The sequence below is a fragment of the Ixodes scapularis genome, unplaced genomic scaffold (genome assembly GCF_016920785.2).
Source record: "Ixodes scapularis isolate PalLabHiFi unplaced genomic scaffold, ASM1692078v2 PGA_scaffold8__174_contigs__length_109621045, whole genome shotgun sequence".
In the NCBI taxonomy this organism is placed as follows: domain Eukaryota; kingdom Metazoa; phylum Arthropoda; class Arachnida; order Ixodida; family Ixodidae; genus Ixodes; species Ixodes scapularis.
Genome location: NW_024609883.1, coordinates 99,629,051 through 99,698,988, shown reverse-complemented (window position 1 = coordinate 99,698,988; position 69,938 = coordinate 99,629,051). Strand labels below are relative to the sequence as shown.

At 46.7% G+C, this 69,938-nt stretch overlaps 1 protein-coding gene across 1 annotated transcript; it reads left to right on the top strand.

Moving 5' to 3' along the window:
* The first annotated feature begins 36,928 nt into the window (after positions 1-36,928).
* LOC120851140 (A disintegrin and metalloproteinase with thrombospondin motifs 1-like) lies at positions 36,929-63,012 on the top strand. The gene is made up of 4 exons (XM_040223715.1): positions 36,929-36,980; positions 44,949-45,067; positions 54,644-54,763; positions 62,962-63,012. The coding sequence occupies exons 1-4, from the start codon at positions 36,929-36,931 to the stop codon at positions 63,010-63,012; spliced, it is 342 nt and encodes a 113-aa protein (XP_040079649.1).
* The last annotated feature ends 6,926 nt before the right edge of the window (positions 63,013-69,938 follow it).

Genomic DNA, 69,938 nt, shown 5'->3' with positions numbered 1-69,938 from the left:
ATTGGCGACCAGCTCCATCTCGTGCTCGCAGGAAAGCGAATCCAGCCCTCTACGTCTGTCAAGATCCTGGGAATAACCGTGGAGGAGACAGGCAAAGGGGACATATGGCTTCAAGACACGCTGAGGTACTGCATCTCTGCCCTCAATGCCATCAGAAGAATCTTTAGCGCCAAGGGCGGTGCAACGGACGAGATCGCCAGAAGGATGGTAAAGGCCATGGTAGTCTCCCGAGTCTGCTACGGAGCCCGACACTACTGGCTCACCAAGGCACAGTGGCGAAAACTTGAGTCCCTGAACAACCAAGCTATGAGGATCATCACGGGCCGCCCTCGGTTCACCCCGCTCGGGAAACTAAAAGAGCACGCACAGATCAACTCACTTCATGACACCGTCGTCGCTCGCACGGTTGCACACGGCGAACGTCTTAAGCACTTTAAGCAAGGACAGGAAATCCTGAAACTTCTATGGCGCGCAACAGAAGGCCTCCCCAACCTTCCCGAGCAACTCCCTCCTTGGGAGGATCACATGAACATTGCTGAAAACAAGTCGACTGCTCGAAAAGGCAACTCCCAACAGCAAGCACGAATCGCAAAAGCGCACTCCAGAATGGTTGACACATGGACCAACCCCACTCACATCATGGCCGCATATACCGACACCGCCGCAGAAGACACCCCGGTTCCGCTGAAGACCGCGGCAATCTACGTTCCAGCTCTCGGCTCCTCGGCCGCGAACGCACTTCCTATGCGCACCTCCATCAAAGGGGGTGAACTTGCGGCGATTCACCTCGCCCTCGAAACAGTCCTCAAGTCACAACACCCGCTACCTCGCAAACTTCGAGTGTTCTCGGACTCAAGGGAAGCAATTAAAGAATGCCTGAAAGCAAGAAGCCCGAGCCGCATAGTTCGGGAAATCAAGAAGCTCGCCTCCCGACTCCTGCAGGAAGGAACGACTATCAAAATCTCCTGGGTCAATGCGCATGCAGGCATCGAGGGCAATGAAGAGGCTCATCAGCTAGCTCGCGCGTCCCTTTCCTTTCCCCGCGAAGCTGCTGACGTCCCTCCACATATACACGACCATGGCTATGCCCCCGCCTGTGATCAGGACACGGCTGGCCAAACAGATCAAGGATACGACCCGGATGAAGAACGGGCCCAAATTAAAGAACACTACCGGACCACACTGTGGAAGAAACTTCCTCCGAACGCAGATTCCCTTCCCCAGGGTTTCGGCAGACGAGCGAGCGTTCTCCTCACGAAAATACGCACGGACACCACCTGCACGCCCGCCCGCATCGCATCATGAAGCAAAGGAACCAGGTCTGGAACCTGTTCTAGGTGCACCAAGGGCAAGAAGGCCGACACTCACCACATCCTATGGGAGTGCCCCAAATCAAAGGAAGCCAGGACAAAGCCCCGACCCGCAGACATTAGCTCCCTGGAGGGATGGACCCACCCGCCTGGATCCCTGAACAACCAAAGGAGAATCCTGAATGGACTCCTAGATTTTATCTATGAGGCCAAGTTGGAGATCTTTATCTAATCCCGTCTCTTTTATTTCGCGCCAGCGTCCAGACCGCGTAGTTACCGACGCCCTCCCTCTCCTTTCCCCCTAGATTATGGCCAATAAACGCATTATGAACTGAACTGTTGTACCGCAGCGAAGGCTAGAAGCGCGTGCTCATAGCGTTGGCAGCTGCCCTTAATGCATGAGAGCTTGTGCCGCCGATATCTGTCCCAGAGCACTGTACCCAGAGCAAGGAGCTCGCGCTTCTAGACTTTCCTGCGGTACGTTATAAGGTGAAATGGAGTATAGGATTGTCAGTTTTAGGATATAGAAAAATAGCACACTGTATCGAAGCGCCACCACATATGATTTCTTGCACTGATGTACAGGTCTGGAAGGCGATACCATCGCCATCTGTTGGTTCAGAATCACACTGCGTCGCTTGCCGTGAGGGGGCGATGTCTGCCCATTCATAACAGATGGGCGAGCAGTCAGCGTCGAAGGTAGAGAGATCTACCTGCGATCTCTCTACCTGGCTATGCCAAATAACGCACTGGTATGGGCCAAAGCGCGGGCCTCAAGCTGGCCCGGCCTGCGGGCCGGGCTCGGGCTTTACGGCTACATTCATGAAGTGCCTGGGCCGGGCACGGGCCTTGCATTCAAGTCTACAAGGGGGGCCAAAGCGAGCCAAGCCGGCCATTACTTTTTTTTAATGGCATATTTTTCGGAAGATTGTTCGGGGGTTGGGAGAGGAACCGCAGTGGAAAATAAACAGATGCTGAAGCATGTGTGTGTGGGTGTATGTTTTTGTGTAGTTCGGTGTGTGCAGCGAATGCTCTTCCAGAGGACTAGCGGTGCGGCGTTAATTTTCGTTCCCGGCGGCGCCGCCATCATACATTCACTTCTCACCACCAACACGCACACACACGCGCCTACACAATGCGCACCCTCACCGGCGTAAACCATCTGTACGTACGAGGGCTTGCATCTCCAATATGGGCGAAGACGTTCCCCTGAGGGATACTTTCCCTGAACGATTTGCTGCTTGTCATTTTTGTTTTTCCGTCCTTTCCGCGCGGGTTTGGTCGCAGAAAAGGACGATCGGGGCGATTTTTCTCAACAAGCTGCCAAGGCAAAAAGTTCTAGAATTGTAATAGACAAGTTTGTACGGCCATTCCTAGTCAACATAGGCATGACTATGACAAGCAGGGTGGCGTATCGAAAGAAACGGCTTGAAACCATTTAATTGCAAATTATTTCGGCTCTAACCTAAAAATTCAAGGCTTGGAATTTGTAAATATAGCAGGTTGGAATACCGAATAAACCAGGTTGGAACAAGGTTGAAATTTATAAATAAACCAGAGTTCTTTTTCGTGAGATTCCATCGTTTGTTTGCATATCAATTCAGTTACATCACAAAGTGCATAACGGGATACGGTGGTCTGTGCTACATGTAGCCAACACTAGACGTTCACACGATAATGCCCAACCTTTTCAATTAGTACCGACAGTTATCACGAAATAAACAAAAAAAAAAAAAAAGGCGAAATCATTGCGAGGTGGCCGTACCTCACCGCCATAAGTTTTACCCCAAAGCCGGGGTCACACTGCTTATATATCATACAAAACACAGTCTGCAAACAGATTCATACGCGGGTCACCACGAGGTCTGAGCTTCGAATGCCGTACGGCAACGAGTTCAAGGAGACACTTGCCACGCGGCACCTGAACCACGGATATCGTGGTGACTGATGGTACTTCTAGTAGAACCAAGCACCGCAATATGACCAGCAGAAATTCCGTAATAAATATTAAAAATAATAAAACAAGGACAACACGGACTTCATTATATAGTATCAAACCTCGTGCCCAGGCTCAAAAGGCTATGCCAAATACCGTGCAAAGATTAAAAAAAAATATATATATTGGAGCATGATTTTTTTATTTATAGAAATTCAAATTTTTTATGCACGGAGCTCATTTTTTTCTGCGGTTTTATACGTGCTACAGGTTACAGTCAAATATATCAAAAGGCGCGCTTGTAGCGCTAGCCGCAACACCTCCAGATGAATATCTCGAAATAAATAATTAAATAAGCAAAACAACTTGTCTATTTACGTCCCCAGAGCAGCTGTTCACCATTCCACCACGGGAACGCGACAGAACAGCACACGACAAAACAGCACGCGACAAAACAGCACGGTCAAAACAGCACGCGTCAAAAGAGCACAGCGTCAAAACAGCACGGCGACAAAACAGCACGCGTCAAAATAGCACGCGACAAAACAGCACGGCGTCAAAACGGCACAGCGACAGAAGAGCACGTGCCAAAACAGCACGGCGTCAAAACAGCACGGCGTCAAAACGGCACAGCGACAGAACAGCACGTGCCAAAACAGCACGGCGTCAAAACAGCACGGCGTCAAAACGGCACAGCGACAGAAGAGCACGTGCCAAAATAGCACGCGACAAAACAGCACGGCGTCAAAACGGCACAGCGACAGAAGAGCACGTGCCAAAACAGCACGGCGTCAAAACAGCACGGCGTCAAAACGGCACAGCGACAGAAGAGCACGTGCCAAAATAGCACGCGACAAAACAGCACGGCGTCAAAACGGCACAGCGACAGAAGAGCACGTGCCAAAATAGCACGCGACAAAACAGCACGGCGTCAAAACGGCACAGCGACAGAAGAGCACGTGCCAAAACAGCACGGCGTCAAAACAGCACGGCGTCAAAACGGCACAGCGACAGAAGAGCACGTGCCAAAATAGCACGCGACAAAACAGCACGGTCAAAACAGCACGCGTCAAAAGAGCACAGTGTCAAAACAGCACGGCGACAGAAGAGCACGTGCGAAAATAGCACGCGACAAAACAGCACGGCGTCAAAACGGCACAGCGACAGAAGAGCACGTGCCAAAACAGCACGGCGTCAAAACAGCACGGCGTCAAAACGGCACAGCGACAGAAGAGCACGTGCCAAAATAGCACGCGACAAAACAGCACGGCGTCAAAACGGCACAGCGACAGAAGAGCACGTGCCAAAATAGCACGAGACAAAACAGCACGGCGTCAAAACGGCACAGCGACAGAAGAGCACGTGCCAAAACAGCACGGCGTCAAAACAGCACGGCGTCAAAACGGCACAGCGACAGAAGAGCACGTGCCAAAATAGCACGCGACAAAACAGCACGGCGTCAAAACGGCACAGCGACAGAAGAGCACGTGCCAAAATAGCACGGCGTCAAAACAGCACGGCGTCAAAACGGCACAGCGACAGAAGAGCACGTGCCAAAATAGCACGCGACAAAACAGCACGGCGTCAAAACGGCAAAGCGACAGAAGAGCACGTGCCAAAATAGCACGCGACAAAACAGCACGGCGTCAAAACGGCACAGCGACAGAAGAGCACGTGCCAAAACAGCACGGCGTCAAAACGGCACAGTGACAGAAGAGCACGTGCCAAAATAGCACGCGACAAAACAGCACGGTCAAAACAGCACGCGTCAAAAGAGCACAGCGTCAAAACGGCACAGCGACAGAAGAGCACGTGCCAAAATAGCACGCGACAAAACAGCACGGCGTCAAAACGGCACAGCGACAGAAGAGCACGTGCCAAAACAGCACGGCGTCAAAACAGCACGGCGTCAAAATGGCACAGCGACAGAAGAGCACGTGCCAAAATAGCACGCGACAAAACAGCACGGCGTCAAAACGGCACAGCGACAGAAGAGCACGTGCCAAAATAGCACGCGACAAAACAGCACGGCGTCAAAACGGCACAGCGACAGAAGAGCACGTGCCAAAACAGCACGGCGTCAAAACAGCACGGCGTCAAAACGGCACAGCGACAGAAGAGCACGTGCCAAAACAGCACGGCGTCAAAACAGCACGGCGTCAAAACGGCACAGCGACAGAAGAGCACGTGCCAAAATAGCACGCGACAAAACAGCACGGCGTCAAAACGGCACAGCGACAGAAGAGCACGTGCCAAAATAGCACGCGACAAAACAGCACGGCGTCAAAACGGCACAGCGGCAGAAGAGCACGTGCCAAAACAGCACGGGACAAAACAGCACGCGTCAAAATAGCACGCCACAAAACAGCACGGCGTCAAAACGGCACAGCGACAGAAGAGCACGTGCCAAAACAGCACGGCGTCAAAACAGCACGGCGTCAAAACGGCACAGCGACAGAACAGCACGTGCCAGAACAGCACGGCGTCAAAACAGCACGGCGTCAAAACGGCACAGCGACAGAAGAGCACGTGCCAAAATAGCACGCGACAAAACAGCACGGCGTCAAAACGGCACAGCGACAGAAGAGCACGTGCCAAAACAGCACGGCGTCAAAACAGCACGGCGTCAATACGGCACAGCGACAGAAGAGCACGTGCCAAAATAGCACGCGACAAAATAGCACGGCGTCAAAACGGCACAGCGACAGAAGAGCACGTGCCAAAATAGCACGCGACAAAACAGCACGCGTCAAAATAGCACGCTACAAAACAGCACGGCGTCAAAACGGCACAGCGACAGAAGAGCACGTGCCAAAACAGCACGGCGTCAAAACAGCACGGCGTCGAAACGGCACAGCGAGAGAAGAGCACGTGCCAAAATAGCACGCGACAAAACAGCACGGCGTCAAAACGGCACAGCGACAGAAGAGCACGTGCCAAAATAGCACGCGACAAAACAGCACGGCGTCAAAACGGCACAGCGACAGAAGAGCACGTGCCAAAACAGCACGGCGTCAAAACAGCACGGCGTCAAAACGGCACAGCGACAGAAGAGCACGTGCCAAAATAGCACGCGACAAAACAGCACGGTCAGAACAGCACGCGTCAAAAGAGCACAGCGTCAAAACAGCACGGCGACAGAAGAGCACGTGCCAAAATAGCACGCGACAAAACAGCACGGCGTCAAAACGGCACAGCGACAGAAGAGCACGTGCCAAAACAGCACGGCGTCAAAACAGCACGGCGTTAAAACGGCACAGCGACAGAAGAGCACGTGCCAAAATAGCACGCGACAAAACAGCACGGCGTCAAAACGGCACAGCGACAGAAGAGCACGTGCCAAAATAGCACGAGACAAAACAGCACGGCGTCAAAACGGCACAGCGACAGAAGAGCACGTGCCAAAACAGCACGGCGTCAAAACAGCACGGCGTCAAAACGGCACAGCGACAGAAGAGCACGTGCCAAAATAGCACGCGACAAAACAGCACGGCGTCAAAACGGCACAGCGACAGAAGAGCACGTGCCAAAACAGCACGGCGTCAAAACAGCACGGCGTCAAAACGGCACAGCGACAGAAGAGCACGTGCCAAAATAGCACGCGACAAAACAGCACGGCGTCAAAACGGCACAGCGACAGAAGAGCACGTGCCAAAATAGCACGCGACAAAACAGCTCGGCGTCAAAACGGCACAGCGACAGAAGAGCACGTGCCAAAACAGCACGGCGTCAAAACGGCACAGCGACAGAAGAGCACGTGCCAAAATAGCACGCGACAAAACAGCACGGTCAAAACAGCACGCGTCAAAAGAGCACAGCGTCAAAACGGCACAGCGACAGAAGAGCACGTGCCAAAATAGCACGCGACAAAACAGCACGGCGTCAAAACGGCACAGCGACAGAAGAGCACGTGCCAAAACAGCACGGCGTCAAAACAGCACGGCGTCAAAACGGCACAGCGACAGAAGAGCACGTGCCAAAATAGCACGCGACAAAACAGCACGGCGTCAAAACGGCACAGCGACAGAAGAGCACGTGCCAAAATAGCACGCGACAACACAGCATGGCGTCAAAACGGCACAGCGACAGAAGAGCACGTGCCAAAACAGCACGGCGTCAAAACAGCACGGCGTCAAAACGGCACAGCGACAGAAGAGCACGTGCCAAAACAGCACGGCGTCAAAACAGCACGGCGTCAAAACGGCACAGCGACAGAAGAGCACGTGCCAAAATAGCACGCGACAAAACAGCACGGCGTCAAAACGGCACAGCGACAGAAGAGCACGTGCCAAAATAGCACGCGACAAAACAGCACGGCGTCAAAACGGCACAGCGACAGAAGAGCACGTGCCAAAACAGCACGGCGTCAAAACAGCACGGCGTCAAAACGGCACAGCGACAGAACAGCACGTGCCAAAACAGCACGGCGTCAAAACAGCACGGCGTCAAAACGGCACAGCGACAGAAGAGCACGTGCCAAAATAGCACGCGACAAAACAGCACGGCGTCAAAACGGCACAGCGACAGAAGAGCACGTGCCAAAACAGCACGGCGTCAAAACAGCACGGCGTCAAAACGGCACAGCGACAGAAGAGCACGTGCCAAAATAGCACGCGACAAAACAGCACGGCGTCAAAACGGCACAGCGACAGAAGAGCACGTGCCAAAATAGCACGCGACAAAACAGCACGCGTCAAAATAGCACGCGACAAAACAGCACGGCGTCAAAACAGCACGGCGTCAAAACGGCACAGCGACAGAAGAGCACGTGCCAAAACAGCACGGCGTCAAAACAGCACGGCGTCAAAACGGCACAGCGACAGAAGAGCACGTGCCAAAATAGCACGCGACAAAACAGCACGGCGTCAAAACGGCACAGCGACGGAAGAGCACGTGCCAAAATAGCACGCGACAAAACAGCACGCGTCAAAATAGCACGCGACAAAACAGCACGGCGTCAAAACGGCACAGCGACAGAAGAGCACGTGCCAAAACAGCACGGCGTCAAAACAGCACGGCGTCAAAACGGCACAGCGACAGAACAGCACGTGCCAAAACAGCACGGCGTCAAAACGGCACAGCGACAGAAGAGCACGTGCCAAAATAGCACGCGACAAAACAGCACGGCGTCAAAACGGCACAGCGACAGAAGAGCACGTGCCAAAACAGCACGGCGTCAAAACAGCACGGCGTCAAAACGGCACAGCGACAGAAGAGCACGTGCCAAAATGGCACGCGACAAAACAGCACGGCGTCAAAACGGCACAGCGACAGAAGAGCACGTGCCAAAATAGCACGCGACAAAACAGCACGCGTCAAAATAGCACGCGACAAAACAGCACGGCGTCAAAACAGCACGGCGTCAAAACGGCACAGCGACAGAAGAGCACGTGCCAAAACAGCACGGCGTCAAAACAGCACGGCGTCAAAACGGCACAGCGACAGAAGAGCACGTGCCAAAATAGCACGCGACAAAACAGCACGGCGTCAAAACGGCACAGCGACAGAAGAGCACGTGCCAAAATAGCACGCGACAAAACAGCACGCGTCAAAATAGCACGCGACAAAACAGCACGGCGTCAAAACGGCACAGCGACAGAAGAGCACGTGCCAAAACAGCACGGCGTCAAAACAGCACGGCGTCAAAACGGCACAGCGACAGAACAGCACGTGCCAAAACAGCACGGCGTCAAAACAGCACGGCGTCAAAACGGCACAGCGACAGAAGAGCACGTGCCAAAATAGCACGCGACAAAACAGCACGCGTCAAAATAGCACGCGACAAAACAGCACGGCGTCAAAACGGCACAGCGACAGAAGAGCACGTGCCAAAACAGCACGGCGTCAAAACAGCACGGCGTCAAAACGGCACAGCGACAGAACAGCACGTGCCAAAACAGCACGGCGTCAAAACAGCACGGCGTCAAAACGGCACAGCGACAGAAGAGCACGTGCCAAAATAGCACGCGACAAAACAGCACGCGTCAAAATAGCACGCGACAAAACAGCACGGCGTCAAAACGGCACAGCGACAGAAGAGCACGTGCCAAAACTGCACGGCGTCAAAACAGCACGGCGTCAAAACGGCACAGCGACAGAACAGCACGTGCCAAAACAGCACGGCGTCAAAACAGCACGGCGTCAAAACGGCACAGCGACAGAAGAGCACGTGCCAAAATAGCACGCGACAAAACAGCACGCGTCAAAATAGCACGCGACAAAACAGCACGGCGTCAAAACGGCACAGCGACAGAAGAGCACGTGCCAAAACAGCACGGCGTCAAAACAGCACGGCGTCAAAACGGCACAGCGACAGAACAGCACGTGCCAAAACAGCACGGCGTCAAAACAGCACGGCGTCAAAACGGCACAGCGACAGAAGAGCACGTGCCAAAATAGCACGCGACAAAACAGCACGGCGTCAAAACGGCACAGCGACAGAAGAGCACGTGCCAAAACAGCACAGCGTCAAAACAGCACAACGACGAAACAGCACGCATGTAAAAAGGCTGTTATAGGTAACGTTTTATGAAAACAAAACAGAGCGTAAAGAAAAATGGTTGGATATTGCATGGCATTATTTAACAGCTAGTGGAGAAGCAATAAAAAAAAAAGTACGCTGGCGGCGACGGGATCGCACTCAAGTCAGTGTCCCGAGTGCTGCTGGTGTGTGATAACTAAAAACAAATAAAGTTAGCAGTAATTACTACTACTTAACTACGCTAAACTCTGCATAGACTGGGTGGTTAGAGTTGGCTGCGCTGTCTGGTTTGTTTTACTAAGTATAAGAGAAAGAGGAGAAGTTATTCGGAAGAATATATCTATAAGTTCAAGTTATGAACTGCCTGGTTTGTGGCGGTCTGGTGAGGTACCGTAGTACTCGTCGTTTCGTAATTACCACCTAAGCGTAAAACGTCCCACCCCCCCCCCCCCCCTAAAAAAAAGAAAAAGCGGGAGATGAGCCAATTACAGATGCATTGATAGAACCGGTAAGATAAGGTGACTTTAATGTGGAGCGTATTCAAGGTGCACCATGGGCACCGATTCTGCGGGGTTCATTCGCCGTGGATAAAATCTCCTGGAAACACGCGGCTAGGGCTTGTAGGCGAGAAGTTGTACGTTTTGAGTTAGATTCACAGATTATTGCCGACGAAGGCCTTGATCGAGTAGAAACCGGTGAAGCAGTAACATGCCGTAGCCTCAATGCTGTGGCCTACACTGCAGCATGGGCTGAACGCAGCGTTGCCGCACACGCCTTCTGTTTTTTTGTTTTTTTTTAACAACTAACGACAGCACATTGCCGTGCGATTGAATTATTTATTGTAGACGATATCACCAGCAAACTTGTGCGCCAAAATGAGCAAAACTGCTAAAAAAAATTGCGGTGGCTTAGCTCGGCTATGACAGGATATACGTAGCGTGAGCTTATGCGCACAAAATCAGAGGCGCTATCAAGCGGCTCCGGTGCAGCGTCAGACTTGCCTACTGCGCAACGGAGGCGTACAGCTGGGCACACAGCGGCGCCAGTGCGTCTGCCGCGGCTATGACGTCACTCCTCTGGAATGCGCAGACCCACGAGGCGGGCGCGGCGGCGGCGGCTCCGGTGCGCCAGCTGTGAGCCGTGTGACGTCACTGCTCCTCGCTCATGCGCAGCACGGAGCACGGCTCATTATGCGAACCACGCCAAACTGCTGAACCTCGGCCTGTGTAGCTCACGCCACAAAAAGCCAGAACACGGACCAGCGGGGGCTTCGGTACTTCACAGGGAATTGTCATGCGCGCATCGAGTATACTCCCCACTCCGAACTTGCTTCCAAAAGAACAGATTCGAAAAATTGGCCGTCGACGGGTTGGCTTTCGACGAATTGGCCTAGAACCTCAATCCCTTTACGGTGCCTTATTTGAGAGGTGTTTTTTTTTTTTTTGTTCTTTTTTTAACTTCAAACGCTATATTCAGGGTTCAGCGTTTTCGGGTTAAACCGAATATAAGCGGTAAAAGTACGCCGAATTCATTTTTCCACAATCGTTTTTAACTGAAAAAGTTCAGTATTTTCGAGGGCGTTTGGAGTGGTGTGCGTGTGTCCGGGGGGGGGGGGGGGGGGGGGGGGGGGGTTGTGACTCGGAACTACGGTTTCGAGTTTTCGGATAAATTCGGAAAACCCCCGCCGGTAAAAGTTTCGTCTATTCCGATTTATCTGATAAACTCTGAATTTCGATGTGCCAATCTCCGCCCCCCCCCTCCCCGCCCACAAACACACAAACAAATATATGTTACAATTAATAATTTAATCAGCGCGTAGAGTAAATGACCCGGGAAAATGCCACCAGACATATCTGTCGAAGTTTGGTCAAGACAACAGGTCATTGTACTATCGGGTCAAGACAAAAGTCACTGTTTATGTTTCCGGTTTGGGTCATACTATTGGCGCCTGAGAGGAAGAGGAGATTGTGTTTTTGTAACCGCGAAAGCTATGGACCATAGATATTACATAAAGTGGAAAAGAGGACATTTGAAACTTCTCTATTACATCCTTTTCCACTCTATATCTTGCAGCCGCGCGGTAGGTTGATGGAATAGCATGGAATGAATACAGGCTTATCAGCGACTACCTCCAGTAGGTTATTCATCTTAAGGTATTCACGTTTATCGAAATAACACTTGTGTGCCACTTTTGTTCTAGGACAAATTAGTATTGCCAGTAGTAATGGCACCAACGCCAAATCCAACTGAGGAAAATATCAGTTGATACAATCGCGTTTTCTTTTTGCCCAGAATATGTTTACATTTTGATATTATTTGTTTATTATTAATAAGAAACACTGCGAATTTGAGCTCCAAATTTCGGAAAATTCGGAATCAAACAAAAATAAACTCCGATAAACTTTGAATTTTCGGCGAAAAATAAACTCAGAAAAACACCCTCCGCACTTGACGAAAAAACTCCGAAAACACGGAACCCTACTCATTACTGACCATACGACCACTTCCTTTCGCAGTTTTCAGTTTGTCTGCGAGATCGGTTCAACCTTCAACATACGCTTCGGGGGCGCAGGGGTCCTCAGGACGAAATCTGTGTTTTTCACCTGATAGAAATTTGTGCCGAATTCTTTGTTAAAAGAAGAGAGTTTAATCGTGAAATCAAACAACGGAAATCAAGAGCGTCCGTAAATGCCGCGCATTGTGAAACACCCCTAGCTTCCGTCTACTAGAGGAGGGCATAAATACGAGTGTTTTATTGTCATTTTTGCCGTCGGCGCGAATTTATCACCTCTCGCCGTCGTGAAAATGGGGGAAAACGCACCGAGTACAATGCTTGCTAATTTCTCCATTTTGATATTTGCCTCTCCGACCGAAGTGGTACTGAAGCTCATGCTCGTCCAGTGTACAAATACGAGCACACGACGATGTCAGACACGATAAGGCCCCAGTGCATTTTATAAAACAGGTCGCGTCGGCTGCCAAAGACGGCAAAAAATAAGAAGACCAGTACCTGGTACTCAACATACATTTTACGCAAACGCTTTTAATTATTGCACTTTCGTTAGTTTACTGGTTTTCGTCAATAAACCTAATATAACTGAGAAGTTTATGAGTCTACAAATATGCATCGAAATAAACCGAAAACATTTGTTTGAAATAAAAACCGAAAAAAAGTGCGCGGAATTTCAAATAATACAAACCTAAAACGTTGAATATTGTCAATGTCATGCTTTTGACGCTGTGCTGTTTTGTTGCTGGGCTGTTCTGACGCTGTGCTGTTTTGACGCCGTGCTGTTTGGGCACGTGCTCTTCTGTCGCTGTGCCGTTTTGACGCTGTGCTGTTTTGTCGCCGTGCTGTTTTGACGCTGTGCTGTTTTGACCGTGCTGTTTTGTCGCGTGCTGTTATGTCGTGTGCTGTTCTGTCATGGTGCCTTCTACCACAATACGCAAAACTTTGTAAGTGGAAGTTGCAGGAACTCGACGTAACAATACTTTTTCTTGAACTCTTCTGCCTCGCGCCATGCTGTCGATGACTGGGTCGGGAGCGCCTCCCCGCGGAAAGACCGACGCCTTCGTCTTTTTTTCCGATTACGCCCTCCCCGCACGAATGGGACGGCCGGAGAAGCGTTCGCGCGCTTCGGGATCTCGGAGGCCATGTTGCCGGTGTTCTGGTCGCCACCGTCGCTCATAAATGGCGGCAACGTTTCAAGCCGTTCCACTTCGGCTTGCCGACATACGAACGGCCATTACTTCATTCCCAACATAGTACAGTTTCGCTGGTCTTCCTTCTTCACCAGAATGCAAAGGCCGAAAGTTTTGTTTTATTCATTTCATGCAAGATTTACCACCTGTACAGAAAACATTGAAAATTACAGCAAAACATTTTTGTGAAAAAAAAGTTACGAAACACGTCAAGTATATATGTTTTAGACATCCACAAACTATTTACCAGCGAACTACTGAATACGAAGTAACGCACTTTTTTTCTTTTTTAAAGTCACATGACTGTGGGATGCGTTTAGATGGTTCCATACATTTTGAATTTTTTTTTTTAAGGTATATTGTTCATACAGTTGTAGTGCCTGCAAGTTGTTTTCTTAGCCAGGCTATAGAATAACTCCAGCTGTTGGACGTCGTGGGCGCACCCCTATCAGCCGTGTCTACAGGATGTGTTTACCAGTCCTTATGCACGCTACTCAAAAAAGTAATAGATTACAATTACAATTATCTCTTGTCAAAAAAGAATCGATAAGAAAGCGTTTCTACGTCAGTGCAAACAAATATATGCCAGTTAATAACTTTTTTGATATATGTTTATGTAAGAAATCCGTGTTAAATACATGTTCTTGAGAAAAACATTCAGATATATGTCGAAGCTGTTAGCTATTCTTTTTCAAGATGTATAAAATTGAGACGCTCGAGGCTTGGACATTGCCGAGGTTTCAGTATCATGCTTTGAACAGCCATCACTTTTGCGCCGAAGCATGTACGCAGGGATATTTCGTTTTATTCATTTAATGAAAGGTTTACAACATATGCACGGAATTTGAATATCGCAGTACAGTATTTCTGTGCAAAAGGAAAAGTCACAAAACACGTCAAATAAACATGTTTCAGAGAGATTTGCAAGTTATTTACCAACGAACTGCTTCACATGAAACGTCGCGAAGTATGTTTAAATTCGCAACTTTATTAGAATTTCGAAATATGTAAAAATACATACTGAGTTGTCATTGTTGTATTGTTATTAAATATTAGAGCGGAAACGCAACTGGTCTCTATACGTACGTCAAAATTAAACGTCAGTATTTATAAAATTCACTTGTTATTTTTTTATAAAGTCTCCTAGCTTGACCGATTCGAGTCACTTGAACTAACTTGTGTTGGCAGAACAAATAGTAACATATGACATCCCAAAGGAAAAAAAAAAACATCAACAAACCTTCTGATTGAGGTAGCGTATTTTCCTTTGGGAGCTTTGTCACGTGACGTCGGCTGCGAAGAGAGGTTTTCTTAAACCGACAAAGTCTGTGTAAGGGGGCTGCTCCATTGGAGTGAAGAAACTCATGCTGTACGTAGCTTAGCTTTATCTTCTTTTTTTTTTTTTTGTGGTGCCCCAAGGTCAGCCCTTTCGCCCCCCCCCCCCCCCCCTTCTCCCCCTTAATTTTTCTCCACGGGAAGGAGTTTCGGCGAACTCCCCTGCTGCCGGCAGTTGCGAACAGTATGCAGAGTACATTACTGTGCAAAGCCGGCACGCCAGAAAACGCAGTCACTGCTAAAACAAGGCGAGTGAAGAAGTAACATCTGAAAAGTCGGTATCTTAGTGTTCAGAATCGTTTGACGGCAAACAAACAACAGGATACTGGGGCGTCAAGGTGGAAGCAGGGGAGGCGATCGCACCAGCCCCAGATCATTCCTATATGGCGCCCACACATTTCAGAAAGGTATGCTAAAAAATTCGGAAGTAGGGATATCCCGTTTCTTCACCACCATCGCCCATCCCCCTTCTCTCCCGAACATTTTCCACGGCACATCCTGACCCCTGTTTGTGTGTGTGTGTGTGTGTCTGTGTGTGTTTGCGCAAGCTGGTCGTACCCATTTTTATCTCCCATCTCTCGCTGCTTCCTCGCCATCCCCTGTCGCCTCCTCATCTCTCACACACTACTGACATCACTACATAAACCGCCTCTGGGTGACCCCGGTAGCTTTGTTGACAGTGGCAGAAGATGAGCTCTGTAGCCGCGTACGCCGCACATGGCTCCACAATATCACAAAGTTCAATCTTCGCCTGGAATTCGAAGCGAAGATTTCGGTCCCAAAAAACTCCTTCCCAAAGTTGTGAAACGTCACTTTGTCGTCATCAATAGCTTTACACAAACGACGATTTCGCAACGAGAAAGTTCAGAGCATTCACAGCCTGCCTAGAGACAATCTAGACAGCAATGATTCTAGACAGCAACGTAGCAAGGTAGGGACAAGTAGGTGCGACGTCATCAGTGCAGCTCTTGAATCGCCTGACTCCATGGTGTTGCTCGCGCTCTATAGAGAATTGAAACTCAATATAAAACTCAACCTTTCATGAGTTTGAAATAATTAATTCAATATCGATTCTGTTTAATTTAATCATTAGGAATGCTATTGAGTTTGGTCTTAAGAAACTCAATATTGATCTTATTGAATGTACTCATTAGGAATACTATTGAGTTTGTTCATAGAATACAATATATATTCTTTTGAATTTACTCATCAAGAATGCGATTGAGTTTGCTCATTATGAACTCAATATATATATTTCTTTTAGAATTTACTCGATCATTAAGAATGCAATTGAGTTTGCTCATTTAGAACCCAGTATCCATTCATTTGAATTTACTCGTTAGATATGCAAGCGAGTGTGTATTTAGCGACTGCGCCGAACGATCATTCTTTGTAGCATTCTGGTTTTCTTGTTTTTACTAAGGGATAGTGACTAATGACGTCGAAACAATGTTTATCATTCATCAGACTTCCGAGGAGGGGGTAGCATACTGCGAACCTTAATAAATGCTGAGATGGTCACCGGCCAAATGAATGCATTAGATATGTAGGGTATATAAGGCGGTGGAAGAGTCAAGGGAAGTGTGATTAGTGTGTTGTGAGTGCTTTATATTGGTTGTTTACGTTTCCTTAATGTGCTTTGTTTCCTCCATGTTCCATGCTTTGAAGGATCATAAGTTAAAATTCCCTAGACGTTGCAGAATTTTTTAAAATGCAGTTGCAAAAAAATTGTATTGAAACACAGTTACAAAACGTTATTCAAACAAAATCGCAAATATTCAATTCAAAAACTACTGACAAAAATTTAATTAAAATGTGATTGCTAAAATTTAATTAAACCCAGTGGCCAATACCCCGTGAATGTTTAATAGGACTCAAAATAAAAAGCTATACGGTTTTATTTGAGACTCAACGCGGTTTATTGAGTGAATCCTTTACACTTTCACTATAAACTCCTTTCATTTTTTTTTTTTTTGTAAGAGCAATAGCCTTGCGAAGACATGCAACTACGCAGCTGTGTTCGAGGAATTCTTTGAAGGGTACATTGTCGTTGGAGTTCGCAGGCACCAGGGTCGCTAAACTCGTCAAACACAAAGAATCTTTGTATTATGAAACAGTGGGGGAGGAGCCGAAAGATTGCCACAAAGTTTTCTCTTCTCACAAACCCGCAGATTCCTTTATTTTGTTAACGTTTCTCCTCGAAGTGGCGAAAAATTCCCACCACTCCTTAGACGCCGTACAAGAGCAGCATGATAGAGCACGTGGAGACGACCGTGGTCCAAAGGTGTGATTCCTCGAGCAAGATTATAAGCTGAGACCAACAGGTTTATAGTCTCTAAAAAGCACGGTGGAGGTTTGGAATAATTGCATTTTGAAATCAACTCAGTCGAAGTTGACAGTCTGATATCGTTTTTATTTCCGCCGATAAAGCATAATTTTCTGAAAAACGTCCCTGCCGTTCCTTTTATTTCTCTCGGCCTTTTGAATATGATCAAAGTGTAGCCCGACGTGGCAATAAACTCAGAACCAGCCGAGTAGCGTTGTCCGCTTTCGGGCGGATTTCGCCTCCGGGCAGTTGTCCCCCCATCGGCGGGATAAAAACATTTTACTGCTTTTTTTTAAATTAATGATTATTGGCCTCGTAGGCTAACAAAAGCATCGGTGCGTTCGGCTTCCTATGATTAGCCAGACTGGGATTAACTCTGCTTTTATCAACGGAAATAAGAGTGGTGTCAGGTTGCCAATATTGACGGTGGTGTTTTAAGAACGCGATGACTCCAAGCTTCCATCGTACGCTTTCACACTTGTCACCGTCGATTTGAACACGTACCGCCTCCTCGTCTCTCACATACTACTGACGTCACTACATAAACCACCTCTGGGTGATTCCGGTATTTTTGTTGACAGTGGCAGGTGAGCTCTATCGCCGCGTACACCGCGCATGGGTATACAATATTGTCTCAAATGACGAAATGGCAAAAAAAAAAAAAAAAAAAAAAAAACTGAGGAAACTGCAACGTTTAATAGGGCGAACTTGCGGCAAAAAGAAAAAAAAGGAAACAGAGGAGAACTATCTATAGTCGAGGGCGTCGAAGTCGGCGTAACAGCAGAATCGAACGCTGGGGCGAGACTGGCTGCAGATCGCCTTATGTACACGCGTTGGCTTCTGGAACAATCGACATAGAAGTTTCGGCGACTAGAACATTGGTACCTCCAACAAGCAACAGAGTTCTCGAATTTACCAGAACATTCAATTGAAAGAATAAATAAAAGACGCGTAACTACGGGGAATCAAACCCTGGCTCTTGCAAGGAGGCAAGCACGATAACCGTTAGGCTACAGCCTCGCTGCCGACTTGGCCAGCTGCGCTTGCGGCAATATCACAAAGTTTGATCTTCGCCTCGAGCCCGCAGCGAAGATTTTGGCCCAAAAAAACTCCTTCCAAAAGTTGTGAAACGTCATTGTGTCGTCATCAGTAGCTTCCACGAGCGACGATCTAGCGACGAGAAAGTTCAGAGTATTCAAAGGGAGACAGCATTGACTTAAACGCAGCGTAGCGATAGGGACACATGGGCGCGACGTCATCAGTGCAGCTGTTCAATATCTTTCTCCACTGTTTTGCTCGCGCGCTAAAGAGTCAATTGAAACTCAATCTAAACTCAACGTTTAATGGGTTTGAAATAAGAAACTCAATATCGATTCCCTTGAATTCACTCATTAGGAATGCAATTCAATTCGGCCATAAGAAACTCAATATCGATTTTATCGAATTTACTCGTTAGGAATGCAATTGAGTATGGTCATTAAGATCTCAATAAATATTCTTTTGACTTTACTCTTAGGTATGCAATTAATTTCGGTAATAAGAAACTCAATATCCATATTAATAAATGTACTCATTAGGAATACTATTGAGTCTGGTCATAAGAATGCAACATATATTCTTTTGAATTTACTCATCAAGAATGCGATTGCGTTTTCTCATTATGAACTTAATATATATACTCTTTAGAATTTACTCAATAAGAATGCAATTGAGTTTGCTCATTTGGAACTCAGTATTCATTCATTTGAATTTACTCATTAGATATGGAAACTAGTGTGGATTTAGCGACTACGCCGAACCATAATTCCTTGTACCAATGTGTTTTTTGTTAGTTTTGTTTTTACTGAGGGATAGTGACTAATGACGTCGAAGCACTGTTTATCATTAATGAGACTTCTGAGGAGGGGATAGCATAGTGGGAACCTTAATAAATTCTGAGGTGGTCGCCGGCCAAATGAATACATTTCATATATAGGTTATATAAGGCGGGGGAGTAGTCAAGGGGAGTGTGATTAGTGTGTTGTGAGTGCTTTATGATGTTTGTGTTCATTTCCTTAATGTGCTTCGTTTCCTCCATGTTTCATGGAGCTTTAAGTCATCATAAGATAAAAATCCCCGCAGGTTTCAGGATTTCTTTTAAAAGCAGTTGCATAAAATTCGATTGAAACACAGTTGCAAACATACTATATTGAAACCAAATTGCAAAAATTAAATTGGAAAACTTTTGCCGAAAAACTAATTAAATTGTTATTGATAAAAGTTTAATTAAACGCACTGGCTAATTCCCTGTGTAGGTCCAATAGGACTCAAAAGAAAAATCTATAGGGTTTTATTTGAGACTCAACGCGGTTTATTGAGTGAATCCTTTACACTTTCACATGAAACTCCTTTCATTTTTTTTTTTTTTTTGTAAGAGCAATAGCCTTGCGAAGACATTCAGCTACGCAGTTGTGCTTGAGGAGATTCGTCGAAGGTACATTGTCGTTGGAGTTCGCAGGCACCAGGGTTGCTAAACTCGTCAAACACAAAGAATCTTTGTATTATGAAACAGTGGGGGTAGGAGCCGAAAGATTGCCACGAAGTTTTCTTTTCTCACAAACCCGCAGATCCCTTTATCTTCTTGACGTTTTTCCTCGAAGTGGCGAAAAATTCCCACTTCTCCCTAGACGCCGGACAAGAGCAGCACGATAGAGTGCGCGGAGGAGACCGTGGTTCATAGATGTAATATCGCGAGAAAGATTATCAGCTGCTATCAACAGGTTTGATAGTCTCTAGAAAGTACGGCGGAGGTTTGGGATAATTGCATTTTAAAATCAACTCAGTTGAAGTTGACAGTCTGATATCGTTTTTATTTCCGCCGATAGAGCATGATTTTCTAAAAAAACGTCCCTTCCGTTCCTTTTATTTTTCTCGGCCTTTTAAATATGATCAAAGTGTAGCTCGACGTGGCTGGGTTAGAACCAGCCGAGTAGTGTTGTCCGATTTTGGGCGGATTTCGCCTCCAGGGAGTTCTAGGTAAAGCCCCTCTATCGTGTGAAAAGTGGCGCCATTCATTGTTGTAGAAACGTTCCAGGCACGTGCCGCGCGCCACTTCTGGGAAATTCATGGCGTCTGAAATCCAGCTCAGTGCTGCGCTGTGCCGCCATGATCTTCCCAGGGCTGCACGTTACACGTGCCTCCTGCATCGACGAACCTTGAGCAACTTTTGAAACATCAAGGGGTTTAGCTTTAGGCAGTTGCCCACCCTCTGCGGAATAAAATCATTTTACTTTTTTTTTAATTGACGACTATTGGCCACGTGGGCTAGCAAAAGCTTCGGTGCGTTCGGCTTCCTATGATTAGCCCAACTGGGATTAATTCTTCTTTCATCAAAGGAAATATGAGTAATGTAAGGTTGTCAATATTGACGGTGATGTTTAAGAACGCGATGACTCCAATTTTCTATCGAACGCAATCAAACTTGTCACCGTCGATTCGAACACATATCATTGAATTTGTCGTTCCCAACTGATAACCCTGATCCTGACGTCAACGGAATAAAAACTCTAAAAAGACGCCACCGAACGCGCCTGCACACTACGAGCCCTAGCACGAGCCTCCCTCTTGAAAATCTGTCATGGTTGCCCGTGAGTTCATGGAACGCGAACCATTTTAATTCCAGAACCTCTAGAACCACTATTCCTAAAAATGGCACGCCGTGCTGTTCGTTGTTGTCGCTCAGTTTGAACGTCTCTAAGCAGAGGCGTCGTACTCGAAACAGGAGGACGGGGAAGGGGGCGAGTCCTCCCCCCCCCCTCCCCAGTGGCATCGAAAGAGGGGGCAAGGGGTAGAAAGGTGGAAAAAGGGAGGCGATCGCACTAGCCCCAGATCATTCCTATATTGTGCCCATACATTTAAGAAATGTATACTAAATATTTCGGAAGAGGAGATACCCCGTTTCTTCACTAGTACCTCCCAACCCCTTCTCTTCGGAACATTTTCTACGGCACTTCCTGACCCCTGTTTCTGTGTGTGTGTGTCTGTGTGTGTGTTTGTGTGTGTGTTTCCGTATGTGTGTGTGTGTGTGTGTGTGTGTGTGTGTGTGCTGGTCGTACCCCTTTTTATTTCCCTTCCCTCGGTTTTTCCTCGCCATCCCCCGACGCCTCCTCCTCTCTCACACACTACTGGCGTCACTCATAAACCGCCTCTGGGTGACCCTGGTAGCTTTATTGACAGTGGCAGAAGATGAGCTCTGTAGCCGTGTACGCCGCGCATGGCTCCACAATATCACAAACTTCAATCTTCGCCTCGAATCCGAAGCGAAGATTTTGGCCCCAAAAAAACTGCTTCCCAAAGTTGTGAAACGTCACTTTGTGAGACCCTTTACTCTCGGGCAGGAGGGGCTCGAGCGCGTCCGCAAGACGCGACCATGTTATGATGGATGCACTATCCAGGCGGCGCTGTAACGTTCGATTTTGCACATGCCGAGTTCGAATGCAAGCATGTTTTAGCATCTGTAGACGGGCGATAACAAAACGCCTAAAAAAAGAAAAACCAAAATAAAAACGAATTATGGAGCTCGCGGCCTCTGCGTCCCATTCAGCTTTATTATTTTATTGCGTTCTTTCATAGCTTCCGTGAGCCCGTATGTTTCGCTTGACGTGATAGCGAAGCTGAAGCTAATTGCAAAAACAAGTTCCCTGAACGATGCTCGCACTGCACGAGCGCGCGTGCTTGGCAAGGACACTGAAAGCTCGGAGCTCGCTCTTGTAGCCTCTGCGCTGGCACTTATAATAAAACGGAGTATAAAAAACTGTAGTGGGGAAGCGTGATGACGCACGTTCGAAACGCGAGCCAAATGTTCTATTTCGCTCGCCTGGAGCGCTGCTCGAAACTTGAGAGCTGCGGGCCTATAGCTTCCAGAAACGACGATTTCGCGAGGAGAAGGTTCAGAGCATTCAAAGCCTGCCCAGGGACAATCTAGAGAGCATTGACCCTAACGCAGCGTAGCGATGTAGGGACACGCGGGCGCGACGTCATCAGTGCAGTCGGTCAATCGCCTGACCCCACGGTGTTGCTCGCGCGCTCTCCGGTGAAGCTCGCTACAACTTTGTGTTTCACATATCGCTGGAATTTGAGCAGCAAGAGAGTTTGGATGATTGACATCTCGTCCCGCGTGACGCCATCGTGACGAGAGTCCACTCAGCATTCTCTGCGAAGTTCGGCCCCAACCTTGAGTTTGACGAGTTTAGAGACTCAGCTATCGGAGTTGACACCAGTCGCTCCAGGGAGGGCTACGAACCTGGTTCAAGAACCAGCAGCTGTCATCAAACGGTACATTGCCTTCTGAACATGGGCAGAAGAATAGACTGACAGGGTAGCAACGCTGCGAGATTGTCGAGACCGTTAATCTGGAAACAACGTATACGAATCTCCGAGACCAATCATCTGAACTTGCCAACTAAGAAAAAAAGATCCCTTAGGAGCTGATGCAAAAACGACTAAAAACGCAGCTTAAAGCAGCGCAGAGAGGGAGGGGAAATAGGAATGTAAAATCTTTTACTTCTCTGTATTTCGTTTTCGAGAAAACGTGGCTCGGGCAGCCAATGCTCGAGCTACGTTTTCCTCGAAAATATAGTTTGGCAATACTATACTTTGCGATTGAACCCTCATAATATTCCTTCAATTAATTTCTATTAAAATATTTTTTTAGCTTTCACTTGTAACGCCCCCCCCCCCCTCATTCCGCACCCCCCCCCCCCCCCCCCCCCCCCCCAAAAAAAAAAATAATTACCTGAGTGCACTTAAGGCTGCTTACGTATAGGAAGACGAAAGCTAGTCAAGGATGACGTCTAGGACGACTTCTAGGACAACCTCTAGGACAACCTCTAGGACGCCCTTAAGGACGACGTGGCGAACGACGCCTAGAAGACGCCGTCTGGGACGACCTCTGGGACGGCGTGAAGAACGAAATCTAGGACGAGTTTTAGGACAACCTCAAGGTCGACGTCAAAAACGGCGTCTAGGATGACCTTAAGGACGACGCCCAGGACAACGTCGAGAGTTATGCCTAGAGAAAGACGTCTAGGACGACGTTAAGAACGACGCAGTGAGGAGAACACTTCAACGAAATTTGAAATATTCCCGTTGTGTTCAAAAATAGGTTGAATATGATCCACAATATACATAAATGACAATCGCACGTTCGTATTTTGAGCCTGGTAGCTGTATTTTTCGTTATAAACGGCCCACTCTGGCAATCGCTCGGAGAAGGCCCAGCTTAGAGCACGTGACATCCAACGCAATCGTGACGTAGGTCGTCTCAAGACGAGCAAAGCTACGGCGAGGCTGACGTCGAGAGGATGGCCTAGTCGTTTCAGCCACCGAAGCGGCTGCCTTTGTACGAATTTTGAGTGTTGGGTTAATCTTCTGTAATCTTGTGGGGGGGACAATAGCGACTTCTGCGACACACAAAAGGCATTCTCGGGAAGAGCGGAGTTCCTCCTGCCCCTCTTCTCTCGTCGTGGCCGGAGGCGAGACAACCTCCGTCACTAGCTGTCAAGGTTCCTAGACGGGCATTACAAGCGAGGCGTTAGCGACATCCACCAGGTGCTCTTTTCTAATCGTTTAATTCGTTTTCAAATTCATTTTCGTGACTTTTTTAACAAGATATTGGTATATTCGACGTGATGCTGCTCCTTTGAACACATATAGACCAAAAAATGAGCGCCGAAATTTCGTTGTAGTATCCCTCTAAGGAGGCGGTGGCGCGTTTGCAGTAGGTGTAGACGCCGTCGCCTCACAGTCCTTCGCACGAAACGCACAACGAGAACAGACGAAGTCGGCAACGCACATTTTGCACACGGCGCTCCGGCGGTGGCATCACGCTGGTGACGTGTGATGACGCTTGATGAGATTATACGGATGACGCTTGATGAGATCATACGGATGACGCTTGATGACTGTCAAAGAAGTAGCGGCATCCTGTAGTTTATTTTTATTACGTTTATTTGAACATAACGCGTTTTCGTTTCCGTAAACATATTTTCTCCTCATAGCCTATATGTATATTTGTCGCTGGTTTTGGTCGCTGCAAAAGCACGGGTATACGTGCGCGTTGTTTTCGTTCTGTTAGTTTCTTCCTAGTTAGCTCAACCCCTCGTGGTTCGCGAGCTGGGGTATACGTGATGCATGTTTTGTCTCTTTCTTACTTTTTCCAACCTCAAAGTCACCCGTACTGCGCCCAAAGTCTTAAGCTTTATTTCTGTATTGGTAAACTTTTTGCCCGCAAGGTCATCCTTAGCAAGACAGAAGTTGTTGGCGTAGGCGCCTCTTGTTTCAGCTATGTTTTACATTTTCTAACTTCAACATGGCGGCCATGCAGTGTCGAAGGTGCCGTGTCTACGTGTTCCTCTCTTTTTGTGTGAACTACTTTGTGCGCTTTTGGTTGTGTGCTGTTTCGACTCCGACACCGAGAGTGAATACGTGTCCTCGAGTGTCTCGGTCGTGAGTGCCCGATGCCGTTAAAACGAACCCGACTCGGCCCCAGCTTCAGTCAGCTCTGGGGGGGGGGGGGGGGGGGGGGGGGGGGGGGGGAGGCCGGCGCTGGCGCGTGCTCCTGGAAACCAGACTTGGAAAGTAATCCGTTACAAATTACTTTGTAACGGACGTTCAAATTACTTTGAAATTACGTTTTCAAGTAATTTTGTATTTGCCACGTCACTTTTCTTCGGAAGTAATTTGTAATGTAATTTCCTTACGAAATATTGGTAACAAATTACTTCTATTACTTGTTAATTAAAAAATGAGCATAATACAGTAACCGGAGCAATACAACAAGAACATTTAGCAGCATAAAGAGAACAAGTTCAACATTATAGAAAACATCAGGGAGAATAGCCGAAAGGAAAACACAATTTTTTGAAAGACCGGTCACCAGAATCACTAGAAAAACGGACAAGGCATGTACAAATGTACAAAAGACAAAGATCAAGTGAGACAACGCCGAGTGGGCTCTCAGTCGCATTCCACCGTGTTTTTCTTCTTCTCCCGGGCAGGAGAAAGCTCTTCGTGTTGGTTTGTTTTTGTCTTTTACATCGTTTCACCCTTTCCAACTTCTTCGACGTCTCCCACCACCTGCACAGACATCAAACGCGGGTACGTACCCACTCGATGCGCGGGTTCACAAGTCACATAACAGACGATGAAGCCTCGTGCGAGGGGGTCGAATTCTCAAGGTATTTGGTTCGCGCTACTGTATTCTAACACGTTCTTGGGGCACGGCTGAAAAGTGCCCGCGCGAGGCTAACCGCCGAATTCAGAAACCTCACTCAAACTACACTCAAACTGAAGGGCCCTTCACTTCCTCGAGGAAGGCGCGATGGCCGGCGCTGGCCAATCGCGAGGACGGATCCGCCGTCGCCATTGGCCAGCGCCTGCCCTCGCGCCTTCCTCGAGGAAGTGGAGGGGCCCTTCAGTTTGAGTGTAGTTTGAGTGAGGTTTTTGAATTCGGCGGTAAGAGCATCGTCTTCAAGGGTACGGACGATACTTCTTTTGGTTTACTTGTCTGGGCATGGTGGTCCAGTCCACTCTTCACTTTAGAGTCAGCTGTCAACTTAAAGGGGGGGGGGGGGGGGGGGGGGGTTAGGCCACCTGCAATATTCCAAGGATAATTTCCGGAGGCCGTAAGCTAGCGGGATAACGGGTGTGGTTGCAGCTTTTGGTGCCTTGTCAGCTTACAGGTGAACGGAGTACACCTACACTCTTTCTCTTAAATAGAATATTTTATTCTTACAAGGACTACCATACAACGTGTGTATGGGAAATGAAAAGTAGTGTTGCACAACATTTTTTGAAAAATATCAAAATTGTTTCTATTGTTTTCTGGATAAGTGTACGGACAAAGTAAAGTGAAAGTAATTTAAGTAACGATTAAAGTAATCGTTTACTTTTCAGCGAAAGTAATATGTAACGGCAACCCATTACATCTGAGGCTCGGTAATTTGTAATGGTAATCAATTACATTTTTCAAGTAACGGGCACATGTCTGCCGGGAACCCGAGCCGCCGCATCGCATCTCCGAGACCGATCACCTGCTGCCCCGGAAGGACCGCCGCTTCGAGGGCCGCTCTACTTGTGTCGTCTCTGTGGATGAACTGCCGCCGCACTCCCCAGTCAACTGTATGTTACTCCCATCCTGAACTTTCTTTTCGACTTTCGCTAATTGGACTCTTTCGTCTTGATCTTTGTAGACGCGTACTTATCTTAATGTGTAAGATGTTTCTCTGTGCTTACCTCAATATGTTTTTCGCTCCTCGTATCACTGCCTCGTACGATGTACGTACATTGTGCTCCTTTAAATTCCCCGTTTATGTTTGTTTCGAGCCTATAAGCACTGTTTGGTTGTTGTTAACTGATAACACGCCTCCGTCTCAATCTCTGCTTTTGCTTACCCGCTACGCCGGTCGTCGAAGGACCACCCCCCTCTTGTCAGGTCTCGGTGATGACCTTCCGTCGTCACCGGGCATGTGAAAATGACGTATTTTTATGACCGTCTTTCGGGAACGACGCCGACGACGCTTGTTTTTCACGTACTGCGACAAGTGAGGTCGTCCTAGAATTCTAGCACGACTTCTAGGACGACCGTGTGCAAAGCGCCTATAGCATATCGTTTACTAGGCCAAAAGAAAGATGCTCAAAAGTTTACATGTTTGAAAGAAGTCTATCTGTTTGGCATCAAATTATAAGAAAGAAAAAATATTCAACAACCAATTCTGAAATGTGAATGGGCTTAATGTTTCGGAGCCAACTGGGTTCCTCATCAGGATCCTGGGTTCAATACGCACCCCTGCCCGTTTCGATCTGGATGAGCGTCGTACCGGCGTGCGGTCGTGTATCTCTACTGCGCGATGCATGTTAAAGACCCCAGGCTAGCGGTTGTACTGCACTGGCTAAATTGCTCATCTACAACGAGTGACTCGTCGCAACTTTGAAATGGCTGACCAACTACACGCTGTCTAAATATCCACACAACCCCAATCATTTTGCTTCATCAGGAGCGCTTGTGTCCGTTGAGGAGTAGCTTGAATATGGTCAGCAACAAGTAAAACCTGTAGGAGTAGCTTCTTCTTCTAAGAGGGTAGAAATTCATAACTCTGCTTTTTGGTACTAAAATTTGAAAATATAGGGGACTATTTTTTACCTCCTTTGCTTCGAAACCTCTCCGGTTTTAGAGCGCAGCTCTTAGGCGCCCGTCTCCGGGTTTCGCGAAGTCCGCGTCGGCGTAACCACGCTAAATTTAGCGAAAAATTGACGTCACGTCACCTCAACAACAGTTCAATTCCCCGCTAAATTTAGCGGAGAAAATGACGTCACATGACTTGGTGTCAGGTCACCTATGAACAAATTCAGTTTCTTCGCTAGATGTAGCGAGAAAATTGACGTAACGTGACCTCAACAGCAATTGAATTGCCGGCTAAATTTAGCGGGAATATTTAGGTCACTTCAGATTCCCCCGCTAAATTTACAGGAGAAAGTGACGTTACATGACTTGGTGTCCCATCACTTATGAACAAATTTAGTTTCTCCGCTAGATTTAACGAGAAAATCTACGTCACGTGACGTCAACAGCAATTCAATTCCACGCTAAAATTTAGCAAGAAAATTTACCTAACGTGACCTGAACACCAATTCAGTTTTTCTGCTAAATTTAGTTGGGAAAAAGACATCACATGATTTGGTGTCACGTCATATATAAACAAATTCATTTTCTCCGCTAGATTGAGCGCGAAAACTGACGTCACGTTACTTCAACAGCAATTTGATCCCTGCTAACTTAAGCGGGAGATTTGACGTCATGTGACCTCAATACCAATTCAGTTTCCCCGCTAAATTTAGCGGGCAAAATGACGTCACGTGCGGAGGTGGAGGAAGGGGAGATATGAAGGAGGATAGGAGCAAGAGGGGAGTTGAGGAGTAGGGGATTTGAGGGGAGGAGGGGAGGGTACGGAGGAGAATGAGGGCATACACTCCCCTCCCCTAGCGAAAATACTAGTACAACCTTTCGCTAACTGAATTATGGAAGAGGAAATCTAACTGGATTTCTTGCTGGAAACCTGAAATCCAGTTTGCAGACAATAGTTAGCGAAAAGTTATACTGTTTTTTTTCTGTAGAGTCCGTACCCTCCTCTCCTCCTCGTCAAGAGCTGCGCTCCAATTTCGCGTTACAGGTTTGTAAACGTCTTTGATTTTTCGGTGTGATACATCTGCGGTACGCAAAGCTCGTCACCGTTTTCCATTTCCTTTCGTTTTAGTCGAGAGGGTTCCATGTCTGGAATGCGGGATGAAACGATAATAAGACATTTCAACCGGGCATATGTTTGAAAGTATAGGCGAGGCAAAACAAGAATGCGTGACAATCACACGTTTTTCAGGAGCACCTTCCAGCGGCGTGGAGAAACCTAAACTACGTTTGAACGCAAACCAGAAGTGACGACATTCAAGATGGCTGCGTTCTTGTAAAAAAATTGTATAGTCTCTCACTATACTCAGTTCGCCCCTAAGCTGGTAGTGCGGTGGGACCTACACTCTTGCCGGACCAATCAGCCACCTCCATTTCATCGCCTGACCTCATTCTCTCTGCGTGGGTATGCGTGAGGGAGCGTGACCCTGTGGCAAAATATAGAAATGTGAAGGCCTGCCCAAGCAGGACACTTCAGAAATCGTGAGACGACACAATGGCTTCCGTCCGTTTTTTTTTTTTTTTCGTTTGGCGGGGGGAAATTTTTACTGTCGAAGTTCACTCGTGTCTTTCACAAGGGCTTTGATGATGCTCATCACGTGGGTCCGGACAGTCGCACATAGGCTCTGTTGGCTGTCGGTCAATCGCTCAAGGCCTCCGCTGCTCTTCTAGTTAGGCTGTAAACGGGAAAGGGAAGGGGCGGTGTTCGAAATCTTACCCAAATAGATCCCAGTTCTCCGGGGGGTCGTGTCACGTGATAACACAAACATATAGCGACGCTGGATACTGGTAGGTTTTCGAACGCAAAAGTACAAAATCACTTCCCTGGAGTAAGATCCAGTAAATTTTGGAACACGGCCAAGGACACGAGGACCCGGCAGAAAGGTGGACAGCAATGGCAGGTGGCGTGTGACGTGTAACGTCAAGTCGGACGAGCACAGAGGTCACCGAAGAGCGGAGGAAGCGAGGAGGAAAGTCATGATGTTTGCTTCGGAGGGTTCAAACAGACATCGACCCGTCGAACTTGAACCGCTTCAAATTCCCCGACATTTGACGGAGTTGTGTAGCCTCGCGATTTCTGAAGTGTCCTGCTTGGACAGCTCTTGACTGGCCCAACGATCACTATAGCTTCCACAGCACCGTCAGCTTAGTGGTCAACAAAGGGTAGTTGCACTCAGTACTGTGGAAGCCAAGAGCGGAAGAGTGGGGAAAGCAACTTTCGTCCGAATTTTGAGCGAGGGGCTACTCTTTAAAGGGAGAATGGCGACGAACACCGTGATGCGGGCACACAAAGAAACGTTCGAGCTAAAGAGTTCCTCCTTTCCTTCCTTCCGAACTGCTAGCGGTATACGCTCGCCCCTGTACCTTTGGTAACACTGCGCGATTTGTTAGTTGAGGTCCGCTAAGGCTATACTATCAGTCCGCTAATGGTATACTATGAGTCCGCTAATGCTGTACTATCATTTAAAAAAGAAATGCTTATAAAATGTGAACTTAAGTATTTAAAAAAAAAATGCCCCCGCCCTTTCCTGTTTCGTCTGCTTTCTCGTAGAACACCCGATAATCTAGTCATCAATATCATTAGAGACAGCCCATGCAAACGTTGGGGCCGAAAAACGCTCTTCATCCTCAAAATAGAAGTTTTGTTGTGCCAGTGCAGCGTGATGTTAAAGGGATTGTACGGTGATATTCGGAAAGTACTATACTTGTTTTCACCTCAAGAACCGAAGTAAAACAACCCCTGCTCCTGGCAGAGCATTACCAACTTCCCACTTCATGTGGATAATCATATGTAGGTGAATTTTAGATTAAATATATGTTATCTTATCAAGACGTACCTTTTTTCCTCTGACAACCAAATCTCGTAAGGACTACTTCGCGCCGCGTATGAACAAGGCGCAAAACTTGCTTTTTTCTTGAGGTGAAAACGGGTATAAGTTTTTTAGAAGGGGCATAAATATAGCCGTTTGTGATATTTATTTCATTAAAAAACACGTCAATATTCGGTAAATCAATTGTAAATATCAATGCGAAACATCACGCCGAATTTCGCAAGTATGCATGACTGGTCGTGTCGCAACGTTACATTAGGCATGGTAACGTCCGATTCGAGGGCGTTGACTTCTCCACGGTATTGATCAGCATCGTTGATGGCGCGCACAAAGATCATCATCGAAGAATTGAACTCCCCTCAATACCGTAAAGCTGGTCTTTCTTAGAAAGAAGTTATTTTACAGAGACAGCAATCGAAAGTTTGTGGGAACATCTTTGCTGATGTTACATCAGAGCTTCCGCTGTTCCCAACGAAAACGCTGTTTGTTTTTCGGTGCACTCTGAGCAGTTGGGTTCTGCTTAAAATTGAATTACCCGCGCGGCAAAGGATGAACAATTTAGATATGGTGCGGATGATATTCCTAAAAGCAATGACAATAACATAAGTTGATTGTTTTCTCGAAGACAGAATTTGACCGGAAAATCTTTTAGCAAACCCATACGCATACCAACGTGTTCGTTGGTCTGACAGCGTACAACTTATTTGTCTTACAATAATCGATTTTTCAGCCACTTCGCTGGGCAATCATTTGTCAGAGGAACTTGGTGATCGGGACTCCGTGCACTCTGGAAGGTAACTGCACTATTCTGAGGACTCGACAAGTCAATCACTGCGATAGACTGAGCCCATTCAGTCAATAGCAAAAAAATCCCATATGACGGCTCTAATCGCCGACAGGTTAAGAAAGACAGAGTTTGCCGAGTCCAAGGCATTGAAGTGTTAGGAAATTTTAGCAAACCGTTACCCTGTTCCGCGTACCGCACTACCGGAGCCTTTGAAGAATGCTTTTAAGCGCGCGCCAGAGTGACATATATAAGCATGCTTAAAAGGCCCCGGTAGTGCGGTGCGCGAAACACGGAAATGGCACGGTCGCTGGATCCCCCCTGCTGGTGCGGCCTGCCGTATTTTTCCTAAAACAAAAGAGCGCGCGTGAGAGGAGAACTTCTCCCATCTGCCGTGTGGGCGCTGCACATCGGTGAGTGGTCTTGTGAGCTGAAAGCTAGAGAAGGCGCCCAACGCGCTCTTGCTCCGCGACCCAGATAAAATATCTGCCCGTCATTGGCTTCGCCGATACCGAGGCGCTTCCGCGGTTGCAGATATCCGCAAAACTCGCTTGCCCCGCCCCGCCCCTTCCCCCCCCCCCCCCTTCCCCCCTTTGCATCACTTTGCGCGGAGGAGATGTAGTGTCACCCTGTGCTCGCCCGTGTGGTTTGTGCTTTCGATTGTTTTTCCGCGCGTTTCTATGCGGAGGGCAAGTTCGTCTGCTTCTTGCGCAGGGGGTAGCGGTGACGTCACAACGCCGAGCCCTGATTGGATGATGGCGACCCCCTATCTGAGCGTCGTCTGCTCGCAACGTCGTCTGCGTCTGTCTTACCTTTCCTGCCACTTTCGGAAGTGCAGAGGCCAGATTCACGAAACGATCTTACGCCAAAAATGTGCGTAAGCCAAAACTTAAGAACAGATTCGTATTCACGAAACGAAATTTTCGCAAGTTTTGCGCAGGTTACGACGAAATCCTACGACAGCTCCGAAGATGTCTTACGCACTTCTTACGATCAAATCAACATGGCCGACAGCGTCGTGGTCGCGACGACCCACGGACGTTTATTTTTCTGCGTGCGCTTCTCACGCGTCCCGACTTCAAGCAGCAAGAAAAAAGTAAAAAGTACTTAAAACGGACCATGACGAACAAGAACGCTGGATCCACAAACACCCGGGAAAAGCTCCAACGTCCACGATTCCACCGAACGCGACCAAGCGAGCTTTGCAGTTAGGCCTAGTAGGCACTCCGCGACTCGGCGACCGTCTGCCCCCAACCGGCTGGCGTGCTGAATGGAATATGCCCGCGCGACCCTTGTGAACCCTTCCCGTATTATACTTTGATCACTGACCTCAATTTTAGATTAAGAGGTAAATTTCTTCCTCTTGTTATCTCCTTGTTTCCCGAGGCAACGCTGACTCTCACCGGTGAAAAAGCGGTGATTCTCCGACAGCAGGAAAGGTAAAGCAGCCATCGCTTTGACTAGCAGACGTAAAGCAGACGACGTTAACTGCGCCAACCCGCCGACGCCGTTAAAGAATGAGGGATCTCGCCGCACAGGAAAGGAGGGAAAAAGTATTTGGGAGGGAACTTGCGGACACTAACACGCTCACTCTCGGTTCTAAGCAAACAAATCTCGGCGCCTCGGGACACCTCGCCAGTGAGTCCTTTTGACTTCTCTCCATGATGCGCGTCTGCTAGTTGTTTGACAAAAACAACGTACCGCTCGAGTTATTTCGTCTGCCCTCTCTGGAAGACGAAGTCAAGCTCCCTCGAAATGACCTGCACTTCCAAAAGTCGCCGGAAAGGTAAGACAGAGGCAGACGACGTTGCGAGCAGACGACGTTGCAAAGGAGCAGACGAAGCTCAGATAGGGGGTCGCGATCAGCCAATCAGGGCTCGGCGTTCTGACGTCACCGCTACTTCCTTTCTCATGCGCAGAAGACGGAAATGGGTCCACTTGCGAGGCGTATAGTTTTGTGGCCACTAATGGATGAGAAAGAAGAAGAGACATAGACTTCCGAAGTTAAGTTCGCACCGGTGACTTACATGGCTAGCTACTTGGCCTTCGTTTGCGAACAAGAGGTGTCCATTTTTATTTGTAGAAATTTTCGTACTTTCAAAGTAATTAGCTGAAACATTAAGCCTAGCTAAGCAATTGAAATGTCTGAGTGAGAGCGAGGAAGGCTAATGTGTAAAACCCTCTCAACTTTGCAGGTGACGTGTCCTGAATGCAAGATGCCACTCAAGGAAAATACATCACGTGACGGAGCATATCAGTTCGTGTTTAGCTTTGACCAAGGAGGACTCAGCTATCCACGACCTGGAGCTGTCTGGCTGTGCAAGCTCGTCTGCACCTTTTTCGAGAGGCCTCTACAGTCGGCAGAGATTCGTCGTTGTGGACGGATTTGCAAGGTCTTCTCGAGCGCTGTGCTTCCACACCTTATGGACTGCCCGCTGATGTGGTGCACGAACTGCAGAGACCCGTACCACAGCGAAGAGCTCTGCGAGCTCGTCCTCAGAAAGATCCTCAGACCTCTTTTGGCAAACTGGGCTGGTTACCTAAACAGCTCTCTGGAGGATATACCGAGGCTTTCGCGGAAGCCCTTTCCCGAAAGGTACTCCGCTTGTGAACTATATGACTCCCTTGATCTATTTGTGAACAATGAAGTTTATATTGCTAAAGTTATGCACAAGGTATCCTTTTTTTATTGACCTTCACAGAGAAATAAAAGGCACAGCTCGATCGTGCTCGAGCGTCGGTTAAAACCGTAAATTATGTGGCCTAGCTACGTCCAACAATAACTCCTCTCTGCTCTGAGCAATCTACGCCGCCACTAAGCAGATTATTATTTTCACTATGGAAACCACAGCAACTTGGAATATTTTAAAATCTTTGTGTCAATTTTATTCACCCAGCGATTTTGCAAAAAACACGTGACCTCAGAGAGTAATTGGAAAAGTAACAGATATTACTGCTAGAAGTAATGGCAATTTCATTTTGGGGCTGCTGACCAGTGAAGCCATATGTTCAAATTACTGTACGATTTGTTGTAAATTTTATTTTAACCGGTTACATTTTATAAGCATTGTGCACAGGAGTGATGAACACATCAAATTGATTCTGCCGAGAGTGATAGGGGTGCGCCCTCACCGTTCGCAACTACAGGAGTCATCAACTCGGCAGGATGAGCAAACAATCGAAAAACGTCACAATCACATTACTTCAACTTGAAAAAAAAAATGCTAGGAAACCGTTCAAACGGAAGAACTGCTTCGCTAAGAATTAAAAAAAAAAAAAAAACAGTTAGGGGATCTCTATACAAAACAAGAAAGAAAAAAACGAAAAGCAAAATTGCTCAGCATTCTGCCTTTATGATTTTAATCACTGTGGGGAGAGTTAATTTATATTAGGAAAGAAGAACCATTATTCGTGAAGCTGCAAGTTAGCCTTGAGGTATAAAAATAAAAATCGCCTCGAACAAAAAAGAAAAAAAAAAATGTTGCAACGCCTTAGTCCTCAAGCGAGAGATGTCCATATAAAGAGATCCATGAACGCGTAGAGACACGAACTTGAAGCTTGCGCCGGTAAGTCGAAACTGTGAAGTTCTGGTACTTTCTCGTAATGGCCGTAATTTCGGTGTGGCCTCGGAATTCAGAAACGTTTATTTGTTTTAAAAACAATATATTTGTTAATGTACGAATATATTTATCGTAGTCTATATTTTGCTCAAATAGGCACTGATTGGTGAAGTTAATTAAATTTCGTGGTGTCTGAGCAAAACAACGAGTCATAGAAGATGTTTTCTGGGATTGTTTGGAAAATGTATAGAGCGCGACATTGTTAGCGTGAACAAGCGATCGCTGGTTTTTCCAGTTTTTCTCTTTGAAACCAAGGGATGTTGTAAGAATCGACGAGAGCTCCGCGGGTGGGCCGTTAGCACCAGGGAGATTTGGCTGGGGGGAAAGCGCTGTTGTAAACACTTCCCTTGGCGGGCGACCTCGAGAGACAGGCGTACTTTACGACGCGAGGTTCGGAACGCGCGTTTTCTGCCGAGAGAATCGGAGCGTGCGTTCCGGGCCGGGAAAATAAATTTACACCACCACCACCACCAGAACGCAGTGGCTCTGGCCGGTGCTGTTTACACGGCGCGTTTACATCGGTTTAGTCTTTCTCGGCCAAGTGTGGGGGGTCGCGGCACAACGCAACGTCAGACCGCCACTGGCTGAATGAATTGCGGGATGGCTCACTTAGTCGGCGCTATCCACACTGGGGTCGGTTGTCCGCTTCGCCATGCGAGAAACGGTTTTGCTTGCATCCGAGCCAGCCCGACCTTTGACCCTGAGATGTACGCAGACCGCGGGTTCCCACCCGGGAATACAGGCAATTCCCACGTGGCGAGAAAGTGAGCCGATTGGTTGGCGGTGGGAAACGCCTGTCTCACGACGCGTCGAGGATTCGCCGGCCTAATAAAAAGGGGACGTACCAACGAGTGACTTTGATGGGCAACTCAGCAAGTGAGTTTAGTTCGTGCTGGGGCTCGAGAGCTGTCGCTCCGTAATCGAGTCAGGTCGTGGGATTCCGAGGGACTTCTGTCCCCGTAATCGGGACGCAATCCCACGAGCCAGCCAACTCCCGAGCTTGGATAAGCTAACACCCGACCACCTCCTTCCCAACCCCGTACAGGGGAAGTTATCATTTCGCAGTGTTGTTTATCTTTGTATTTTCATCCCCTACCAAAGTATTAAATTGTTTATCGAAAAGTAATCCCCAAATTCAACTGAATTAGTCGTCGACGGCCAAGGGAAGCAACTTCGTCTCCGGCAAGACCCGCCCAGCTTCCCACAACGAAGCCCGTCACCCCATCCGGACCTGGCAGTCCGGACGGCGCAAGGTGACCGACAGCGAGAGCAACGAAAGAACCCGTACTGATGTCATCTAAGCTATTATTGCTACGTAAAGAGCACATTTAGTTCTATAATATAAGCGATAACATTTTGTGCTCGCTAATACTATTTAGAAGCAAATAGCTAAAATGCGCCGATGTCGTGTTCGCGCTAACCGTGTCGCGATGTGTACAAAAATGCCTGTACTCGACTATTCTAAAGTCAAGAATTATATGACACATCTGACCTGATTTTATTAGCAATACTGTCAGCAAAGAATGCAAAAGACGCCTCAAAATACCATATAGCTTTCGCGACTCATTCTGTGAAGTTAAAATAACTTTGGAAGAGATGAGGAAATTGCCAAATATATAGTAGAAATCCCTGGTTAGATAACACAAAGAGATCCAAACGGCACCCTGTTAAAGGGCTACTCCACCGATTTTTTCATTGTCTCCGATTTGCTTGAAATTTTGCTAAACTAACCAACAAACATTGCGAAAATAGTATCCCAAATATTAGGCCAAATATTGTTTTTTCGCGAAGTTATTGAATTTACAGTTTTGGTCCTCACCGTGTTTTTCAAGCTCGAAGTCTCTACTGGAAACAATGAAAAAGTGACGTCAGTGGAAGGCAGGGGTTCACTCTTTGGGCTGTAGATTTCGTTTGAAACTGATTCGAAGCAGTTTCATGGTGTCAAATGAATGCTTGGGAAGCTCGCTGCAGTACCCGCGCTCCAGCACGGAACAAATGATTGGCATATTCTATTTTTTGGCTGCTTGCTCTACTGGCAAGCCTGCCTGCCACTGACGTCACGGCCCTGAAAAGCGCGCGTATAATTGAATGTTGGTTTTTGCATCATTTTCATTTGCCGATTTCGCAATAACTATTATGAATTTCGCGATTCTAAATAGCACACCGGAGAGAGTAAAGGCCGGGGAGTCAGAAAATATAGTTAGTTGAGGATAGCTCAAAAAATCGGTGGAGTACCCCTTAAAGCATCTAAAATAATATGAACGCTGCCAATATATAAAAAAATTAACTCGAAATATTTGAGTTTATTTTATAATCACCATATCTAATTGTGTATTTTTCAGGACGACGATTCCCGTGATAGCCTTTCACGTATTAGCGTCAAAATGCAACTGGCCCTCTTCATGTTTATGATGACCTTTACATATTTGTCTTGCGGTAAGCATTTACTGTATACGAATGTTTTACTACTTAGTGATATGACCGATGCTCTAAGAAATTTGCATAGTATACTTTTCCGCAAAGCACTCAAAAGATCCAATCGCAAACACTGAACGTGATGTTTAACCCTGCACAGTGTGACAGCGCAGACTGTATTTGAGGCCTAAATATGAATGACAAGCTTAAATTTAGGCTTGTCATTCACCAAGCCCTGCCCCACTTAGATTGTGTGACGTGCAATAACAACCGGGGTCTGATTGGTTCGGTTCCAGGAGGAAAACTGCTCGTGCATTTATTGCTGCGCTTAATACTTGACGAATCTATAAGTACGTATGTGGTAGTTGCTTGGAAACAAATTACCCTGCAAGGCCGTTACATATTGCAGCGATTGGGTCTCCCGAGTGCTTTGCTCGGAAAGTAGACGCCCCAGATTTGGTACAGTTATAAAGAAGTAAGGAGTAGTCCAGGGAAGCTCACTAATAAGGTTTATTATGTGTTAGACTGTCATGCAAATCAGACTTGTACCGTACGCATTACAAGTAATCAAATTACTTGTAATCGATTACTTTTTGGAGTAATTCTGTAATCAGTTGATTACTTTTATAAGGCAGTAATCACAAGAGTAATCTGATTACTTTTTGAAGTAATAAAATTACTTGTAACCGTTACAATTTGTCCACGGGACACCCCCCCCCCCCCCCCCCCCCCCCCAGGCACACGCCTTTTTTTTTATAAAACGACAAAAATAAAATTTGCTTTTTTTTTTTTCGAACGGAAAAAAGAAAGATTTTTGCGGAGCTGTAGGAAACGAGGTCAATCTCTTTCTATGTGCAGTTTCTGTGGAATATCGGTTTTTTTTTTTTTTCGAGCTGTGACTGGGAGTGGGAAGCCCCAGGGAAGCCACAGTGCGTGACAAAGGCCATTCAGGGCGAAGTTTGAGGAAGCAGAATGTAGCTTTGTGAGTCCTTCGTTCAAACTAGCCCCCTCACGCACACACACACAGAAATAAAAAAAAAATCCTGCTTAGGGTACCTACTCGCAGCCCGTAGAAGAACCAGAACCGAAGAATGCCTAAAGTGGATGCAAAATATAACAAAGGCAGTTGAAATATTTCCCCATTTCCCCTACGTGGTCTTTGTGACAAGCAATGTTTCGAGTCGAGAAGTGGTCGGGGCGATCTCTTCCGCTAATGGATACTACACATGATCCGTTTCAAATCCTGGAGCTGCTGCTCTTTTGTGTAACATGCGAGCTCATCCACATGTGAATAATAAAATGAGCGACGCAAACTTTGAGCGACAATCCTTGCTTAACAAGATCTAGAACTCCCTCCGCTTTTCCCCTCCCCTCCCCTGCCCCCCCCCCGCCCACACACACACACTGGCGAACGCCCAAATCATTCAAGAGGCTTCAAACGAATTCTATGCTTGTGTTCGCATTGTGAAGGTGCAACGACCACGAAGAGGGAGCCAGTTTTTCTTCTTCCATACTTGTGCAAATGTGAAATATAGATTGGAAGTAGTTCATTGTTATGAGCGCTAAAGATGTGTCTTCACACAATAAAGTAATCGGAAAAGTAACGATTACTTCTTTAAGTAATGTCCAATTACTTTTGCCGTCGAGTAATCAAGTAATCTAATCGAATACTTTTTAGCCAAGAGTAATAGTAATTGTAATCGATTACTTTTTTTAGTAACGTGTACAAGACTGCATGCAGTAACCCTCGGCAGGTATGTTTACTAAATATATGTTTTAACCGGTGTTTTTGGTGATCGTAGTTTTTAGTGAAAACAAAAATTTACTTGGAATTAATTTGTAGAAACCTTAAAATGTATTAGTTTCCAGAGTGGTTAAAGTTACTCTTAAAAAGATGTTTGAGTTGCAGCTACATTTTACTGTAACTTAAAGGGATACTGAAGCGAAACTTGAAATACACCTATTATGGTCAGAAATAGGTTCAATATGATCAATGATATTCATAAATCATAATCGCGCGTTTGTATTTTGAACGGATGGCTATATTTTTCACCCTAATGGGCCCGATTGGGCGCGCGCTCAAAAATCGGCCATCGGAGAGCGCGATGCGTCTTGGGATATTGGGCGCATTCGTGACGTCACTTGTGCCAGTCGGGAAAGGCTACGGCGTGAATGTTGTGGTTACGAGCGTTGCCACTTGGTGGCGCGTCGACGATTTACGACCTGTGACAACGTGGCCGTTTGAGATGTGCAAGGGCTGCACGCACGCTGCACCACGGCAAGTCGGCAACCACGGCAGCACTGACAAAACCAGCTCTGAGGCCGGATTCTCAAAGCGAATTCACGACGAAAAAAGTGCGTACGACAAATTTGAGAGAAAACCCGTGCTCTCGAAACGAAATTGTCGTAACCTTTGCGCAGGTTACGACAAAATCCTACGACAGCTCTGAAGCTGTCTTACGCACTTTTTACGATCAAATCAACAAGGCCGACAGCGTCGCTCAGTTACTTGGTATCGGCCACCAACGGACATTTATTTTTCTTCGTGCTCTTCTCGTGCGTCCCGACTTCAACCAGCAAGAAAAAAAGGAAGGAGTACTTAAAACAGACCACGACGATCAAGAACGCAGGATCCACAAACACACGAGAAGAGCTACAACAGCCACGATTCTGCCGACCGAGCGAGCTCGGCAGAATATAGTAGGCCTAGCAGCAACATCGACTCGGCGCACCGTTGCTCCGGCGGTCCTTGGCCAAGACCGTCTGTCCATGACCGGCTGGCCTGCTGAATGGAATATGCCCGCGCGACCCTTGGGACCCTTACCGGATGAGTAGTTTGATCCCTGAACTAAATTTCAGAGGTCAATATTTTCCCCTTGTCATCTCGATCTCCTTGTTTTCCGAGACAGCGGTGACGAACGCTGTCGTCGAAAAGGGACTCTCATTGATTCTATCTCCTTGTTTTGTGTGATATAGAGCTCAAATAAACGCCATACGGATTACCTTGGCAACTCGGTATGTACACTCTGTTATTAGTATGCCATTTTTATTCTGACTCGACGCTACGTCAGTGTCGAGCTATAGCAGTTCGTGGGAGCTACGCGATGTCGGTCTAACCTTTCTTTGCCGAGTGTCATGTCAGTATCAAGTTGCAATCGTAAAAGATCGGTCCAGAAGCGCTTACCGAAACGCGGTCTAACAGAGCGAATCCAGCACTTCGATCAAACGCGCGTGTCCGCTCCGAGTGTGAACAGGTATTTGGCATTTGCGTGGCTCTTGCTGACACCCTCGCAGTTCAAACATATCCTTTTTAACGTCGGCTTGCAGCTCGCGACTCGCAGCAACTAATACCGGCCGTGCCAGAAGCATGCTCGGGCCGTGTCGTGCAAAGAGCCGCAACGAGAACGAGCTCACTGTGGCCAACTACGCTTTGGCTTTCTCCGCCAAGGCTTTGCAAACGCGTTCAGGCCTAGGCGAATTCTGCCGGCACGCCGTATTGCCGCAGAACGGCGCTGCTATTTTGGCACAAGTGATGTCACGAGAACTTCCCCCCATCCACCAGATGAGAATTTGAAATCGTTTAATTATGTTCAAAATTAGTTCTCCTGTGTTTTACAGCGCAATATTTATATTTCCGAGGTGGTGCCTGTCCCTAGCCCATGTTTATGCAACAAGATCGGCGCTAAAATTTCGTTTCACTACCCCTTTAAATGTAATTGAGCCACAAACAGAGCTGCAACTTTCTAGATGCATCTCGTTACAGATACAGAGCGCACAAAATACATCTGCTACGTCATAGTTACTTGTAAATATATATATATATATATATAACTTTGGAAGATCAAGCGAAGATTAAGTCGTTTACAGTATATATATATATATATACTGTAAATGACATTTTTCGCGGGCTCAATATTTTGCGAATTGAAGGTGATTCGCGAATTTCGCAAAAATTAAGCACACTGACCCTATATTAGTTTCAGGATTGTTGACCTACCTCTTAGTTTCGGAGGGATATGTTCCAGCTAACTACGAGAAACAATAAAATCTGTCAGATGCCATATTTTTCAAGCAGAATTGCATTTTAACGAATTCGAATACAGATATCGTGAATGTGTGAAGCGTGGCATAGAACATATTTATTTATTTATTCATTTCAGATCCCCTACAGCGCCTGTAAGGGCGCTGTAGAGTATCTGAAGGTTAGCAGGGTTGGGCATTTGCCAAGCACCTGCTCTGCCAACAACCTGCCAAACGTTTGCGCGTGTTGACGCATGATTAGTCACGCCACACGACGCTCCGTCGCTTCATCCTGTGCAATGCTCAACGTGTCGCCGCGAAAAAAAAAAAAGAAAAGACGTAAGAAGGGTTAGAGGCGACGCTTTGTAGAGACGCGGCGGCACGTACTGGGAAGGCGAATGTTGAACGTGAGCGTCGGCTGCTTTTCTCCTAAAATGCAATTCTGCGTATGGCGGTTTTATCGATTTATCCAAATACAAATTAAAGCATTTAGTGTTTTTTATATGAGAGAAATATTCGAATGTCTCATATGCGTCCATAAGCCTTGTTTTTTTTTTTATGTCTTGAAGACGGCTTCGCGCTGGTCAAGTTAATGGGGCTGTAGGTCAGATTAAGGAAACTTGTCGGCGGAATCAGCAAGAGGTCAGCTTGATGGTTGCTCGCTCTGTTGCGTCAAAATCTTGTTATATTTGGCGAACAGCAGCACAATATTGATGACCTGACGATTTTTAGTTTGAGTGACAACATAAACACGACTGAAGCGAGAAACAAACTGTGAGGGACAACACCCGTTGCCCGCATTTGTGGCTTATCCAATTTTGGAACGGAAACATACAAAGACAGGTGGTTCATATAGAAGTGTCTCACAAGTAGATTTTTTTTTCCTAGGAATTTGTCTAAATGAAAACTTGGCCGACAATAGTTAACGGTAATCGAACTTTATGTGCAGGGGAAATATTTCGGTCTTTTAGACGCAACTTTGAAAAACAAAAATTGAACATTTCTTAGCTAAGGAAATAACAAGTAATAAAATTAGAACAGTCGCCAGTGATCGGATGACGTCATGCCTAGGTTCAGAAATGAAATTCCTAGTCACTCGTTGAAAATACATAGCATGAAATGAAAATAATATTAAAAAGACTAGCGATGCCGAATTATTTCTGATGATAGGAGAGGGATCATGTGGGCCATCAGTTCCGACACCTAAAGATAATGAATTCTTAGCACCAATAGAACGCAAAAAAGGCAAGCATCAAAAAGTTTTGTATAATAGGCTTACTGGTAGCTTAAGTACGATGTTGCCATAGAAAATCCTAATTAAATATCAAGCTAGAAATATTCTTTTTGTGTTATGCTCGTCAAAATATTGGGCGCTGGAGAATTAAACGCAACAATCTAAGTTAAGTTCTTTTTTGGAACACTTATTGTTCACGTCCCGCCCATTCAAAACACGGAAAAATAGCCGAAGCGCGAACTTTTTGTGAAATACTTAGTATATTGTCATTGACGACGGTCATCCCGCAGCAAGCTCTGGCGAAAGCGAAAATAGCTCGTAAAAGCACATTCCTGTGTCGGGCGCACGCTTACGGAAGTAAAGGAATAACATTTCGGTGTGTCCCCTGTTGTCTGCACAGTGTGACGTTGCCTTTCTTGCCCTACTGAGAACAATTTGGTGAATATATCTGCTGCCAGGTGAACACAGAAACACGTTTCTCGCCAGTAACTCCTACCGAAATTCGATAGGATTGCCGGAAACATATTGTGTTCGCCTCGACAAAGAAGGCTGTTCCTCTGTTGTTTTTTTGTTTAATGTAAGGGCTCCTTATAAGGAGCCTCAGTAGCCAAGCCTATGCTAAAAGGGGCGATGCAAGGATTTTTGTACTGTGCGCGAATACCGCTTAGAACGGATCCCTGACGTTAATGACCTGTAAAACACCCGTTCACTTTTCACCACACGCGATCGAGTCGTGGAACAAAATGAAAGAAAAGCGAGCAGCGTTCACCCCTCAATTCGCAGCCAGAACAAGCGGCCACGTGATCTGCAGCAGATTATATGCCGCAAGTGTTGATCATATAGCCACGCGCTTCGGCCATTGTCGTCATTGCAGCGATTGGACACGGGCCACTACCCGAATGCTACTCGCGCTATCGAAAATCACGAGCCCAAATCGAATGCCCACACAATGCTCGGGTCCAATCTGGAAAGTACTGCAATACCCCCAGTTGCGTCATCAAGTTTTGCGAAGGAGAGATTGAATGAAAACGCTCGCCTTTGTCCTTGAAATTACACCGCAACAAAGAGGTTTCTTGGACAGTGGCGTTGCGTGTGAGTATCCTTCAGTCCGTTAGTGCCAGTAAGCTTGTGTAAAGTGAAAAAAAAAAAAAAAAACATTTTAATTGAATATCGTTGCACCGCCCCTTTAAAGAAACTGGAAACAGAGGATGGCAGTGAACAACGAAAACAAAAGTTCTTCACCGCGAGCATATTTCTTATCAAGGTTGTTCCGGGTACCACTCTTGACGCATCGAATTCTAAGAAAACTATTTGCTGTAGTGTATTTTTTGTTGTAATTACTATTTGCACGTGCTTGGGGGATTTGCCAACGCTTGCGGCCGCCACAAGGACGATCGGGGTTCAAAATTCAAGCACCCCCCCCCCCCCCCGCCTCGGCCGAGTTCTTTCTTTGATCAGCCTTTCCTCTACCGAAACATTCCGATCCCTTCTCGGCTGTCATCGTGTGTTCTGGCTTAGAACTTATCTGAATGTACTGTGCGTATGAAAGCAGGGAACGTACAGAGCGCGACACTGTTAGCGCGAACAAGCGATCGCCGGTTTTTCCAATTTTTCTCTTTGAAACCAAGGGATCACATCCAAGTTATTATTGCTACGGAAAGAGCTCATTTGGTTCTGTAATGTAAGCGATAAAATTTCGTGCTCGCTAACACGATTTAGAAGTAAAATGCGAAAATGCGCCGATGTTGCGTTTGCGCTAACAGTGTCGCGATGTGTACATTGTGTATAAATGCAAAGGTAATTCGCAGAGCCAAGAAAGTCACCTTTTTGTGGCCTATGCATGATGCAGTGGAACATTTATTTGTTTGATGGACAGGTAAAAGATCGCCTTATTGAACACTCATTCCGAGCTCTGCATTCGCCTACCTTTTATATTCATGACCGTATTCCTAATTTCGATGTTTACGGCATATTTTTTTTCCAACCCTAACAACCGCGACTGAGCACGTATTAGACATCCTCAAGAAAATATCCCTTTCCAGTTTGTTTCGGGAATTGAAAGTCGGGGCCATTCCCTCAAAAGGAAATTGATTCACTTGGACAAAACATAGGAGACTCAGAAATACATTTTTTTTTTTTTTTGCTTAGAGTAGTGCGTACAATTTGGCCACCGGTTCAAATTTCAAATGGTTTTCATCAGAAGTGGTGAGGTGCGTCATTAAATATGTAACCATTTTTTTTTTCTTTTCAGGATTAATTTTGAAACGTGACAATATATATTTTGTCGTAATAGGGAGTTTTTGTAGCTCATTTCCGCTGTCCCGCAACGGCTCTCCGCAACTCGCTGCGATACCCAGAACTCTACTGTCAAGGCCATGGGCGCGCAGGCGCAGTAGCGGCTTCTTCGTTGCGGAGGGCTTAGTGGAGGGGAAAACGCGGTCTACGAAAACTTTCTATTATCTATAATGTATTCAACGCATATAGGAAAATTATGGTCGAATAAAATATCTTTACCTTGATCTGAGCACCTCCCGTTTTTTAAGACGTACTGGTGCATATTTAAATTCTTTAGGCATTAGTACAAATTGTTGCATCAAAAGGGAAGATTTGTAAATAAAGGACACCCTACCAGAGTGCGTTATGATGGGAGGAAATCAACCAAATGAAATAAATTGATTGAATTTTTTAAGTTAAAATATTGCCTCTGAATAAACCTTACAACGTATTTGTTCCAGAGGAACAATCGGATTACATCCCGGATGTCTATGAACAGTTGAACTACTTGTCAGAGGATTGTAAAGAAAATCTAATAAATCAAGCAGAGCAGAAATGTATGCTATCAATAAGTCACAAGGTAAGCAACTCATCAGTCTGGAATATATGACCGTTACTTGCAGCATTTCAAGATCGACTCATTTGGCAAAGTTCCAACTAGAAACTTCCTGCCTCTCCCCCAACGACATTCTTCACTGAAAGTTCACTTTAATCGCGAGTGCATTAGAGCGCCACCCTTTTTGCACGCTACGAAGGGTGTCCGCAATGACAGCTCCGAATGCAGTCTCAGTATGCTAAAGCGAATATGGTTCAATTATCTGGTGAGTGAAATTGAAAGAAGTGGTTCAGCCGCTGCACGCAGCCGCTTATGCAGGTCAACGGACCCAAATTTGTGCCCGTTGCTTCAAAAATAAATTGTAACTACACTGACATGACCTTTGAAGTAACAAATTACCCTTTAAGATTGCTTGCCGTGAAAAGTAATTAAACTTAAACGTTGTTTCCTTATTCGATTACTTCCGAGTTACTATAAACAATCATCCAAGATATGCGAGGTTTGCTAGCGTCTTCAGGGACTCCTTCAGGGACGCCGGTATTTGTATAGTCTGATTTGGCTGGAAATTGGCCGACCGCATCAATAATTATTTATCAATGAGCTGCAGGACAAAATATTTGATAAAAATGTTTTTTTTTTATTATTATATGGCTCCTGTATTACACAAGCACCGTCAACTGTCATTGCTCCAAGAACAGTTGACTCAATCGCGATCGGCTGGAGTTCGATGGCGGCGCCAACTCTCATTGAGCTGCTTACGATCATTGAGTTCAACTGAGCTGTGCTACATCAGTTATTTGGGGGGAGGGTTGAAATCAGAGTGTGGAACCGAAATTTTTATCGGTTCGGTTCCGGTTCGGGTTCACGGCTTTCGGTTCGGTTCCGGTTCAGTTCCGGGGAGCAAAAAATAACGGTTCAAACCGGTTCGAACCGGTTTGAACCGCTAAATTGAGAATATATTTTCCACGTTGTTCTGGCCATATACACTATTTACGCCGTAAAACGATTAACTATATAGCTTCTTCGATCGTCCGTGCAATTTACTTCTGTATTTACCAAAATATTTAATTCAGTTATTTAATTTTGACGCCAGAGTAGAAGAAAATCTACATTAACGCACATAACGTCGTGTTCGTACGACAGGACATCCCTTTGTTTACCAGTAACACATATTTTACCTGAATCAAAATGTTTAAGTACAAGAGTGAAAAGGTGAGCTTGTTGGTACATCTGTAAATAGATCAGCTTGAAATTTAGAACTATACGACATTTTCTTGTCCTTTCTTCGTGTTTAAGTAAAATTCTAAAGTTCAAGCTTATTTATTTACACGGTATAAAATATTGTCATGAAGTGTGGTAGGTCGCCCAAAATACCCGTGATTGATACAACTTTGTGTCGCAGTATTAAAACTGAAATCGCGATTGTGTCTTTGAACCAAGGGATTAAATACATCACATGAAATTATAAAATGAGCACCCCGTGGCCATATATATTACCAGATATTGTTTACGAAATACACTTCACAATATATATGTATAAGATGAAGACACAACTTACCTAAAAGCAATGAAATTTTCAAAATGTTACAAAAGCTTTAGGATAATTCCTTTCGTACTATTTTTATAGGAACACCGAGCGGATATCAAAATGCTTGTTGTTCTAACCAAACATTGTTTACACTCAGTACCGCATGCATGCGACTAATCCTGCAGCAAGGAGTAATCGCAATTGTTCACCCTAAGCTATACGCACCTTCGCACTCCGATCGAATCTGCCCCAAAATAGCGCTTGTCCAAGTGAACATTTTCTTAAACAGGAGAAGGTGGCATAGCCTGGCTGTTGAGGTTTGTTCGTGACAAGATGCCGGCCAATTTAATTTGCAAATGAGCATCACCCTTGCTAATTGATGCCTTTAACGCGGTAGTGTTAAGGAGCTCATGTCGCAGAAAACCCGATGTTGGTGACGTGACTAGAAAATCTTGGTTGGTCGATAGGGTGATGACGTCAGAGCTACATGCCCTCGCGCAAGAGTTTCAAACAACCCACAATGCTCATGTGGAACGTAACATCACGCGTGGAATGAGAGTGATTAAAACATGACATGTAATGCGAATTAAAGTTCGCCGTATCTCTCAAATGATTTCACTTTTTAAAGTAATTCCTTTGCCTTAAAAAGAAAATTAAGAATTTTATGTGGGATTTGAACCCACGACCCTTCGGTTGCGAGTCAGACGCTTTTGACTAGGCCACGCGAGGCACGCTTTTGTGGCAAATGAGAATGCGATGCAAACGAGGCCCGTAAAGGCTATCGCGTTCCAATTCTAAAGGCGAGGCTTAAGCGTCCTCCAAGATTCTTTTTTTGTTAAGCAAAACGAAGTAGTATTTCACGTTCTACTCGACTTAATTGGACAATTTCTGACGGTTTGCGCGCGTAATCGTCATAGTTCCGCCGCGCTCCCTTGTTTACTTTGTTTTTGTCCAGCCCACAGACACATAAAAGTAATGTTCCCCACATAAAAGAAGCAATAACAGACTTCTATATGCTTGAGGAGTTATATGTGTGAGGAACACATAGCTATTTAAATTAGCTTCAAAATCAGGAATGTGTGTAAGGCTGTCCCATATCACCTACAACGTGGTTGTCGAGGATAAAAACGCCGGAAAAGATTGGCAGAATATTTTTCAGATAATTTGGGGGGCATTGCTTTAGGGTGGTCGGCCACTTATTTATGTTGTCAAATATTCAGTTAGTAATTAAATATATTTTATGACGATCAATAAATTTTACTTTATAAAGTACCATAACCGCTTGAGACCGACGCGGAAGGACGATACTCGAAACTACGCGAGTTGTGGAGTCTGCGTGAAAGTGTTTCTCTGTTTGCTGAGTGGCAGTGTGAAACATCGGGTTGCAGGGTACGCCAAAGAGGGCTCAGTGCTCGCATAATAGATTGGAAGTCAAATACATGAGATGTTCAAAAATAGAGAGATAATTAATGCTATTTTTCTAAACAATCCTTTACAGAACGCCTTACTGCAAAAAGATGTGCGTAAAAATGCACGCAACGAAATTTATAATTTTACATAAATAGGGCGAAGGACAGACAAACATTCTTAAAATCTTAGTATAAATCACATTTTATCAGCTTCCATGAGCTCGAAACTTCGCGAAATACTTCCTCGGGAGGCTAATGTTATATTCGGTTTTACCTGCACTTGTTTTGGCCCTCAATTTAGAACCCTATGCTTGAATAGTCATGCGCGCTAACATTTCTCTAGGCTGCCATATATCATCGCGAGACCGCTACAAACATTGCACAACTTTACAATTAGGACACATATTGCTAGTGTTGCAAACATCACATTTCACCAGAAAGCTGAACTGTTAAACATGGTATGCACGTGACATCATCACACTATAGGCTGGTGGTCATTGTCATTTCTTCTTGCTGAGAAAATCGAATTCGATGGTGCAAAATGCATGCTGCAGGAGGTTCAAGCTCAGTGAAAGAGAGCGTCGTGAGGAACGGCGCGAGCGTCTGGAATGACAAAAACGTGCTATTTGGTCAGAGACTTTTGCACACAAAGTAGTTTCCGGGGTCACGCTTTATTGTCTGCGCCAAAGATGCGGGGAAGAGGAACCTTTACAACACAGTAGGTTTTTAAAATGAACTCCCACTCCTCCCCCCCCCCCCCCCACACACACACACACACTTCTTTTTACAGCGGAGCTATTAAGGGCTAGTTGCCCCAGTATCGTGTCCGTCAGCAAACAAATGGCGACACTAAACTCTTGACAGCTATCGACATCTATAAGTGACGACGGCTACCAGACAACCGACTTGCTGGTTGTCTGGTTGCCGCCGTCGCGCATAGATGGCGCAACCTTTCCAGCCTTTCCACTCTGGCTTGCCGACTTGCGGCCGGCCATTACTTCATTCCTACCATAGTACAGCTCCGCTGGTCTTCCTTCTTCACCGGAGTGGAAAGGCTGATAGTATTTCTGAGAAATTGCCTCCTCCGTTCGTGTGTGGTAATTTGACAATTTTAGTTGTCACTTGTTAACAGCAACCCTTCACTGCTTTTATTGTGCACCCCGTGAAGTTTTAAGGGGTCATAAAACGATATGGGGTTGGAATGTTCATGAATCTTTCATTAGCCCCTGTCTCACTGAAATTAACTCTTTACAAAGTTTGAATTCGTCCCAAGTTAAAATATGCAGCTTCTGTCTGGGATCCCAGACTAGTCACTTTCGCATCTACATTGGAAGCCGTTCAGAACAGATCCGCTCGTTTCATCCTCACAAACTATCACCGCACCGCTAGCGTCACCTCTGTGAAAACTACTCTCTCATTACCACCTTCATCACTTCGTCGTAAAATTTCTCGTCTTTCCCTATTCCATAAAATGTATCACCATAAGTCTTTCCTGCGCGACAAAATAATTGCTCGGCCTGTCTATGTTTCCTCCCGTCTTGATCATCAACATAAGGTGGGCATTCCTAACTCTATCACAACCACTCTTTATTCATCTTTCGTTCCCCGTACACCCCAGGAGTGGAACCACCTTCCCCGGTCGATCGCCATTATCACGGACTCTGAGCTCTTGAAAAGTACAATAACTAATTACTTCATTACTGAGTGTGTCTAATATGTATTATGTTATTTGCATTAACCTTTTTGTTGCTCTACCCCTCTGTAATGCCTTCGGGCCCTGAGGGTATAATAAATGAAATGAAATGAAACCCATGCGCCTGACGACAGTCGAGCGCGGCTCATGGATTGGGGGAGAACTGCGTGAGCACTGTACATCGGCTCGTAACAAGCAACCCCTTGGTGGACACTTGGGTAGTGGTTCGTGTCCAACCACTGCAGTAATGAGACAAGCCGAACTCTAACAATGCCTGGAGCTCCCAGCACGCGTTTTCTTCCTTTCCGACCCCAGCGCGGGGGTATGATTATCGTTGGCGGCATAAGACAGGCACCAGGCCACGTGGCCGCTTCTGGATCCGAGTTGAGGGAATGAACGATGCTCATATTTTTCTAACTTTTTGGCGACTGCCATAGCCTAGAAAAAAGAGCAAAGCTAAGTGCAATCAGTTATTAACGTTAGGAAGTGATTCTGAGTAGAATTTAGTGATGTATAGAAATCTTTTTATAGCTTCTTTAAGCAAAATACAGAGGGGGTCAAAACTTTTTGCAATAACTTGAGAACGACGCTCGTTTGAGATTTACAGCGACTGCCATTGTTCGGTTGTCCCTCTGATGTCACTAATATTTTTTTTTAAGTATTTCTTCCGTACACACATGTAGTTCCATGGAACGTCATATTAATAAGTCGCATTTAGTCATTTCAATACTTCTATTCTCGGGGACATCTTTCGGATGCAGTTCAGCAGCAACGAAAAAATGTTTGGGTGCCTCAATGATGTAAAATTGGTCGTGCAACATTTTTTGTACTTTCAACAAATACTGCTAAGGAGTAATCTCTGGTGTTTATAGCCTGCGAAAATATGCATTAGTTTTCCCCTCCTCGCAATAGCAGATGCATAAAAAATAAAGGAAAGAGACAGCTTTCGATCCCCTCCTCAACTCGCAATTTCAACAAGCGGCCGCGTGATCTGACGCTAATTATATACCGTCAGTGTTCATCATAGTCATGCCCTAGGCGGCTATACTTCGTCTCATCCTACGATGGACTAAAGGCCAAAGCCGCGGGCCGCAAGGTCCAATCACGTTGCAAGCTAAAATATGACACGCTTAGCATTGGTTAGGGGTGGACGAATGACCCTCCGAGTCCAAAAGCGCTGCATCATTTTTATAGCTTCGACACTGCAAAGAGCCTGTATGACATAGCTTTCTTTGCAATGTAAAATTATTGAGTCACTCAGTGCTGTTCAATCCAAACTACCGTCCGCCCCTCCCCATTAGTGATTCGAGACGCGGGTGCCGATACGCGCATCGAAGCGAAATACCACGCAACTTGTAAGTGGCTCGTGATTGGATCTGGCGGTCCGTAGCCTCTGCCTTTAGTCCATCGTAGGGTGAGACGAAGTATACGGTCTGGAAAGCAAAAGCTTGGGCTGAGCATCAGATATTTTTAGAGTTGGGCTATTATCATATCTAATTGACATGAGCCGTACCGAACGTTTGACGATGCTGACTGTCAAGAACCCGTGCACTCGACTAGGTGTTATGAAAATCGCTTACGTCACGGTGTCACGTGACTCGGTGCTAAATCGCTATGTCATGTTATGTCACGCTGTCAACAAGGCTAATACATCTAGGGACTTCCTCAAATTAAATCGAGTTGATGCAGTGAGTCACGTGACGTCACGAGGTCACGTGACATTACTTGACAACATGTATTGACACAATGACGTCACGTGAGAACGTGACACATGGTTAATCATAGTGCCAATACAAAAGCGCCACGAAAACCCACAATTTACCATAGGTTGCAATTCTGTATATGACAATTTGATCAATAGAAATACAGCCGCCAATTTTTTATTCCCATATGTTCATTTTGTGGTACTAACAAAAAATAAAAAATTACCTTGAACCGTTTTGAACCGGTTACCGTTATATTTTTTTCGGTTCGGTTCCGGTTCAGTTCTAAGATGGCGGCGAAGATTTCGGTTCGGTTCAGTTCCGGTTCGGCTAAAAATAACGGTTCCGTTCCGGTTTTCGGTTCGGTTCGGTTCCGGTTCGACACCCTGGGTTGAATCAGTTCGCCATTTTTTGGCAACAAACTCAGTGGCGCCATCTATTGGGCAGCCCCGGCACACTCCCGATTCACGTATATGCCCTAATTTTGTACTCATCATTCTTTTGTCATAGGAGCGAAATAAGTCTGACAGTGCTATAAGCGACCATTTCTGCAATATTGCCGCGGATGGCCAGCGCCAGCTAAGCATTTACTATTGCGGAAGATTGATGGAGATATCTAGAAAGTATCGTAGCAGCAAATATTAGGGAGTTTTAGCAGGTCGTTTCCACACGAATGGGGTGGCCCTCGAACGCATCGGCGACGCCACTCCGCATGCGCGCGCGATTCGTTCGGGGCGTCCGGAGGCTCTTCTCGTTCGTTCCTCCGTGGTTTCGCTCATTCCGGCCGCTGGAGTCGTCACCGCAATGCAGCCAGCACCGTTCACGACTCGGGTAAAAAAAAGATGGCGGTCGGTTTGGCGACTGACTATACCCACTCAGCCAGCTTAGGACAGCGGGAGGCAATTTGCGATCCTGTTAGTCTGCTTCATTTGAGAGGTTGAACCATTTCGAAGACTTCTCATAATGGTAAGCGACCGTGAATGCTGTAAACTGCGCATGCTAGGAAATTTTTGCGATCTGCGGACAGACTAGCTGCCGTGGCGACCGCGAACAGACGAAATGATTTGGTTCGACGGCACACAACGTGAACGATTGTTCAAGTTCAAGATGACGGAGACACACCAGATACCTTTACGGTCGTTCAGGTACTTTTTACTCTATCTATCTTCGCAGTTGATGAAATTCCGACCGGCAAATGTTACTTCGGCCGTCTTGTTGACATCGGTCGTACGTCGGAAACACGAGCCTCCACAGATTTATCCATTGCAGAATGTTTCCCATGTTTATTACAAGATGGCGCCACGGTCAAACACAGTCATCATCGTCGTTTACACGGTTGTGCCAGTTTCACGATTCTCTAAGATATGTCAAATTTCACATACGGTTTCACGGAACGGAACGGCAGCACCGTTCGTGATTCAAATACCAGTTCGGCACCGCCGAACTTGTATTTGGCACACAACTCAGGTTGTCGTCGGACTTCTTCGAGTCCGACACATTGTGCTACCGGTCCGAAGGTTATGCCGAAACTCTCCGAGAACTGTTCGACAATGTTCGACCAATTCCAACTCGAATAGGCCGAAGTAAATCTTCTTATATCACCGGAGACTTCAAAACCGCCACCCACGTCTTTGTACGCCAAGACCATCAAAGGAAGCCATTGCGTCCTCACTACCAAGGACCGTTTCCTGCGATTGAGCGAAGAACCTAGGGTGCCTTCATGTGCGCTTTGCTTAGGGTGGTGGCATCTCGCCATTTTGTCCCACACTTTTATTTTTATTTTTTGTTCAGAAGCGCGTGAAAGAGCGTGTCCCTGCACGCGCTCGTGGCGCTGACTGTGCTACGGCGACATTTTGTTTTCGTCGATTTCTTTGTATTTTCCCCGTGAGCGCGTGCTGTCGGCATCGGCTACTACAAAGGGTGGCATCACCCTAAACAGAAGGACATTGAGGCACCCCAGAAGAACCGACACGTTTGTACTTCGCATCAACGGCAAGGACGATACAGTAGCCTTTAACTGCCTCAAGCCGGCACATCTTGAGGAAACCCCTGCCTCCCAAATCTCCGCAACACAGGCAGTTCACTGGCAGGATTTATCCAATCCGGCATAAATCCTACCGAGAAGGGGGGGGGGGGGAGGCATATCTGTAGTGGCCACAGATGCGGAGCGTGACATGCGCTGAGCACTCAGCATAAAATAAATAAAAGAGGATGTTCTCGGGCGCGTAACACCCGCGCGCTGGGAGACAGATGCACGCTAGTAGAACGCACGAACCAGTCGCTTCTCCTTGTCTCGGCTCATTTCTTCGGAGTACACGCTCATTATTCCTTCCCCACACTACCATATGGTAACTTGACGGGGTCCGGGGCCCTAAAGCAAAACAAGCATAGCAATCTGTCTGAAAATGTGATACATTGAAAAGACTCGTTATGCAGCATATAGAGTTTCTTTTACCAACTAGGCATGCACTTAAGTAACAATAAACATTGTAAACAAGTGTGAGTGCAAGAACGTTTGGCAGCAAGCATATTATGCAAACGCGAGAAAAAGAAAAATGTGATAAAGAGACATCCACGTTAGATAAAACACTGATACAATTCAACTTTAGTCAGAGAGTATATATCTATGTTTTCTAGATGGTACCTGTTGAGTAGAGAATTGGTAACATATGGCGAAAGGATTGTAAAGCATGATTCGTGCGGAAATGAGGAACATACCATATCTCAGAGTAGCGCAAACTGATCGAGATTTCTTTTTTATTCAAGTCCGAGGTGCGCCAAAGAAATTCATTGAATTTCTTTGTTCCGAAAAGGAAAGCACACAAAAGACGATACACGTGCATATTTGTAATGGCAATAATCTTGAATTTTTCGAACAGCGGTTTAGTATGATATAGGTAGTGTACATCCGCGATGATTCGTAGTATACTTTTGTTTTGAAGTAACTGTATTTTTTTTTAATTCGAGGTTGTTGTTGGTGCTCCAAACGGGGTGACAATAATTTATATGAGACCGGAAAAGGGCAGGATAAATCATGAGTTTAATGTTAACAGGCAATATTGAGCGGCATCTTTTAATAACGCCAATGACTCTGCACAACCTGCTGACCAAATTATCATATGGCGATCCCACGACAGATGCTCAGAAAAAATTACGCCCAACATTTTGTGGTGCTTAACTATATCGATTACTGTACCACTATAGCCTTATTTTTGTACGCGCAGGGAATCTTGTTGACCGATATTTCATCGAGTGTCATTTTTTCAGCTTATACAGTTTAAAGAGTGCCAATTTAAATGTGGAAGCACGGGCACAAGCGCTGGTTTGAAGTTAACTAGTAGCCAAACTTTTCGTCTGAAGGATGGCACCCCTTGCGGTCACAGAAGGGTGAGTATCATCAGAATTCCTGAGCGCCAAAGTTCTGCAATCAACTGATTCCACCAACGCGGAGAAATGTAACATTGCTGCAGTGAAGATTAGTTAAAAACATTGCGACGAAAATTACATATTGTATTTCTGCAAAACACTTTTTAACAGAGAATTTGCCCATACAAACACTTGCATAGAGGAACGGAACTTGATGGTGGTGCAGGAATGTGCCACCCGACGTCCTGCCGTGACGCGACGCCAGGTCACGTTGCTCACCGTTTAACGGGACATAATGATAATAGGGCGTTTTCGTAGACCGCGTTTCCCTCTCCGCTGAGCCCTCCGCAACGAAGAAGCCGCTACCGCGCCTGCGCGCCGATGGCCTTGACTGTAGAGTTCCGACTAGCGTAGCTGGTTGCGGAGAGCGTTGCGGGGCGGCGAAAACGATCTACGAAAACTCCCTATTACCACGTGTAAATTCCGTACGTAACGTTAGATCTGTAATTGCGTGACATCCGTTCGTGATGATTCATCTTGCGTAATGTTACATTTGTCTCTGAACTGTTCGCGAAGTCACATCCGGCCATGACGTTACTGTCATTATACCTGTCTATGGCGTTATGTTTGTTCATGACATTGCATCTATCCGGGAAGGTACACCTTCCTGTGACATCCCATCCCACGGTTACTTAAACTGTCTATGACGGTGCATCCGTCCGTGGAGTTACATGTATATGTGGCTTTAAATCACTCCGTGGCGTTACTCTGTTCATGATGTTACATCAGTCCTTGACGTTACATTAGCCAATGACATTAATCCATTTATGCGGTTACATATTTACGTGACGTTACATCCGTACGTGATGTTACATCTTCCCGTGACTTTACGTCTTTCCTTGACGTTACATCTGTCCTCGACGTTACGTCTGTTTATGGCATTAAATCCTTCTCTAAAGCTACATCTTTCTGTGACGTTAGTTCTTTCCTTGACATTTTATCTTTCCGTGATGCTACATCAGCCTGTGGCGTAACATGTGGTCTGAACGATTCATCTTGCCATTACGTTACATCTGTTTCTGACATAATCTGTCCGTGACGTTACATGCGTCCTTGACGTTACATCGGCACATGAGATTACACTCTTCTGTAACCTTACATCCTTCAGTGACGTTACGTTCGTCCTTGACGTTACATCATTCTGTGATGTTAGACCTATCCTTGACGGTCCATCTGCTTATTACGTCACGTCCCCATGTGATGTTACATATTTTCTTCACGTTACTTCTGTCCCTTACTTTACACCCGTCTTTCGCGTTACATCTATTTGTGACTTTACACCAATCCATGACGTGACATTTGTCTGGGGCATTATATCCACCATGAAGTTACACCTGTCCTTGGCGTTATATTTGTCTGTGACATTACTTCAGTCTGAGATGGTACACCTCTCCCAGAAACTCTGGAACCATGATTTCGAAATAGGTGGATTATTGAAACGAGGACTCCTGTGAATGTAATTAATTATGTTGTGCGTCTGTTTATACAGTCGGAAGTCAGTCAGCCCAATGGGCGTCTGGTGTTCATGAGAAATTTAGCCAGTGCGGTACTGCCGCTAGCCTGGAGTCTTTAACGTGCACCACACAGAAGTGATAGACGACAAGACGCTCGTACGATGCTCATCCAGATCGAAACAGGCAGGGGTGGGGATTGAACCAAGGATCCCCGAGTTCTGCAGCGCGAGCTTTCGCTCCACGGGCTCCGAGCTGGTGTGCGCTGAGTGTTCCCTAGCACACTCGGCCACCGACCCTTCTTCCTGTGAATGTATAGGGAGTATTCACTGGACGCCATATTTGGGGGTGCTGTTTAGTGCGCATGCTGAGAACAAGCTCACGTCAATAGGCTGCTAAGACCTACACTCTTGATGGTGCGGAATGCACGTTGCAAAAGAACTGTGGAAGCTGACCATCAGCACGTACTCGGCACTCGAGCACACAGCTATGGCCGCCAGTGAATACTCCCTATAGGGAGATCGAGAGAGTAGAAGTAGTAGTAAGGGGTGAGGGTAGCAGAAGCCGGAACATGTTGGCCACTCCTTTGATGGGGGCGAGTTAGTTCCGGGGGAGGGAAGGGGATGAAAGGAGAGATCAGAAAAGAGTTAAAGAATGAGATATAAAAAAAAAAAGAACGGATTGAAATAAATGAAAGCCGCTTACAACTCCCTGTAACGCCGAATTAGAGCGCAGCTCTTGAGGAGGAGGAGGGAAGGGCACACGGGGGGGGGGTTAAACTAACCAGGGGGGGTCACGTTACCTTGGGGGTCACGTGACCCCCAATGCCGATGATGTCATCACTGACGTCACTGATGACGTCATCAGTGACGATGACGATGCGGGTACCGATGACGTCATTAGTGACGTCACTGATGACTTCACCAGTGATGATGACGATGACGATGCGAATGTCGGTGACGTCATCAGTGACGTCGCTGATGACGTCATCAGTGATGATGATGATGACGATGCGGATGCCGGTGACGACATCAGTGACGTCACTGATGACGTCATCAGTGATGATGACGATGACAATGCGGATGTCGGTGACGTCATCAGTGATGATGACGATGACGATGTGGATGCCGGTGACGTCATCAGTGATGATGACGATGACGATGTGGATGCCGGTGACGTCATCAGTGATGATGACGATGACGATGTGGATGCCGGTGACGTCATCAGTGATGATGACGATGATGCGGATGCCGGTGACGTCATCAGTGATGATGACGATGACGATGTGGATGCCGGTGACGTCATCAGTGATGATGACGATGACGATGTGGATGCCGGTGACGTCATCAGTGATGATGACGATGACGATGCGGATGCCGGTGACGTCATCAGTGATGACGATGACGATGTGGATGCCGGTGACGTCATCAGTGATGATGACGATGACGATGTGGATGCCGGTGACGTCATCAGTGATGATGACGATGACGATGTGGATGCCGGTGACGTCATCGGGGGGTCACGCGACATCGGCGGGGGTCACGTGACCTCGAGGAGGGGGCCACGTGACCTCAGGGGAGTCACGTGACTTCGGGGGGTCACGTGACCCCCCACGAGGTCACGTGACCTTGGTGGGGGGCTCGCGCGGTGCATTATGGGACATTTCCCATGATGCACCGCGCGGTTACGCCGACGCCGACGGCGACGGCGACGGCGACGGCGACGGCGACGCCGACGCCGACGGCGACGCCGCTCAAGCCGGAAACGGGCCCCTAAGAGCTGCGCTCTAAAAAAAGAGAGGAGAAAATGGGATGAAAAGGAATCAGAAAAGAGAAGGAAGAATAAATAAAACAAAGGAATGATTGGTCAATAGTTCTTGTTACTGGATTGTTGATGTGTCGCCATCGCCCAGTGTATGTCAGGCACCGGGGTTAGAAGCGGTCAAATAAACTGGTGTCTTTTAAGAACGTGAGAAGTGCGGCGAATGTTCTCGAGACGTCACGTGCACTAGCTGGGGGAAAAAGAATGTCCGAGGTTGTAGCACTTGCTACGCCTGGTTGACGCAGGCCGTCGAGAAACGATTGTCTTTTGTCCAATAGAGTAGGGCAAGTCCAGAGGAGATGGTCCTGGTCCTAGGGAACATCACAAGATGGACAGTTTGGGTTTATTGTTGGGTCCATACGGTGAAGGCCTCTGGCAGTGAAGGCACAACCAGTGCGATGTCAGTGCAGTAAATAAGCGGAGGCTCAAGACAGCTTTGGAGGCACGCGTGCGCGTGGCTTCCCGGTAAAGACGCGCGTTTGTGGATGTAGTTTCTCTATTTCTTTGCGAATACTAAGTCTGGCCTCAAACATATTTGGTATAACAAGTGTTGGTATATTAATGTGGTGAGCTGCACTAGCGAGACAATGGGCTGTCTCATTGCCCGAGATACCCACGTGGGATATCAGCCATTGGTATGCTATATGCCATCCTTTAGACTCTAGGTTTCTTGTCATGTGTCCAATGTATCTGGCATATTGTGGGGCGTCTTCAAGGCTACCGAGAAGTTGTAAAGCTATTCTGGAATCTGTGAGGAACATTGCCTTTCCACTGTGAGGAATACTGTCGAGGATGTCAAGGCCTAGCCAAAGCGCGGCAAGTTCGGCAGTGGTAGATGTAGTGTGAAAGCTCAGTTTCCTGGATTTGGCCATTTTTAGTTCCGGTATAAAAACTGCTGCAGTGGTTGATTTGCGGCTATGAAGTACCGAGCCGTCGGTATATACACGCATTAATCCTAGAATATCCTAGAAGATCTAGCGATAGAATAATGAAGGAAGTGCAGAGATTTACAGCCTTGTATAGGTAGTATTCGAAATTCGCGGCGAGAACAGAGCCGTCTATAGACCTTTCCAATGTTTACAAATCCACAGCTCAGCGTGCGATCTTCACAGCTCAGCACGCGCGTGTGCGTCGCTTCGGAAAGCGAGCAAATCACGCGCGATACGCACGAACACTAAAAATGAAACCGGCCAGCAGCCCTTTTCTGGAAAGGTCTATACTGAGAGAGTTTTGCCTTCTTAAGGAGATTTTGACAGCTTGGCTACCACAGCAGCGACAACCGGGGGGTGACTACTTCCATCCCCCATTTTGTTGTTCTGACTAATAGGATTTCTATGCAATTTCGATGCGAGATCGCATGGGAACGCTATGTGATATATCAGGAATAAGCTAGACAAACAAGTAACGCCATTTTGTGTTATCGCGAAATCCGCTGGTTCTAGCGGGCAACAAGCTCCGCCCAGTGGTCAAACTCTCTCAGTATAAACGGCTCTGGGCAAGAATAGGGTGCCTACATGTCTGTCTGTCTCAGGGTGAAGACATCCATTGTTTTCGTGAATGTGCCAGCGCCTGACGCTCTCGCGCACTCGGTTTGTGACTTGGGCGGTAAAATGGCGCCTATGCATTAGCCAAAGCTACGCGCTCAAGCTGAATAGCACCGGATTGCGCGCACTTCAAATTGTATAAAAAACAACTGGGCGGAAAAATGGCTGGGATGTCACCACTCAAGCAAAAGCACGCGTGTGTATGAAGGCACTCCAGGCACGAAGTTTGAGTCACCGCCTGGTGGAATTGTTTTACAACCCAAAGTAAGGATAATTCATCTTCCTCTGCTGGTACAACCCGTGCAATGTAAAGTTTCTACGCACTATGAAAGTTGAAACTGGTTGAAACATAACCGCGTAGGTAGCACGTTCACTATCCGTGGTGAGGAAAACAGAAGCGTCCCTCGCGAGCTTCTCACAGCGAATACTCGGTTCACCCTTAAGCTGAGACTCAAGCTTGTTGCCAAAGCTACAAGCTCGAGCTAGCCCGCGCTCCTGTCTTTGAGACGTGTCTTCTTAGCGCGAGTGCCCGTTCTACGGAAGTACGCTTCAAAGCAGCTAGCTCCAGCTCTCGTGCTTGTGGCATTGGCTGTAGTCTCAGCTTAAAGGAGCGATGCAACAATTTTTGTACTGTGCACAAATACCGCTTAAATCGGATCCCTAACGTTAATGACCTAGGAAAGACGCGTTCGTTTTTCACCCCACGCAATAGAAGTCCCAGAAAAAAATTTAAGAAAAACGAGCGGCGTTCACCCCCTCAACTCGCAGCCAGAACAAGCGGCCACGTGATCTGGAGCCGATTATATGCCGCCAGTGTTGATCATAGCCACGCGCAGGGGTTGGCAAAGCGCAGGACACGCGCTGAGTTCCAGACATTGTTATGGCTCGGCTGTTGTCGTCGTTGCAGCGATTGGACACGGGTCACAACCCGAATGCTTCTCGAGCTAGCAATTGTCACGAGCCCAAGTCGAGTGCCCACGCAATGCTCGGGTCCAATCTGTGAACCGCATTCAAATATCGTCACTTGGGTGTACTGCGATCCCCGAGTTACGCCATCAAATTTTGCAAAGGAGAGATTGAATGAAAATGATCGCTTTTGTCCTTGAAATTACACCACAACAAAGGAGTTTCTTGGCCAATGGTGTTGCGTGTGAGTATCCTTGAGTCCGAGGTGTGCCAGTAAGCTAGTGTAGAGAGAAAAACATTCCAATTGAATATCGTTGCACAGCTCCTTTAAGGGTGAACGGAGCATAGCGGCCATAGCGCGACTGCTGAGCGCAAGCTGATGGCAAGCCTCCACAGTTCTTTTGCAACGTGCATACCACACCATGGAGACTGCCGGTTTTAGCAGCCAATAATGTGAGCTGATTCTGAGCATGCACTCAAAACTGCGTTCAGTGAATACCCTCTATGCAACACGTTCACGGGTGTCCCTGTTCATGTTACGCGACATAGTTAACTTCGATGCTACATTTAGAAAGAAAACAAAAACACTTTCCACTCATTTAGCAGGAAAACATTCTTGCTACATTTAGCGGGAGAGGGATGTACACGCCGTCCGCGGGACATTCTTATATAGGACTGGGAGTGTACAGAGACATGGAGCTGGAAGCGGAGGTATGGCGATCGCTCGCTGTAGCTTCTCCCCGCAGCCCAACACAGTCCCACGCTTCCTGCTTCTGTGTCACCATCATCATGGTGACACAGGGTGATGTCACTCTCATCATGGTGACACAGGGTGATGTCACCATCATCATGGTGACACAGGGTGATGTCACCATCATCATGGTGACATCACCCAAAATTAGCGGTTGTACCGTACCGGCTAAATTGTTCATCCACAGCTGGGTCACCAGACGCCATTTGAGGCAGACCAACTTCCGGCTGTATAAACGTTCACCACAATTTGCTTTGTTTTACCCCAAGCTTAAGATGGCACTGCGCTGAATATTTCTTTTAAACTACAGTGCGTAAAACTGACGTCGTACGCCATGGACATACTAAAATATCGCTTGGGTTTGGGCTAGTTGATTTTTCATTATATTTTAGTTAGTTTTGCCTTTCGTGTGTGACTGTCGTCCTTCTACGTGCCAGAATGTAAACATTGGCACCGCAGAACAAAAAATAATTAATTAACGCTTTCTAAACTAACGTTCAATTATACTTTGTCTGCGATGTTACCACTGATCCGTCGTGGTATACATCTTTGTTCAGAATAGACCCTTTCCGAAATTCAGTCTGTCCACCTTGATCACTATCATCATCAGAAGAACGGCATCTGTGCCATATCAATGGCGGCCTTCTAGTGACTGATAAAAGAAGACGTTGAAGATGCTCCTAAGCGGATCTTGCGAGGCCGGGGGGGCTATGTTGCGCTTTTTGCACTCCCAGGAGACTAGGGAGAGGGAAGTGACGTCAACGACACAGCAAACGCAGATTGGGTGTTGATTTCGTTTCCTTCTGTCAACATCCAATCTGCGTTTGCTGTGTCGTTGACGTCACTTCCCTCTTCCAAGTCTCCTGGGAGTGCAAAAAGCGCAACATAGCACCCCTGTACATTCGGGGGGTCGCTACGAAGCGACGTAAGAATGGAACACAAGAGCTACGTAAGCGTTTATTTCTAATAACTCGGATTCTGTCAATCTGTGTGCGGCACACAATCTGCTTTAAAGCACTTTGGTGTATAGAATTTTCTCGAGGCATCTGACTGGGTTGGAGCTTTGTTCTGAATGCAGGTTTTTGGTCACCGTCTAACTGAAAGTGATCGAGAAAGAACTCACTGAACGATTCCTCGCGTGCTGTTGACTTGCGAAAGTGACGGTGCCGATACAAGTTCATTTCCGCCATTGATATGGCAAAACCTAAACTGCTTTACGAACCACCAGATGGCACTGAATTTCGGAAAGGGTCTATTGCCCCCGAACAAAAACCCTCCGTCTGCGTTAACATTTGATGCCATGAGGCCTTAACACAACGATATTATGTCAAATATGTCGCATAGATTTCTGGATGTCCTTGTGCTCTGCCTGAAATAAAAATAAACACACGTTTGGATACTTGCCGGAATAAACACTTGTTTGTGGTGGTTTAAGCTTCAACAGTATTATTGGTATTCGACAGGCGTATGGTTTCTAATGCCGTGTCAAATCTTGCCGCAATACGCACATGCACTGTTTCAAGCCCATCCACAGGTCATTAGAAAAAGTAATAAACAACTATGCTAGTATAAACGTGTTGCAAGTTCACTGCATGTATTCCTAAAACAATCGCTTGAGTAAAATTGTTTATTGACATATTGTTAAACGTTACTTGTTTTATCAACTGTTTTTTTTTTCTTTTATAGGTATGCATAAAGGGACAGTGCGTCAACACATGCCAAATGACCTTCGTATAAATCATGCTTGAAAGGGCGGATATAACCAATCTACGAACTGAAAACACGTGTCTTTAACGACAATCCCGAATATCGATAAATATTAAATAATCCTTGTAATCGAGATGTGCAGTATTACGTTTCCACAATCACTTACACAGATCTGAAATAAACAGTTAAGGCATAAACGACTGCTTGGTCTTTTTATTTCGTCCCGCTGAAGGGCTACAATTCGCTTGCCATACCCTGTATGGCAACTGCGACATACCATACCCTGCATGGGTGCAGCTCCGTGGGATTCAGTGACCACGTCCATTCACTCAAACCTTTTCAAGCGAGAATACGTTATATGGCTGACTGGTAACCACTTCCTGTAACAAACTTGTAAAATAGAGACTTTTTGCTAACCGTTACCGTGTTCTGCGTACCGCACTACCAGAGTTTTTGAAGCATGCTCTTAAAGGGGCCATGAAACGAATTTTGGGTTGGGATGAATGATTTTAAATTGGGACTTTACTAATCGCATATCGTTTAGTTGGCCAAAAGGGAGAAACTAGAAAGTCAAAAGCCAGCTTTTCGGTACGAACATTTGAAAATATAGCGGACTATTTTGTACCTTCTTGCCTTCGAAAGCTCTCCGCCTTTTCACTATGATACATCCGCGGTTCCAAAAGCACGTCACCGGCGCCAAACTGACGTCAGCAGAGCCCAGCTCACTCATTGGACACGAGAACTGCGTCACTCGGACGTATGCGCTCGTCAACAATCAGTCCATCGACGAATATTTGGATTCGCGTTCGTGGCCAATGAGTGGCCTGGCGGAACTTATTGTCACATGGGGAATGACAAGTTCTATGGTGTGCATAAAAAGCACGGTGGAACCTAGGAGTCATCGCACCGGTGCCGAAGAATGTCACGACCACGTGATTTCACGATTCCCATTTGAGTTGAGGATTAAAGCTAAGGGGGAAGAAGTAGGAAAATCGTTTCGTGACTCTTTTAAGCGCGCTTCTGCGGTCACGGTATCACTTGGGCGCGCGCTTAAAAGCATGCTTCAATAGAGACTTTTAGCAAACCGTTACTATACTACCGGAGCTGTACTATCTATACCATGGGTCCCACTGCGCATGCGCGATTCGTACCGGCGTCACGTGCCTGAAATGCTGTACCGCGGTCGCCTTACCGTGATACGTTTATGGGTTAAAAGCGCTAAAAACGACGGACGAGTAGGAGAGACACACACCACAGAGCGCTACTTGCAACTGGTTTATTATTGGAAAAACTACACGTACCGCGAAACCAACAAGACAATATCCGATTCAGTTCCAACCGTCGCTAATCACACTTCTTACTCTTACACCATGCATGATCGTAAAAACGATAACTCTGATTCAAACAGGGTTATCGATGGGGCACTTACACACGTACCCTCGTCACTCTCGGAAATAAAAAACGCTTCCGTTATCTCCCTTGTCTTTCTATTTTTGTTTCGTGCCAAGATGACGGTGTTGTCTAAATAGGGTAAACACTCACACCTACTGCAATGTACTGCGAGATTGCCAGAGGGGGCTGACCTCAATGACAGGGCATGTTCCCTCAGTCTTTCGTTCACGCATCGCCCCGACTGCCCCACGTATACCCTCCCACAAGACAGAGGAATTCTGTACACTACCCCCACTCTGCATCTATACGCCTCGCAAGTGGGCTCATTTTCGTCTTCTGCGCATGAGAAAGGAAGTAGCGGTGACGTCAGAACGCCGAGTCTTGATTGGCTGATCGCGACCCCCTATTGAGCGTCGTCTGCTCCTTTGCAACGTCGTCTGCTCGCAACATCGTCTGCGTCTGTCTTACCTTTCCTGCGACTTTCGGAGCGAACTCGACTTGGCCTTTAAGGGAGGGCAGACGAAATAACTCGAGCGGTACGTTGTTTTCGTCTAACAACTAGCAGACGCGCATCAAGGAGGGAAGTCAAAGGACCCACTGGCGAGGTGTCCCGGGGCGCCGAGGTTTGTTTGCTGAGTGTCCGCAAGTTCTCTCCCAAATACTTTTTACCTCCATTCGTGTGCGGCGAGACCCCTCACTTTTTAACGGCGCCGGCGGGTTGGCGCAGTTAACGTCGTCTGCTTTACGTCTGCTAGTCAAAGCGATGGCTGCTTTACCTTTCCTGCGTCTGTCGGAGATTCGCCGCTTTTTCACCGGCGAGAGTCACCGTTGCCTCGGGAAACAAGGAGATAACAAGAGGAAGAAATTGACCTCTTAATCTAAAATTGAGGTCAGCGATCAAAGTATAACACGGGAAGGGTTCACAAGGGTCGCGCGGGCATATTCCATTCAGCACGTCAGCCGGTCGTGGGCAGACGGTCGCCGAGTCGTGGAGTGCCTCCTACACTGTTAGCAAGTCCCGTGTATTTGGCGAATATTTGGGGTGAAAAACACGCTATTTACACAAATTACCATAAATTTACACGATGAGTAACGGATAATTCGTTCAGAAATCATGCGAGGTTGTAAAAAACGTGTTTTGGTTCGGTCATACACGCATAACCGTGTAGCCGACCTCGAAAACACGCATCGCCCCCGGCGACGACCGCGGCATTGCCGGCTATCGAAGCACCGCAGTGCTTGGGGATCACACTTAGAAAGGACCGTCGAGACAAATGCCGCGGAAAGAAACATGTCTCGGAGACAGATATGCACCAAAAGCAATTGCGCCATGTCGCAGGACGTTGGCGAAACCCGCGCTTACCGTGCTCGCCGCCATCTTCTGGTCGATGGCAATGCGGCTTCCCTCATGTCGCCCATGTTTGTATTTAGTTTAGGGGTCCTGATAACAGTTTCTTAGACACCACAAATAAAGTCATGGTCTAATTATTCGTTCCAAACAGTTAAAATGGATATAAAAAGCGTGTCCTCGATGTGAACACGTGACATTGCAGTTGGTTTCGTTTTTGCTTCAACCTTCAACTGCAAGCGATCTGGCCACGGCGCAAGCGCGACGCCGATGTACGCTGGAAGCAAGCGCTGGTTGACTTTCGTTGTTTTTGTTTGACCGGAGAAAATCTGGCAAGTGCGCATGGCGCCGCTACTGTTTTGGTTTGACGGGACGCGAGAAGCTTCGCATAGAGCTTCGGAGTTTGCGAGCACATAGGGAAGACGTGACCGGAGAAGTGCCCCTGTGATGTTCCTGGAAGACGGAAAGTAGCATTCGTAATCGTCGTGTGTGCTTTGAAAGCGAAGGGAGTCACAGGGTCCACGAGTTCGCAACCACAAGCCAAGGTTCACGACAGCGCGGCGTTGACTTCGGCGATCTCGTTCTGTTTGGTGCAACCCGGCGATGCGAAAAAGAGCTGAAACATTCGTCGTGTGTGGTGCGGTGCTTTGTATTCCGGGTCTGTTTGAACCACGCTTTTAACATGGAGCGCAAATTGTTTGTTGCGTGGTGGAGGTTCAACGGGTACAGTCCCGTCGTCGTCAGCTGATCCGGTCCAGCTGGTCCGGGAGGACGCAGCGAGCGTTTTTAAAAGTAAATCTTCCTTCGTTCCGTTTCAAACTGTGGAAGTATCCCGACACATACCGTGAGTAAGAAGCAGCGGGCGTTTTCAACAAAATTACGTTGTTTTAATTGAATAATGGACTCCGGATTGTTGTCTTAAATCTGCCGTTTTTTATGCTTCGTGTTGGACTGCGTTTGCATAGCGACGTACACCGCTCGAGTAGATGATTCGGTCCTGCAACGAGTTTGTTGCACCAATCATGCGGCGTGAATAAATTAGGGCAAGGTTTCCTACCTGCCCACAGATACATGTACTGAGACCATTTTTTATATTGTGAACGTAGTGCTCTTTCTTTATTTTGGAAGACGCGTTGGTGCATTTATTATGGTACAATCACTTGAGAGTTGAGAAATTGGAGAGCGAGCAAGCTTTCCCAACTTTGTCTCTTTCTCTCTGGCACTGCCCTGTTTCAGTTTCAGTAGGCATATCTACTAGCAGGTACAAACTGCTCTAAAGCAGGTAAAAAATGGGAAGCTTAGGACGGTGCGGACTCCGTGTTTCGCGCTTTTCGCAAGGTGACAGGGTAAATGCTTTTGTGAGATAGGCGGAATATGCAAGCGATTTTGTTATGCCCGTCGTTTGCGTCTCTCCAGCAAAACGAATAAGATGATCTACTACAAAGGCGCAATCACAAGCCAAGATTTAAGATAGCAGTCGTTTGCTTCGGTGATCCGTGTAACTGTATTTTACCCTGCTCTCTGCAACACCGTGTCATGACGAAGAGCTGGAACGGTCACGGTTTGTGCTGGCCTCCCGGTTGACAGAAACCCGCGTCGCCCGCATCGGCACCGAGTGCGCTTGGGTTGTTGATGCTCAAGCCTTTCATCCGTGGCTTGTCGCCAGCTCATCCTGCTGCTCAACGGTGAGGAAGCGGCGAGAGTAACCTCGGAACTGAATGTAAATCCTTGTTCATTCAGTTATCCGGTGTCAAAGTGTGGAAGATGTCCAACGTGTACTGAGGGCGGGAACTACGAGCGTTTTGCCTTGCTTTTATAACCGAAACCAGACTAACGAGATAACTGCCGTGCGTACTCTAAAATGACGGAAACAATAAGTTTCAACAGGTCGAGTACGTCACCGGGGATGTAGGCGAGACGGTGCACACTGTTTAAACGCTTGCAGTATCCACGAGTGGTACCAGGAAAGCGACGTCAACAGAGAAGGAGCTCGCGATTCAGCATAATGCATTGCAATGGGCCCGTGTATCTTCAAAGTTCGGGGTGGTGGCAGTATAAAAAAAAAAGACGCATCAGCGCCCCACACCAGTGTTCACGAATAACACCGGTCACAAACTCCCAAGCCCCACCGCTCTTCTCGACACCGACACGACATACGACAACAAACTGCATCAAAACGCCCCAAAAGTGAAGGCGTCTGCTCCCGTACTGCACTGCTGCAACTAGCGGAAGTGAAGTGTTGGGCGGATGTCCGGATGTCCTTCACAAAAATATATAAAAAATGCTTTGCGCAAGGATCATTTTCATTTATTATTGTATACGTAATGACGAAATCCCAATAATTTGTTTTCCTATCTGATTCAAGCTAGTCGGACTGCTCATAACACTGGTCAAGCAAGAAAATAACAAAAATTTGAACTTTTTCATGACCGGTTTAAGATTTATTGTTAACATATCGTTATTTATTGCAACGGACTAACATTGTAGATTTTGCCTCCATACTTTTTAAATGCAAACAGTTCTAACACACGGCTGTCCATTGCGCCGTGTTTTGTGTATTCTTCTATAAATCTGTAATGGTCAGCGACCAAAGAGCTCACCCGCACATGTCAAGCTTATATGCGCCGCGGGGAGAAATGGATATCGAGTAGGAAGTGTCGGGCGTAGTGTCGGTTGTTGTGTTTGTGTACATGTCGGTGCTGTGTAGCTGTGTGCTGTGTTGCCTGCGTTGTATGCAGGGTTGCTGTGTAGTCGTGGTCGTTCGCAGTGTTAACAGGCTCGTCTTTAAAAAAAAAACAGGCTGCTAGAAATCTCGATAGGTGGCGCAAGGTACAACCCGATTCTAAATAGTTTGCTCAAGTTATCTATCCATGTAAGTTCGGCATTCGTTTTTTTTTTGTTTTGTTTTTTGTCTAGCGGTTTGTTGAAGGTACACCGACGCCGCCGACCGCCGACAACGCACGTACGTACCTTTGCAAGTAGCTACGTCCACCGCTTGGAGACTTTACTGTGTATAAAAGACATCGAACGAGAACTAACGCGCCCTGTGTGCTTTCAATTCGGCTGAAAGGCGCGCGGCTCGCTGGGCTCGTCTCTCGCCTGTTCTCGGCCGCTGGCCGCCATGTTTCATAAGGAACACGCTCGAAACGGTTTTGCGGAAGGCAGACACGGTGTAGCGTGTTAAGTTTACACAGCACCTCATGTGTAGACGAAAAACACAGATGGCTTCGTGTAAAACGAACACGTTTCGACGTGTCCGCTATGGGACAACGGTTTACACGTCTGGGCGTGTTATTTTTGCTAACAGTGTAGGCCTAACTGCCCAGCTCGTTTGGTCGCGTTCGGTGGAATCGTCGCCGTTGGAGCTCTTCCCCGGTGTCTGTGGATCCAGCGTTCTTGTTCGTCGTGCTCTGTTTCAAGTAATTTTTACTTTTTTTCTTGCTGCTTGAAGTCAGGACGCGTGAGAAGCTCACGTAGAAAAATAAACGTCCGTGGGTCGTCGCGACCGCGACGCTGTCGGCCATGCTGTGTTGATCGTAAGTGCGTAAGACAGCTTCGGAGCTGTCGTAGGATTTCGCCGTAACCTGCGCAAAACTTACGAAAATTTCGTTTCGTGAATACGAATTTGTTCTTAAGTTTTGTCTTACGCACATTTTTGGCGTAAGATCGTTTCGTGAATCTGGCCTTTGCACTTCCGAAAGTCGCAGGAAACGTAAGACAGACGCAGACGACGTTGCGAGCAGACGACGTTGCAAAGAAGCAGACGACGCTCAGATAGGGGGGCTCGATCAGCCAATCAGAGTTCGGCGTTCTGACGTCACCGCTACCCCCTGCCAACGTTACTAAAACAGTCAGTTGGGAAACTCCCATAGAGACAGCCCTAAAAATATGGCCCCAATCTGTCTCCGAGCACCGAGCTAATGAGAAACTCGTTAGCTCGGTGCACTCGAGAAACTGCACGTGACTTCCATTTTTGGCTTTGACAGGGGTGGACCCCCGTCTCCCCGGCGGACGCGCCGCGTTGAACTCCTGAAGTTAAAATGCACCTAGGTCGGGACGCGCTACCTGAAAGGCCCGCTGAGGCATGGTTTTATAAAAACAATATTAATTGTTCCGCAAAACCTTGCGAACTAAAGATAATGAAAACATCACGCGCCCATCATTTGGTACTAAAATTCAATAAATTTCATACAAAAAGAGTCTTTTCCGTTTGTTT

Bases quoted from the DNA above. Each gene is read 5' to 3' on its own strand.
- LOC120851140 (XM_040223715.1), top strand. From the start codon at position 36,929: ATGCAACTGGCCCTCTTCATGTTTATGATGACCTTTACATATTTGTCT. The intron at 36,981-44,948 runs GTAAGCATTTAC...TATTTGTTCCAG, and splicing joins CTTTACATATTTGTCTTGCG to AGGAACAATCGGATTACATC. The intron at 54,764-62,961 runs GTGAGTATCATC...TTTCTTTTATAG, and splicing joins CCCCTTGCGGTCACAGAAGG to GTATGCATAAAGGGACAGTG.